The sequence below is a fragment of the Eucyclogobius newberryi genome, unplaced genomic scaffold, assembly GCF_026437365.1.
Source record: "Eucyclogobius newberryi isolate DKJ021-1_F unplaced genomic scaffold, fEucNew1.0.hap1 SCAF_11, whole genome shotgun sequence".
Taxonomy (NCBI): domain Eukaryota; kingdom Metazoa; phylum Chordata; class Actinopteri; order Gobiiformes; family Gobiidae; genus Eucyclogobius; species Eucyclogobius newberryi.
The window spans coordinates 13,509,624-13,581,712 of record NW_027315735.1 but is presented as its reverse complement, the minus strand read 5'-3'; the positions used below and the strand labels follow the sequence as shown (position 1 = coordinate 13,581,712).

Here is a 72,089-nt window from a genome sequence, read left to right as displayed (position 1 = left end):
CTCACCTCACGGGACACCACAGGCTGCCTGCGCACAATGGGTTCATACACAGGCCTCAGATGTACAAGGTTGTGGTCCGAGCTGCCCAGGGGAGGGAGAGGGGAAAAGGAATAAGCCTCCTTGGTGTTGGCAAAAAACAAGTCCAATGTTCTATTCTCTCTGGTGGGGCAGGTAACATACTGGGTGTATGTTGGTAGAATAGAAGAGGGAGAAGCGTGGTTAAAGTCACCAGAGATGAGGAAGAGAGCCTGTGGATGCCGTGTTTGCAGCCTACAAGTGCAGGAGAGCAGTGCTTCACAAGCATTTTCAGCATTGGCAGACGGGGCCACATAGACTGCGATCAAAATCACATGTGAGAACTCCCGGGGCAGATAATATGGCCTCATGCCAATAGCCAATAGTTCAATATCCTTGTTACATAGCTGCTCCCTCACTGTGCAGTGTTCGGGTTTGGACCAGCTCGTGTTCACATACACCGCCAGACCTCCACCTCTTTTCTTCAAGCATTCTCTCGTTCTGTCCGCCCGCAGCAGATGAAAATTGTCCAAACCTACAATAGAGTCTGGCATTTCTGCTGTTAACCAGGTCTCTGTGAAAATCAAGACGCTGCTGTCCCTATAAATCCTCTGGGACCGCATGAGGCTCGCTATTTCCGTCATTTTATTTTGAAGGGACCTCACGTTACCCATGACTACGGCGGGAACCGACTTCCTGTTTTCTCCTCTCTTCTCTCGGAGTTTACGTCCAGCCCGTCTGCCTCGTTGCGTTTTCCTTAGGATGTCCGCCGGGATAACGTGACGATCTCCGGGTAAGACGACTGTTCTCCGCAGTTTCATGAGTTCCTCCTTTGTGTAAACGCGGTATGGCGCCGGCCGGGGGGCGGGGCCGGAGCCGGGGGACTCAGAGCCAAGACACATCGCAACGACACGACGAAAACACTCAATCCAGCCGAATAAAGTCAAAACAAGTTAATTTAAAGCGATTCCGTGTCCCGATCGTTCGTGAAGTTCCTCTTTCATATAAACGTGTATATAAACGTGTACCGACGACACGCCGTACTTTAGCGCGGCCGGAGGGCGCGGGGGGGCTGGTGGGCTCGCTCGGAGCTAGCTCACATCACAACAACACAACGAAAAACGCTCAAATCCAAAAAAGTCAAAAACAGTTGAATAAAAAAACTATTCCAGCGTGTGTCCCTATCGTACAGTAAAATAGAAAAAATATACTAACTATATTTACAAAATATAGGAGATAAAGCACAATAAGTGTGAGAAAGAAGAGAGAGCGTTTACACCGGGCTGCCAGCTGTACCAGCGCCTTATGACGTAAAAGGCGCTGGTACAGCGCCTTTTACGCTGTACCAGCGTAAAAGGTAAAAACGAGTGTCTTTCTGTGACAGGAAGACACTCGTTGGGTGTCTTCCTGTCACATCCATCCACTGAGTTAAATACTTCTGGAACCATTTTTCTGGTCCATCAGTGGGAGTCCATGGTGTGAGGTTGGGAATGCTGACGGGTCAGGATACGTTTCTTTGATTATTGTATAAAATCTGTTTCATAACTACTGCAGCACTGACCCATTATGCCCCTGATGTCCCCAGCTGTCAGCTGGTGTACGGCTGTTAGACTATTGAGAGCCCCGATCCATTTGGTTCCTCCTTGCACAGAGGAGGAAGTTTAGCAGCAATGGCTTAAAAATCTTTGAATTGGGGTGGTTGGAAACCTCCCAAACCTCCATTTCTGTCCGCCATCAAAGGCATTTGGAGCATAGTAGAGTAGTTCTGTCTGACCTGACTTTCTCTTTTGCTTCTTTGATTTTCCACTATCTTTCTTCACTTGTGCTCATGCCTTCCTCATCATACCTGATCATCAAGATCAGCAATGAACGGGATGAAGATGATCATGTGGCGGTCGGGGTCAGTGCCTCTGGACTGGCAGACCAGGGTGGTGGTCCCTCTGTCCAAGAAGGGTGACCGGAGGGTGTGTTCCATCTACAGAGGGATCACACTCCTCAGCCTCCCGGGTAAGGTCTATTCCAGGGTACTGGAGAGAAGAATCCGACCGATAGTCGAACCTCGGATTCAGGAGGAGCAGAGTGGTTTTCGTCCTGGTCGTGGATCACTGAACCAGCTCTATACTCTTCATCGGGTGCTCAAGGGTTCAAAGGCGTTTGACCGTGTCCCTTGTGGTGTCCTTTATTCATCATTTTATCGACAGAATTTCTAGGCGCAGTCAGGGGCCGGAGGGTGTCCGGTTTGGGGACCACAGGATCTCATCTTTGCTGTTTGCAGACGATGTTGTTCTGATGGCCACATCAAAGCCACATGCACTGGGACAGTTTTAGCCGAGTGCGAAGCAGCCGCGATGAAGATCAGTTCAAGTATCTCGGGGTCTTGTTTGCAAGTGAGGGAGGGATGGAACGTGAGATTGACAGGTGGATTGGTGCAGCGACTGCAGTGATGCGATCGCTGCATCGGACTGTTGTGGTGAAGAAGGAGCTGAGTCGAAAGACAAAGCTCCGATTTACTGGTCAATCTACCTTCCTACCTGTGAGAGCCAAGTTTAGTCATATATATATGTTCATATGTAAATCTTGATATTTTGATATAAATGTGTAATGTTATGTTCTACTAATGAATGTTTTGGTTGTTTAGAAAGGCTAGATTTATGTATGATTTGTGTATGATTTATGTAAAATTTATTTGTGGTATTTTGTCTGCTCTGGTGTAGTTGTGCTGCTGTCACTTTAAGAGAAACAGCGCTCAGGGGACGTGGCCAGAAACATGCAAACTAAGGAGACAGAGACAGCGCAAAGGAAGGAGCCAAATGGTTTTCTTACCGTAGCAATTTATTTTTTGAGATTAGCCAGCTTTGTTTACTTCTGTAAGAATTGTTCCATCCTGTGGATTAAAATGTGTGAACTATTTTCTACACCGGAGTCCGTGGGAGTTATTGCTCATCTTATAAAGTGCACGAGTAACACCATAGGCAAAACAAGACCTCAGCCCCCACACTACCCTCACCTATGGTCATGAGCTTTGGGTAATGACCGAAAGGACAAGATCATGGATACAAGCGGTCAAAATGAGTTTCCTCTGCTGGGTGGCTGGGCGCTCCCCTGGAGATATGGGGAGCTCAGAGAGGAGATGCTACTGCTCTGTTCCGGATGCCTCCTGGGCGCCTCCCTGGGGACGTGTTTCGGGCATGTCCCACCGGGAAGAGGCCCCGGGGAAGACCCAGAACACGATGGAGGGACTATGTCTCTCGGCTGGCCTGGGAACGCCTCGGGATCCCCCCGGAGAAGTTCGAAGAATTGTCTTGGGTGAGGGAAATATGGGAGTCCCTGCTTAGACTGCTGCTCCCGTGACCCCGCCCCAGATAAGCGGAAGAAACCGATTATCGATTAACCGAATAATATTGGCTCCTTCTAGTTCATAGAATAGTATGGGGATCAAAACTGTTCCCAGATGTGACGCTGATCTGTCTGTGTCCAAAGACCTCAACAGCTTCAGGCCGGTGGCTCTCACGTCCCATGTGGTGGCAAAAATCTCTAGATAAGACAAAGAAGCAAGTTGTCTCGTTTCAAAAGTAAACTGTTTAATCTTGTGGCTGAATCAGAAAGAAACTTGTGTGGACTCGGCCATTCTCATAGAAGGCCGAGTCCACGCGTCTGTCTCTTGCCTGCTTCCCAAAATGTCTGTCTCCCAAATCCTCCCCTCCCACCTCTGTCCCCTTCCTTAAATCACCGATGGTCACATGACCACACACACAGAAGTTCCTGGTCACTGGTCTCTCAGGTACAAAGGAACCAAGGAGCAAATGGGACATCAAAGAAACAGTGGTTTCAGGAAGGAGACAGTACATAACATTTGCATTAATTCAATTCACACGTCTTGCCTAGTGTGAAACATAACGTGGGACTTCCTAGCCACTCCAGGGAGTCCGGACATGTAAATTTCCAAGCCAAAAGGGGTTGTCAGGCTGTTAGAACTAAATCTGATTAGAAATAGAATTGAAAGTTAAAAAGTAAAGGGCCATATTACATTTTTTTTCCACAACAGACCTCTCCCGTGATAATTTAGGAAACTCGCTTTCCTAATTAATCACAATCAGAAAGAAAAAATAAAATATCACTACGTCAATACACCATAAATAAGCTGCTGTTTGGAAGAGTAAAAAATTCAAAAAATTCCAAAGTCTATCTTAAAGTTGTACACAGGCATAGGATTCATGGAGGAAACCAACAAACAAAATAAAATGAAACAATAAACAAAACATAATAAACTTCAGCAGTTGAAAGACAAATGGTCATTGTACAAACAACATAAGATTGTGAGATGAAGTAAACCAATCAAAGTTATGTAGAAACCAGATCACAATATAGAAATATTACAGTATGAAAATAAGTCAAAAAGTAAAAGGATAATAAAAAGATAAGTAAAATGAAAACCAACAACAATGTAATCATGTTCACTGTCAAAAATAAAGGTGACAATAACCAAAAGCAAAAGGATAGAAATAAAAACAAAAATCAGGTTTTATGGCCCGTTAGTGTGATGCTGATCGCGCTTTGTAAACATGGGATCACACAGGCGAACAGAATCAGAATGACTACTATAACGATCGCAAAGGCTATGAAACCATAATGTCAAAAGAATCAGGGCAAAAACCAACCCAATAGCGTAAATCGTGATTCTAAAGTTCAATGTTCTGGTTTTAGATTCAATCTTCTCATCCAGTAGGGTCCATTTAGAGCTCTGTGTGTCCAAGGTTCCCACCTCACGCGGAGGGTGGGACATGTTTGTGTCTGGAGACATGAATGTGTGTTTGTGTGAGTGTAAATGGGTGCAGATGAAAAGCAGCGCTCAGGCTTGCACTTTTATCTTGTCTTGGGCTTGTCTTTGTGTTGTCCAGGCTGTGGTTTCTGTGGCGAGCTGGGACTCTTTCCCCTCTCAGTCAGATCTGATGATTCCATGCTGCTGTCGTGTCCAAACCCTCTGTACGTTACGTGCGCCACATTTGCGTCTTTGGCTTTGTTGGCTCTGCTGCTGCTGTTGTTGCTGCTGCTGCTGCTGCTGCTGCTACTGCATAGAGTGTCATAATGGCGTGCGTGCCTGTACAGTTCGTTGAGCGTTGGTTGCCCAATGCCGCACACACAAGTTAGTTCAATATTTCTGACAATGTTCTGGCTCGGGTCTTTGAGTTTCGCCCAAACAGTGGACCACTCGCACGGCGTGTCCAGCGTTTCTTGTATGATCCTCTGCTTCTCTGAACGAAGTGGCTCCAGTGTAGTTTTCTTCAGATGTTTTGACGGGTTTGACTGACTGAGAAGGAGGATGAGCCCAGCTGCGCCGACAGGTCCACTCTGTGTAAAGAGAAAAATTCTGCACACAGTAATTTGTTCTTTTTGTTGTTGTGTGTGTTATGTTGTAAGTGGAGGTGCGGATGTTTGTGTGTGTGTGTGTGTTATGTGGACAAGGATTTTCGCTCTCTCTTTTTCACATTATTACAGTTTCCCAAAACTATATTGCATACATTCAATATTTCATCAAATAATTATAAAAAATCCAAAAATCACAAATGTGTTCAATATCTCCTTTTTTTTTTTTTTTAACATCAACTCAAAATATCTCAAACTCATTCAAACAGTATCCAGCATCTTTTCTGCAGGGTCTACCACTGGCTACAGTTTTTTTTTTTTTTTTTTTGGTGGAATTATCACAAACAAAGGATCTTACGAAAAATACATAAACTTCCGTCCTTTTTCGACGGGAACTTAAACACAGCAGTTTCGGATTTAGGGTACACAATGCTTGAAAACAATCTTATTTCCCCCCCCTTTTTTTTTTTTTTTCTTTTTTTTTTCTTTTTAAGAAGAACGGCACATAGCAGATTTCTAACAGCGCACACAACGGGCTAAAACAAAATTACAAAACAAATCAATAAATAAAAATGTTAGAGTTAAAATTAAGATTCCAATCCAACTCGAATTAGGATTGGCGTCGTAATCTAGCACACAGCTCTAATATTTTGGAGTTACAGTTAGAATTAGAGCTTTGTTTAATCACAGAGTTTCAAACAAAGCGCTAACTCATTCACACAGCTCTAACTCAATCATAATATATTTGTTTCTGAGTTACAGTTAGAATTAGAGCTTTGTTTAATCACACAGAGTTTAAAACAAAGCCCTAACTCATCCACACAGCTCTAACCCAAAAAATTGTTTAAATACAAAATTTAAAAAATAAATAAAAAAAATAAAAATGGAGTTGGACTCCGAAAACACGTTACACGTGTAAAAGTACATACAATCAGTTGGACTGATTTAAAAAGGAGTTGGACTCCGAAAACAAGTTACCCGTTGTGGCTAGGTGGCTATCTTACAGATTATATTTGCACACAGTTCTTCTATTTTTTGAGTTACAGTTAAACTAGAAGACATGTTCTATTTAGAACATGTCTTTAAGTCATTCACACAGCTCAAACCTAATTGTCTTCATATATATATCCTAGTCTTACAATTGAAATACAAAAATCAAAACAAAACAACTCACACACAAGGTCCTTTTCACCCAGCGCCGGAGTCCTTTCTCCAGGGCCCCTGTGATGCAGCCCTCACGTCTCAGAAGTGGAGATACGAGGCTTAGGTGGCAAAATTGCTGAATCACACGGTCCCTGGAAATTGGAATTGCCGGTCGAGGGAGTTTGTCAACAACGCCAAATTGTGGTGGCAAAAATCTCTAGATAAGACAAAGAAGCAAGTTGTCTCGTTTCAAAAGTAAACTGTTTAATCTTGTGGCTGAATCAGAAAGAAACTTGTGTGGACTCGGCCATTCTCATAGAAGGCCGAGTCCACGCGTCTGTCTCTTGCCTGCTTCCCAAAATGTCTGTCTCCCAAATCCTCCCCTCCCACCTCTGTCCCCTTCCTTAAATCACCGATGGTCACATGACCACACACACAGAAGTTCCTGGTCACTGGTCTCTCAGGTACAAAGGAACCAAGGAGCAAATGGGACATCAAAGAAACAGTGGTTTCAGGAAGGAGACAGTACATAACATTTGCATTAATTCAATTCACACGTCTTGCCTAGTGTGAAACATAACGTGGGACTTCCTAGCCACTCCAGGGAGTCCGGACATGTAAATTTCCAGGCCAAAAGGGGTTGTCAGGCTGTTAGAACTAAATCTGATTAGAAATAGAATTGAAAGTTAAAAAGTAAAGGGCCATATTATATTTTTTTTCCACAACACCCATCTGATGAAGACACTGGAGCGGCTGGTCCTGGACCACCTCTGCTCCACCGTGAGCTCAGCCATCGATCTGCTGCAGTTTGCATACCGGCCTGGCATCGGAGTGGAGGAGGCCGTCATCTCCCTGCTGCACCGCTCTCTCTCTCTCACCTGGAGAAGCCTGGCAGCTCTGTGAGGGTCCTGTTCTTCATTCTCTCCAGCGCCTTCAACACCATCCAGCCGATGCTCCTGAGGGACAAGCTGAAGACGGCTGGTGTGGAGTATGACCTGCAGAGTGGATTCTGGACCACCTCACAGACCGACCCCAGTTTGTGAGAGCCCGGGACTGTGTGACTGACACCCGGACCTGCAGTGTGGGGGCTTCCCAGGGCACCGTCCTCGCGCCCTTTCTCTTCACCCTCTACACTGCAGACCTCTGACACGACACGAACAGCTGTGTCCTGCAGAATTTCTCTGACGACTCTGCCATCATCGGACTCATCACGGACGACGATGATGCTTACAGAGTACTGGAGCAGGACTTTGTGGACTGGCGTCAGCGGAACCACCTCCTCATCAACGCGGGAAGACCAAGGAGATGGTGGTGGACTTCCGCAGACGCCACCCCACTGCCCCCTCACCAGTGAACATCCAGGGAAGGGACATTGAGAGAGTAGACTCATACAAGTACCTGGGTGTTCATCTGAACCACAAACTGGACTGGACTCATAACACAGACGCACTGTACAGGAAGAGCCAGAGTCGTCTCTACCTCCTGAGGAGACTCAGGTCTTTTGGAGTGAGAGGGCCACTCCAGAAGGCCTTCTACGACTCTGTGGTGGCATCAGCTCCTGTACGGTGTGGCCTGCTGGAGCAGCAGCATCACAGAGAGGGAGAGGAAGAAGCTGGACAAGGTCATCAAGAAGTCCAGCTCCGTCCTGGGCTGTGCTCTGGACTCGGTGCAGGAGGTGGGGGACAGGAGGGTCCAGGCTAAACTCACATCTATGCTGAACCATGAGTGTCGCCCCCTGCAAGACACTCTGTCCGCTCTGGAGAGCAGCTTCAGTGACAGACTGATCCACCCTCGCTGTGTGAAGGAGAGGTTTCACAGGTCTTTCCTTCTGCTGCTGTCAGACTCTACAACAAACACTGTTAGCCCTGAAAACGTGTATACTGTCATACCCATGTGCAATACTGTCATACCCATGTGCAATACTGACATAATCATATGCAATACTTTGACATAATGTCAATCATCTTAACTGATTTCTTTCCATGTAATAAAGTAAAGCTTGTTAAGTGGTACAACACTTTTCCCTTCTTTGAAACGTTTCCACTATTGTCTGGTCCCCTGTTCACCCAGTCAGCGGTTGATAGTCTGAGCAGGTTAAATGCATGCCAAGTAGGCCGTGTAGTGCTGTAATGAAAGATCGGGCCTAGTTTGGGTCGGTTCATACGTGGACAAGACGCTAATGCCAGGAGCTCAGCAGCTATAATCCTCCAGCCGAGAGTGTCCCGCGGCAGATCGATCAGACTGCTCTTTAAAATTCAGGAGTGCCTCTTTAATGCGGGCCACATAGTCAATATTTGATGGATGGGGCAGATTTATTTGGCCGCCGCCCCGTACCTGGACCTGTGTGGGGGGCTTGGGGATTACTGCAGGCTGCAGAGGAGGAAATGCGAACGAAGACAGAGAGAAAAGTTAATAAAACAATAAGAAACAATCAGTCCAGAGTGTGCGCAGCTGGATAATTCAAACTAATGCTCGCAGTAAAACCACGGCTCTTTGTGGGGTTATAAATAGACCACAGGCTGAGCTAATATGGAACTGGAGGCACACAACAAAGATTTACCTTTTCAAGGGAACTTTGTACGATTTCATTATGTCGGCAACAATCTAGGATGCAATTTGTTATTTCATAGCTTTAACTTTGTGTCCCCACCGCAGTGATTTACCAAGTAGTATTGATATTTGACAGTTTCCTTTGAATAAAATATACATTTTACAAATGCTACTTTGTGGAGATGAAAACAAATGTAATTAAATAAATGATTTGACAAGTCTTCTCCTCAAGTTTTTCATTATTTTAGTGACCACTCTCCTATTGGGTGTGTGCGGAACAAAACATATTAAATCCAAATCAAGTGGAACTGTTAAAAGGTCCTGTAAGCATTTTAATGAACAAGCATTTCTGTCTGATCGTTTCTATAGTGACAGTTTTTCCTTTATTATTCCAGAATCCAACACAGCACTGGACTTTTTCACTAAAAATATAACGATATAACTGATCAACTCGTGAAAGAGTCAGGGTCAAAAATAAGAATAATCCCTGGTTCTGTCCAGACATCACAGTATTATCTCGGAGTGTAACAAAGCCTGGGCAGACGCCACGGCAACCAAATCAGCAGCAGATAATTATGTCTCTACTGTTTGTAAAGCCAAAACATCTTACTATACTATATGACTATACTATATGTCTATACTATATTACTATACTATACTGAATATCTTTAATGCTTTGTTGCTGTTTCTCCAACACATGAGAATAGACCTGATGACATTCTGAACCTAAGTTATCACTAATAGTAAATTGTTTAACTCATGTTTGTTATCCCTCAAGTATCCCGTTACTATGGAAACTGCTTTTGTTCTCACTTTGCACAAAGGAGGCCAGAAAAAAATGATTTGAATAATTTCTGTCCAATCTCAACTATCCTGCTTAGCAAAACTCTTGGAGAAGGTAATAAGTACCATGAGCTTTCTTAACCAAATATTACATTTCTGGATTTAGAGCAGGGCATAGAACTATCACATAGAACTATCACATAGAACTATCACATAGGACTATCACATAGAACTATCACATAGAACTATCACATAGAACTATCACATAGGACTATCACATATAACTATCACATAGAACTATCACATAGGACTATCACATAGAACTATCACATAGGACTATCACATAGAACTATCACATAGAACTATCACATAGGACTATCACATAGAACTATCACATAGAACTATCACATATAACTATCACATATAACTATCACATATAAACTATCACATAGAACTATCATAGAACTATCACATATAAACTATCACATAGAGGTCCACTGACACACTCATCACACAATCCACGAGTGCAGCTCTAAACTTCTGCAGCTTTTCAAAGCTCAGGAGAAGGCTTTGACTGCACACAGCCTCCTGTTCATCAAATAAAGTCAAAAGCATCAGTCAAGAAGTGAATTAAGAAATTGTGTAACATTACCTTAATAAGAAATAAATTACATGTATAAACTTGCAGAAGTGTTCCGGCTGGTAACAGTTTAGCATCATGACACTCTTTCACTCAAGAAGGCCTCGTCAGGGTCAAGCTGGATGACCACTTCCTCTTCACAAAGAGGAGCAGCTCCCGAAGCTGTCAGGGCTAATGGCGGCTCGAGCCTCCGGACAGGACACGCAATCCTGCTTCAACTGAGGCTCAAGAAACTTAGCTACTGAAGCTGTAACTCTGCACAGGTGGAATTACAATCTCGGTGAGCGATGTATCTCGGTTTCTCCAGTGACTGTAGTAGACTCAAAGTGTATTAACCTGCATATTCAGTCACGTGATTTATTTTCTTCTTCGTCCGAAGCCGCTCTCTGTACGGACAAGTTCTCAAAGCTTTCAAGAGCATGGCCTTTGTGTCAGATCTTAAATTATAGCTCCTGGACAGTACTGGAGGAGGTTAATCCTAAATCTACAAGCAGGCTTATAAAGTTTTTTAGCATGGGAGTTTCATGGTTAAACTAGGTCCTGAAACAAAGTGCTCACTGCACAGTGTGGAGTGATTTATTGGAGTACGCTGGTTCCTTCTGATGACACTAATCACTAATCTATTTCTGCTGACAAACGAGGCCTGTAATAGAAGGGATGTTGGAGATGAATAATCCTTTCTTTTGAGACTTGTTGGTAAAACAAACAGTGCAGCAGCAGATGAGAGAGAGGCTTCTGTCCTTAGAACAAGTGTGTCACTTCACTTCAGACACATTAATAGACACATCCAAGCATTTGTCCTTCTCTGTTTGTGTTCAGGCCATGGCTCATTTTCAGCTCCTTGGCCTCTACGCCGGATGTACACTTCAGTCCTGTGCGGGTCCCACTATACTTAGAACATGCTTAAAATCAATGCGCCCTGTTACACTGACCGCCGAACATTGCAGATGTGAGATGAGACTGCAGCGGCCTGTTGCGGCTTCCTGGTCATTAGATGAGTGTTCCCACATGAAGCCATGTGAATCTGCATGGCGTTTGTTCAAAACCGGTACCGGTACCAGTGTACCGGAGTTTGTGTGACAGGCAATCTGCAAGTGACCGTTACTGGAGTCAGTTCAATTCAATTCAATTTATTTTTGTAACGCCCAAAATCACAACAACAGTTGCCACTGAGGGCGACAGTGAAAAATGGACTAAACAATGTCCGTGGGGACGAGGGACGATGTCCCAGAGTCCTCTGTCCTTAGACCCTCCTTCTTGGCCAGGAAAAACTACAAAAACCTCCTTGGGAAAAAGTATAAACCTGGAGGAATTCCAGAGTGAAGGAGAGATCTGACTCCATCAGACGGACGCGAGAAAGACAGTGGAGCTGGAGCCTCTCAGGAGGAGAACCAGTTCTTCAGAAGGAGAACCAGTTCTTTAGGAGGAGAACCAGTTCTTCAGGATGAGAACCAGTTCTTCAAGAGGAGAACCAGTTCTTTAGGAGGGGAACCAGTTCTTCCAGGCAGATGAAGGACCATCCATATAGGGTGGAGACCGCTTCACCAAGAGAGGAGCATCTGGGTCCACAGGTCATAATGGGTCGATCCCACTCCCCTCTGGGACAGAAGGGAGAGAGAAAAAGAAAAAGAAAAGGCAATGAACAGATTGTAAGGGGAATTAAATATTAAATATATTTTGATAGAATAAGTAGTCAGAAGCAGAGGATAGTGCTCAAGCTGCCATACTTCCCCCATAGTTGCTCCTAGGGCAGCGTAGCTGAAACTGTAGCTCTGTATTACTGTTCCTAACTGGCCTGACCATAAGCCATTTCAAAGAGGAACGTTTTATGCCTGGTCTTAAATGAAGAGACTGTGTCGGCCTCTTTAACATGGACAGGAGCTGATTCCATAACACAGAAGCTTGGGAGCTAAATGCTCTACCTCCTACTGTGCTTTTAGAGACTCTTGGGACCACCAGAAGGCTCTACCTCCTACTCTGCTTTTAGAGACTCTTGGGACCACCAGAAGGCCAGTATTTTGAGAGCAAAGAGCTCTGTTTGGATGATATGGTTCTATAGCATCTTTGAGGTAGGATGGGACCATGTCATTTATGGCTTTGTAGGTCAGGAGGAGGAGTTTAAATGTGATTCTAAACTGGACAGGAGCCAGTGAAGAGACTCAAGCACCAGCGTAATGTGCTCTCTTCCTTTAGTTCCTGTTAGTAATCTTTCTGCTGCATTTTGAATCAGTTGAAAGCTTTTCATAGAGCTTTTAGGACACGCTGTGAGCAGGAGTTACAGTAGTCTAATCTAGACGTTACAAATGCATGGATAAGTTTTTCAGCATCGCTTTTTGGCTGGATTCTTCTGATTTAATCTATATTACACTGATGAAATAGGCTGTTTTACAGGCTTGATTTATATGTGCTTAAAATGAGAGCTCCTGGTCAAGCATATAAAGAGTATACAGAACTGGACCGAGTACTGATCCCTGAGGCACACCATAGGTTACTTTAGTACAAGGTGAGGAGCTCTGCTTTACATTAACAAATTGGTATCTATCTGATAAATAGGATTTAAATCAGCTGAGGGCGGGGCCTCCGACACCTACATCACATTCTAACCTCTGCAGTAGAATGTTGTGGTCGATGGTGTCAAACGCTGAGGTCAGAACCAGGATTGAGACCAGTCCATCGTCTGCAGCTAATAACAAATCATTTTTGACTTTAACTAGTGCAGTTTCAGTGCTGTGGTGGGCTCTGAACCCTGCTGTGGTGGGCTCTGGACCCTGACTGGAAAACTTCATATAAGTTATTGTCCTGTAGATGGCGATAAAGCTGTTTAACTACAACTTTTTAGAGACAAAGGGAAAATTTGAAATAGTTCTGTAGTTTACCAACAGGTCAGGATCGAGGTTATTCTTTTTAAAATATTTGAAGGACTGTGGAACATAAACACTTTCTAGGGAAGTATTTATTATATTAAGAATAGAGTGTATAATTAGAGGGAGAATGTCTTTGAGGAGTCTGCTTGGAATGGGGTCTAGGACAAGTTGAGCTTTTAGAGGACATAATGGTTCAAGTTATCTCTGCTTGATCAACAGCTGTGAACCTTTCTAAGTTTACAGGTGGATTTATATGTGACACTAGTTTTACAGCTTGGGTTTGTTCAGGGCAAATAGTGGGAGTGATTTAATTTCATTTATCTCTGATTGTTTTTATTTTATTGTTAAAAAAATAGGAGGAAATCATCAGAGCTGAGTGTAGCTGGGATTGAGGGCTCTACTGCGCTGTGACAGTTTGTTACCATGGCTACAGCGTGTTACTTTTGTTGACTTCTATTAGATTTGAACAGTATCTGGTTTGGGCCTTGCACAGAGCCTGCTTATAGGACAGTAGCAGCTTTTACACGTTTTTAGGGATTCTTCTGTGTGGGAGCGACCAAATGATCTTTCTAACTCTTTGTTTATGTGAACGCAGTTCTTCGTTGTACCATGAGGAGGCACCCTTTGGCCTAATGACCTTATGTTTTAACGGAGCTGCAACATCAAGAGCAGACTTCAGAGAAGTTCTCATATTTGGATACGTGATTGACACAAGATGCTTTCAAATGAGTGAAATGCATTGTTAATTTTAGGGTTCATGAGTTGGCTTCAGTGTGAGATCACTGCCACACCACCACCTCTGTGCTCCTGGAGTCAGTGTATGCAAGAGGCCTAAATTGCATTCTGACTGAGCTGCAGAGGCCAAACTAGCTCTGATTCCTGATTGTTGCAGGGGCTGGCCTTTAGGTAGTGACCATTCAGATCAGAGAGAGGACAAAACAGAGCTTCAAACACAGGATTCCAGCTTTGAAACTGACAACACAAATGAGAAACTCATGTGAGGCTCCTTCTGCTTTCTGATTGGAGAATTGTCTTCGAAATCAAAACACCCAACGACAAAATAAAAAGAACACGAATAAAAACACTTCTTTTATCTTTGTGTTCAAAACTCTGTTCAAAGGCGTTTCTGCTTGAGATCAATATGGCCACATCCCTCTTATGTTTGTCCCTGTATAAGGAATAGTAAAGTCTGTTAAAGCCAAATCGCCTCCCTAGGGAGGCATGTCCCACCGGGAAGAGGCCCCGGGGAAGACCCAGGACACGCTGAAGGGACAATGTCTCTCGGCTGGCCTGGGAACGCCTCGGGATCCCCCCGGAGGAGTTGGAGGAAGTGTCTGGGGAGGAGGAAGTCTGGGATTCCCGGCCCCGGATAAGCGGAAGAAAATGGATGGATGGATAGATGTAAACACAAACACACACAGAACAAACCCAAATAATGATATGCAAAGATTAGAAGTATTTTAAAGAAAAATTTTAGTCTGGCATACAGTGCATCTGGACAAGGGAAAGTCCTTGAGTGGCCCAGAGCCCAGATTTGAACCCAATTGAACATCTCTGGACGGATCTGAAAATGGCTGTGAACCCTCTCTCACCTCAACCTGATGGAGAGGTCCTGCAAAGAAGAAAGGGATAAATTGCCCAAAAATAGGTGTGCCAAGCTTGTAGCATTATACTCAAAATGACATGAGGCTGTGACTAGGGCAAAAGGCGCTTCTACAAATAATTTGGCAAAGGCTGTGAATACTTTTGTACAAGTGATTTTTCTTTTCTTTGCAAAAATAAAGAGCACTTGAACCAAAGTTATTATGTGGTATTTTTGTAGAATTTTGAGGAAAATAATTAATTAAATCAATCCACATCATTTTTTTGTTTTGCTCTTCTGTCATGACGGGTAAACTGAGTATCCAGAAACGATTGTATTTCTTCTTCATTGTTTATTGGTATTTTTGTGACAATTCTTTTGCAGAAGGATTCAAACGGTTGTATTTGGTCTTGTTATGGTTAGAAATATTCTGCCTATTTTGTATTTTTTTAAATGTTCTCTCTACCAGTTGTTTTCTAAGCTTCCATGACACAATTTTGAACCACTTTGTTTGGTGAAAAACCTTTTTTGAATAATATTTCCTGAAGCCAAGTCATTAATCTCACCTCTTATCAGTTACCAGCAGAAATTCCTTGTCATTCTTTTGTTTTTTTGCCTTTGTTTGTTTTTGGCCGAGGTGTCAGCAATCACCCTGCCCCTCAAAACTGCCTTAGCTACATTCCAGAGAATGGGTAGAGAAATTTCACCATTGTCTTATTTTTATACATACGTCTCAAAGTGTTTCAATACAATGACTGATGCAGTTCCCTGAAAGAATTTAGTGAGTTTATTGAGGGCTAAGCCAAAAGATGATCTGGATCTCGAGGATTAGTACTGGTGCGTTTGAATAGAGTTTTGAAAGAGTTTTAGGCAATGAATTTGGAAGATAGGGAGAGCAAGCAAGTGCGTTAGAGTTGGCCGTGCGGTAATACAGTCTCGAGTCAAATGGTTGGCGTAAAAGACAAAGTGTTTCTGTGTAGCTGATGGAAGTACATGCGTATGAATAAGATGCGAGAGTGATGGGGTTGAGGTTCGGACGAGCAATCATCAAAACTGGATTAAGTGGTGGAGTCGCCTTGCTCCGGAGTAGAGAGAAAGGTTGAGTAGAGCAGAATACTTAAATGGAGGTAGGAGTTGATGAACTGCAGATAGTAATGAAGTCACTATGAGCCATGGATGAGGGAACTTAATGGAGAGCTGATGGAGATTGAGAAAGAGTGGAATGAAAGTGATGAGAGGGTAGTCTGGTTTAAGATGGTTCTAGGGTCGAGGAATGGGTCGGTCGTCAAAGTTTGGTGCTGAGCGTCAGATTTTGGGACGGTGAATCGTGAGTAGGAGTTGGCTGATTATGGTGACTGTAGTATAAGCAATGTGAGTATAGGATTGCTAGAGGGGAGTAGACTAAGAGTCAGGAGAACTATGAGGTACGGCATAATAGAATAACCCTTACTGATCAACTAAAGAGGTGTTGTCGAATGAGTGCCTTCTGACTGATCAAACCCCCAAAGAATGTCTGCAACGATAGTGGGGTATAATTCATATTGACATGGAGGACCCGTTAGAGTAGACAGAAGTGAGCTGCCTTCCCTCGAGCATCGGACTGAGTAAAGGAATCATGTCAGTGAGGAGTCCGTTGGTCGCCGGAAAATGATTTAAAAGCGGGAGTCTGCTACTTCTATGTGTTGACTTGAGAGGTGCACTAAAGTTACTCATCAAGGGACGAGAAGCAGATTCTTGGTCTGAAAGGAAGAAGGGCTTGCCCTGTAGGATGATGTGAATGCCTGGTAGAGAAGACTGACCGCTTGAGGACTGTGCGTATGGCAGCTGGAATGAGTTGGAAGGGGCTCGAGTGCGCTGAGCGGTCTTCGATGCATCATTTGATGCACAATGGATTGAGGTGCGCGCTGAGAGATGTCTCCTCTGAGAAAGAAATAGGAAACCCAATTGCTGGAGCTATTGAATCGGCAGCTGGAGGAATAATGATTGAGATTGCCGAGTTACACTAATGCGCCATGATAAAAGAGACAAATGTATGCGCCTCTGGAAATGATGAAGGAAGGGTGAACAGAGGTAGAACGTTGGCTGCGAAGGTTTGTAGGATAGAAAAGATTGAGGGAGAGAGCTGAGGGTCGAAAGAGGGAATGTAAGATGATTGAGAGAGAATTCCAGGGGGCCGGTGACACTTCTGGAGAGAGCTTGCGTGGCTGTCGTTGCCGATGTTAGCCTCGAAGGCCCTGTGTTTAGAGCCTGTTCTGTGTCACATGTGCCAATAGTAAAGTCATTGCACTGCATCCTACAGTTATTTTAGGTGACTTGGATTTCAGCAGTAGGTTGCAGCAGTAGGTGTAGAGGAGGGATAGAGGGATGAAGGGATGAAGGGATGAAGGAATACATGTGCGTGGGGGTTGAGTGCACTGCAAAGACGGATGAAAGACAATTTCAGATGAGAAAGATTGAGAAAAAAGGGAACAGGCACGGGGGTTACACAACCTGGCTCCCGCCACCAGGGGGAGCTGAGAGGTCAAGCTACAGGCCCATGGAGCGATGGTTACGTCATCAGCTGTGCACGCTCTGGACAGGATACCAGGAAGTGCGGAGGCTGACGACAAGTGGATATTTACCACCATAGCGTCTGAAGGAAGTGCCCTCCGACTTCGGCCCAATTTGGGCCGGCCGCGGTCCGGTGTCTGGTGTCTATCTGCGTAGAGACCAGCGAGAAGGAGAGCACATCGGTCCCGTTGGCTGTGGAGTAGAGGTCGGTGTGCGTGTGTGTGTAGGGAGGTAGGGGTCCACGGTAGGGGCGTGCGTATGATGTTCGGAGGCTATGGAATCACGTCTACCGTAAGTGTGCATAGAGATGCTGGGATAGGCCTGTATAAATAGGGCTTCTGGGAAATTAGACGGGTTGCTGGAGTGGTCCTGCTCCTGAACCTCACTCAATGATTAACAATCATCAACTACATTTTGTTGTCAGTGCATTTATTTGCTGTCAATGTTATCGTGCTATTATTGCGTTATCCTAAAATTACTTTAATTGCAAACTCTTCTTGTTTACTTTTGGGATTCAGCTTGCGCCAACTTATGTCACCTGTAAGGAGACAGCTGTTCAGTTCATTCCAAGAGCAGTGTGCCAGTGCAAAGCGAGGCCCCGGGACAAGTATGTAAGTTTGATTATGTGAGGCGTTTCATTTACCTCGGCCCACGGACAAGAGAAGGAGATGGTTCAATTCTCAGAGTGATCATGTCATGTTGTGATTTGTATTTACATTTTACACCACCATCAGGCTGAATCAGGTAACTTCACTGTGGCAAGTGCATCCTGCACAACATCATTGAATAATAAAGTCTGTAGAAGCGTGTATAATGGATGCTGTTTGAGGCTCCAGCTCAGACCTGGGCGTTCACGTCGAGTAAACATCATCAGTGCACACAGTTGACCACAATGTGCCACTGTGTCACTAAACACCTGTATTACCTTGTGTTGTAAAATGTTTGCTGACATTAAAACTCTAAACTTAAAAAAGACATTGCAGACACACTCGAGCTACTGTGAAATGGAAGTCATCCAGCTTTTAATAACGGGTAAATCGTCCCATGTCAAGAGTAGTGGTTGAAGTATATGTAACGGTAAATTGAAATGTTAGAGTTAGAACTGAGTTATTGCAATGGGTTGCACATAATCAAGACAGAAAAAACTGGTACATTATAGTAGCTTGTGATGAATGAAGGGCAGCAAACTAAAATACATCAATAAATCAATATTCAAGAGAACTTTTTGACATAGGTTGGGTTCAAAAGCATTTGCAAGTTCAGTAAAAAAAAAAACGTTAGACTGAATTTAAGTTTGAAACAAAATTAACAAAATTAATCCAACTGTTTTACACCGTAGCCGGTGTAAAACGACCAGGTCCAATCAATGAGTTTGATGATTTTCCTTACAAGATTCATTGAGTTTGGAGTGGGTTCTTCCGTATCAGGCCACGAGTTCTGCACAGTCCACAGCCGAAACAGGAAGGGGAGACAGGAAGGGGGGGAGACAGGAAGTGGAGACAGGAAGTGGCAAGAGGCTCAGACATTTTTATCACAGGACCACTTGTGGAAGAGCGTATGAACTGTCAGTGGGGCGGTGTCTGTCTTTAGAGGCTGAATTTGAGACACAGGTTACATTAACATGACTTCGAGCTGTCACCTCGTTGTAGCCTCTTAAAACAGCATTCTGAACACTTCTGCACGCTTTATCATTCAGCCACGTTCTGCATGAGGCCTTGGGAGAAGGACGAGATGGAGCTTTTGATAACTTGTCCAACGTGCTCAACGCAAACATATACCATCCCTTAACGGGGTGTTACAAAGGCAAATACACGTTTGTGGTGAAGAGGTCTCAGTCTGCGAGTGTTTTTTCTGGGTGAAGTGGGTTTGAGGCCCACCCACTTAATCTTTTGGGCAACCTGTCTAAAGTGTAGGTCAATGAAGGCATACAATTACACATAAACCATGAGTTGTGTCTATTATTAAATAAGTCAAGTGCCAGTTAATTCAAATTAGTTTTTGAGGGTTTCATTCATTCTCTAACCTTCTGTTGGTAAAATCAACAATGCTGGAACGCCCACTGAGGCAACTGATGTTGGGATTTTGCAAAATATATTGAATTATTTTTATCATCTTTACCATCATCGTGTTATTGTCGTTACAGGGGAAAACAGCATGTGGCTGATGCGGCCTGATGGTGGCGCACAATGTAAGCACAAATCACAACATGATCACTCCGAGTCCATTTGTCTGCGTCTTCTCCTGCTGTAAAAAAAAAAAAAGACAGAGAGCATGAGTGACAGAGCAGTCTGTCACTCATGCTGCTGAAAATATCCAGTCCAATAGCCTTCCAAATCTACTCCTAGTTCTAACTGAGGCTTCCTGTGGCTCTTACACAATAAGAGTCTCTTCCTGCTGCAGAGAGAGCCTTATTGTGACCGAGTCGGACAGTCTCGCCCTTTAGAGGCGAGCGCATGATGAGAGCTTTAATGAATAAGAGCCCATAATGCCCCCGCTTCACATTATTACTATATAAGGTCTTTGTTTTTGTACAATGTGTGTATAATATATATGTAATTGGACTGCTAAATATAATTTTAAAATTGTAAATTAATTGTGTTTCATTGAGAGTTAACTAAAGAAAATCATGGGATTTAACATTTCATCATTTGACAGCCCCAGTATTTATTAATATTAATTTAATTTAAAAAAAAATAACAAACAGAAAAAGACACAGAGAGTGAAAAGACCAAAAGAGAAAGAGTCGTCTTCCCTTTTGTAAATTTCCCATTTGTCACAACGGTCGGTAAATTTTACTTTTTAAAATTTATTTTGTGAATGTTCAATGTTATTTGAGTCCACTTCTTGACATTATTTTTTTTTTGGGCTGCTGCCAAAACGTATATTCCAGTCGTATCCATCAATCGTTTCCACTGTGTTTCAAATCCAAGACACATTGTTTAAAAGTTAAACAGAATTCAAATCTGTACTACATGTGTAATGTTTGGAGACGAAGCCTGTGTTATTATTGTGACATTTTGGGACAGAGGACACCCCAGTCCAAACGCTCTTTTTTGAGTTGGTCTCATGGATGGACGCACACACATGACACACAGCAGATCTGAATGGGTCCAGTGTCTTTATGCTGTGTGTCTGTCCTGGCTCTCCCCAGCAGGTCTGACTCTGGCTCACTCTGTGCCACATAATGAGATTACACCACTGAATTTGCATTTGTTTGTGCAAAGTCTTCAGTGCCAGTAAGTGTAATTCCATTAGAGCTCTCACAGATCCAGTCCACTCCTGTGCATCTGTGTTCTGGAGCGGATTATCATTTCAAACCCTCCTCTGCCCCACGCTGACTCCCCCTGCGAACACTGACCAATGACCACGCACACTCACACTTTTTCAAGTTATGCATCCCAGATTTCACACTGTATTGAATTTATGAATCCAGCTGTATTTGAAAGCAGTTTGAAAATGCAAAACATCCATCCATCTTCTGCTTATCCAGGGCCGGGTCGCAGGGGCAGCAGTCTAAGCAGGCACTCCCAGATTTCCTTCTCTCCAGACACTTCTTCCAGCTCCTCCGGGGGGATCCCGAGGCGTTCCCAGGCCAGCCGAGAGACATTGTCCCTCCAGTGTGTCCTGGGTCTTCCCCGGGGCTTCTTCCCGCTGGGAAACACCTCCCCAGGGAGGCGCCCAGAGGGCATCCGGAACAGATGCCTCCTCAGCTGGAGGAGCGGCTCTACTCCAAGCTTCTCCCGTGTGACTGAACTTCTAACTCTATCTCTAAGGAAGCGCCCAGCCACCCTGCAGAGGAAACTCATTTTGACCACTTGTGTCCGCGATCTTGTCCTTTCGGTCATTACCCAAAGCTCATGACCACAGGTGAGGGCAGGAATGTAGATTGACCGGTAAATAGAGAGCTTTGCCTTTCGGCTCCTTTTTCACCACAACAGTCCGATGCAGTGACTGCTTAAGCCGCTGCACCGATCTGCCTGTCTATCACACGCTCCATCCTTCCCTCACTCGTTCATACTTGAACTCCTCCACTTGGGGCAAGGACTCCCCACCCACCTGGAGAGGGCAAGCCACCTTTTTCCGGTTGAGAACCATGGCCTCGGATTTGGAGGTGCTGATTCTCATCCCAGCCGCTTCACACTCGGCTGCAAACCGTCCCAGTGCATGCTGCAGGTCCGAGTTTGATAGAGCCATCAGGACAACATCGTCTGCAAACAGCAGAGATGAGATCCTGTGGTCCCCACCCTCCGACCCCTGACTGCGCCTAGAAATTCTGTCCATAAAAACAATAAACAGAACCGGTGACAAAGGGCAGCCCTGAGGAGTACTACATACACTGGGAACAGGTCTGACTTACTGCCGGCAATGCGAGTTCCTGTTCCGGTCACACAGGGACCGGACAGCCCTTAGCGAAGGGCCCCGGACCCCGTACTCCCAGAGCACATTAATGCATATTATGCTTCAGCACACCACGTTTTTGAAGACCTTTGAACTCCATGTTTTTGGCGTTTCCCATCTTATGTAGGAAAATACTTGAGGATGTCAGAGGTGAATGAAGAAGGCTTTGATGTATCACACACCTATATCATCATTTTACATTTATACATTCATTTTGAAGAAGCTCGGCTAAACCTTTTTATCAAAAAGTAATGTTTTATGATCCTCAATTCACAATGAGGCTCGGCCTGGTGTCGTTATCACATTGAGCTGTTTGTTTGCATGTCATGCTGAAGTGTGAAAGCGCTAGCATAAAGAATAATTAAGCTCAACTGGAGGAAATACCTCCCAATGAGGCCATAGGAATTGTGATATGCATTCTCTCCCTCATCGAGGAGCCGCACACCAGCAGACGAGCTTCTGTCGCTGTCCACAGTCCTGAAGGTACATGCAGTATATTTATGTTCTTTCTTCTTCTGTGTCACATCAGCACACATGGCAGGGCTCCTAAAAGGAAGCTGTGCATGTGTTCAATGGCCTTAGTGTTGGTGCACCCTTAAACTGCCTAAGGTACCAGGTGTGGATGCTTACTCTGTGTATCATGCGTAATAGATACAGCTTTGCTCCAGACTAACATCCTGGCTCAGTATGAGCCCAGGTCCTGCAAGCCTGCTGACAATCTGTGAGCTACCAGACTGTTGGGCTCACACGGGGTTGTTTGTCCTGACCAGGGCCGGCCCAAGCCTTCAGGGGGCCCTAAGCGAAAACATTTTTGGGGGCCCCTCACCACGTCATCAGAATCAGTTTTATTGCCATTGTCAGTAAACAATTCACATATGGGAGCTTTCTTCAACGCAAACAAAGCGCACCCAAACTCCAGGGCATCCGTTTGCCAGTTAGTTTATTCTCAACACCTCACAAGCTCAAATATTGATAACTTAAATCCCACAATGCAACTTGGTATTCCGCTGACATCACCTCTACTCCCTGTACAAATAACACACGTCCCAGATATGTTTTTGTGTGTATTTGTGGGCGTTAAGGGTCTACAGCCACATTAGCAGTTTAAATTAATGAACAGGGGGGTCTGGGGGAGATTTTCAGACCTTTTTTGGGTCTTCTGCTGCATTTTAATGTGGTCCAGCCGGCTAAAGTAAGAGTAAAATGTTGAGGTTGTAATGCTATAAAATGATGATGTGATGAAACTGTGCCAGGAGAAAATGACTAAAGCCAGTTATTAATACATTATGGTACTTAATTACTCAATACAATAATGGCTATGAAAAATAATTATTATCAAATTGATTCATTTTAACTGAAAATGTAAAACTAATAGTTATCCTTACTAATTTATCTTTTACAGCTCCCAACTGTTCCTTTTTGCCAAAGTGACAAAACAAGTTATATTAAATTAAACAAATGGCATAAGCATTGCTTGATAACACTGATAACAGTGCAAACATGTTATTCCCAGAGAATGAACAGAACGAGAAGTGAAGGTCCAAATCTAGCTATTGTGAAGAGACTGTGTTTCTGCAACTTTGCCACTTTTATATAAAAAATATATAGTATTATTCTATAACAGACGTAATCATAATATGTCTGGTTATTTTTCACTATCAATGTATTATAATTTATAACAAATAGTCTAATGATGCTTTTTAAATAAATTGAAATGTTTTATTGCTCTATTAAAAGTGAATTACAATATAAATGTTTGTTCTGATCTGAACATCACACACTGGACTCCTGCATGAAACAATGCTGCGATGTGATTGGCTGATGGACCTTACGTGCATAAACCTTTACGTTCCTCTTATTGAACGTTAAGAAGTCAAAGTAAAACAGACATCACGAGTCACGATTGATCTCACACATGGTGATGTGAGAGAGAGCAAACTCAAACCGCTCATCTCTGACTGAGGCTGCACAGGGGCCCTGCTCAGGGGCCCGGGACAGGGGCCGCACACTGTTCACTCCAAAGTCTCACGTCAGAGGTTCTGGACGAGACGGCGCTCGTCCGGACCGGATCTCCGCCTCTTAGTGACCCGGGGCATAGACGCCCCTCACCGGCCTCACCTGCAGCTGACACTACCGGGCTGGTGTAAATGTTAAACTTATTATCTTTCATTCAGACACATATTATTATGCGCGGGGCAGAGCTCTCGTCGCCTCCAGCCTGAGCGAACTAACGTGACAGAATCGTGTTGTTTCAAACAGCAGCACTAACCGTCTCTTTGTAAGAGAAGTTCAATACCTGGAAAGTGTTGTTGAGTTTGCAGTTTCTTTACATCGTCAAGAAGTTTCTTCTTTCGTTTTTCGGCATCGGGGGGATATATTCCTCTGGACATGAGGACCATGTTCTGTTGTGTTTATGTTTTGCTCTCGTTCTGATCGCGCACAATGAAGTTGCCCAATCAGCGCAGGTTTGGTGTCTTGGTTGCCAGATTGTCATTACAAATAAATGCGGTTTGTGTGTTATATGTTACCGCTGTGTGCGCTGCCGCGCCAGCAGCGCTACTACACTAGTGGCGCACGCTGCGCTTGCACTTCGCATAAGACGGGTTGCCAGATTGGGGGCCCTATTAACGCCTCGGGGCCCTACGCGGCTGCTTAGTTCGCTTATAGGCTGGGCCGGCCCTGGTCCTGACTGTGGTGCACCTGATCTGAATCCTCAAATGACTCTTGTTGACAAGTTTGTTTCCACCACTCAAGTCGGTGTGAGTCCACTTTATCTGTCCAGAAGGATATTTTGGTAAACTCACTTGAACTTACAGTACCTGCAGAATCCGCCGTACAGTATTGCAGTATACATAAAGTACATGATGTACAAGGTCGCCGTCTGAACCGGGCTGAACTCGATTTGTGGAGTTGACCTCACAAACTGCATGTTGGGTTCCAGCTGTGAGAGAGATGAATGTGGTGTCAGAAAGAAGGTGACACTCATTAAACTCAGATGTACTGTATTTGCTCTCAGAGACATAGCCTCTGTTCAGGAGGAAAAAGCCATTCAGTGGATCTGATATTTCTTAACAAATGTCCTAAAGGGCCCTGTACCTTACATTTGGAATCCCTGAATCACATAAAAATAGTGAAGTATTGTCATCTTATTGCCCTCATAATACCCAAAATGATCATTCTTGTGTGTTATCATGTTTGACATAAGCCTGCCCTGTGGGTGGGCCATGGTTGAATGTTGGTGAATGATGGAGTCTGCTCAACACAATGACATACTTCTCATGAGCCCTGAGCGTGGAGAAAATGTACTGATGCACACTGTGGCTACATTGCACCCATGTATTTTACATTTTGACTTTGGACTCAAAGGGACTGTTAGGCCAATAAATCAATCAATAAATACTAAAAGCTTCAGCAGATAAGCGTTGAAATCTGGCAGGTTTTTAAAAGGGACACCTTCTGACACCAGGGACAGGAGCAAAGCACAGTCTCACTTGAATAGCAGAGCCACGACATGCGAGGGTGACCCTTGAACTCTACTAATCCAATCTATGTTGTTTTAAAACAACTTAAACATTAATGAACTGCACTTGGAAAGGCAATGTTCACATTCTACAGTTTGCTGAGGACATGATTCCAGTTAGAGGGCAGCGGCCTGTTCCTGGATGGTGGATGCACTGTTTTTATAGGAAATCTCCAAAAAGCATGATCCACAAATGTGAACTCATTAGTTTGGCTTTGGCTCCGCAAAATTGTCATATCAAGGTTCTCTTGTTTTACTAGTTATGGTGGTCTAGAGCCTGTTCTAAACATTTATTAAAGTGACCAGAAGAGCTGAGTTCTAAAACAGAATCCTTCTGTGATGTTATCAGTGTGCGCCGTGTGCAAATGGGCAAAATGTTTATTAAAATCTGAAATATAATTGTGTTCAGTACGTTTTAGTCAAATGTGTAGTCAGACATGTCATATGTAGGGGTTATGCATTCCAGAAACCCTATTGTAAAAGATAGTCCAATGCAGCCCAGATATCCATTCCACTGGGACCAAAACACATTTCTCATTCTCAAGGCCATTTGTTCGTAGATCAGCTGATGGCGTTCCACAGCACACATGTTCAGAGCCGAATGGGCCTTCTGGTATTAGCCCCGGCGCCAGGCTGATGTCTGCTGAGGTATTCGCACCACAACCACTTCAGAAACACTCCGTTTTCAATCTGTGAGATCATATGTGAAATATATGTGTCCTCATGGCTGGTGCGGGCTGTAATCATGGCTGTCCACCCGCCCAGATGGACACGGGGCTGATGGAGACGTCAGATGGATCCCACTCTCTGCTCACATAAATAAGAGTGTAAAGGGTGCGAGTACGGCCTCTTTTCTCCATCAGCCTGGACCATTCTGCAGTTTACTCTTTCTACCTCATTTGAGCTACTTTTATTAGATTTATGTAAAAAGAAGAATTTTATAATACCACAAACTGTATTGATATTTCAGAAAGGAATGTATATTTTGTAGAGCAAAATTATGTTTTCTGTCTAAAGCAAAATAACCATGCACCGAGACCCCCCAGACGTCTGAAATCATTTTAAGTTGTACATTTTTCAAAATGTGGAATATAATTGTGTAGTTTACTAAAACATAAAATGTATTTATTTATTTTTTTAATAAAATGTCATAATTTAAAAATTGCATCTTGAAGTCATCTCCGGTATGAATTGCGCCTGCCTCTTCTGTAAGCTATAAGTCTGTTTCTGTCTCATGTCATTTGCCCACGCCACGCCTCTCGCTTCTGCTGCCGGTGTCCGGTCCACAGGTACGAGCAGTCGCTGCTACGCAGAGTAGTGTTGGTAGTTTTGGTTTATAATTAATTGGAACTTCCCCGCTCCTCGGCCTTTTTGTTACCAAAAAGAGCTTGTGCTAAAAACATGCAAAAAGCCCACAGACTTAAAAAAGGTGTATAAAGGTGTGATAAACCTTCTTATTTTTCCATCCACATTGAGCCTCAGCGTTGCTAGATAAAACAGAACATAATCCACATTCTTCTCTCTCTGGCGGGATCATATCGTATACTCTTGGAGCTATACAGAGCTCCTGAATAAAAGCCGGGCATGCGAAAGTTACGAAGAAAATAGAAATTGTCCATAATCGGGCCGCACCTGTCAATAAACCGCAGGGGCCCACATTGTAACATAAGATATTTACACAGCCCGGTTGTCTTTTGAACCGGGGGTCTCGTGGCGCGCCCGCGGTCCGCTGCTGCGCCGCGGAATAATTAGACCAATTTCTCCGTAAATATGAGTCTGACTGTAATAAAACACAGCGTTTTGAAGCTTAAAATACAGAAAACACAACGTGTCCCCTTGACAGTGACCACTGTCCACTGATGTCTTCTTCTACAGCGTGACAAACGCTTGCGCTTCCAGCTACATTGCCCCCCGGTGGCCGTAAGCCAGTAAAAAATCTATAAATTAGACGCACCGTTAAAATGACCATAGGGTTCAAAGCGTGGCTTTAAACCCTGGCTTTGAACACTTTGAGGCCATCTCCGGGCTGAACGCCTGGAGGTAGTGGTCCTGGTGCTGCGAGCGGCCATGGCCTGCCTCAGCCACACCCTCCTGGGGTGACGTCTGGTGAGAGGTCAGGTGGGGACAAGCAGTGGGAGGCGGCCCCAACAATGATAATGTTAGAAGCATTATGCATTGGATATATCATCTTTTTAGTTGATGAAGACAAAATTCCAGATGTCAATGTGTGCCTGCTGAGTGCGGTTCACTTAAGACAGTGGAGCCACGTTCAGACTGTATCAATCTGCTCCAAACAAACCACAGGAAACAAGGCAGCAGGAGTTACATTGGCCATTCTCTTTTTGTCCTGGGAGGCAAAAAGCTATCAATTAAACAGCTGTTTCTCTCGTTTAGAGCTGAGGACGCAATTTTAGTCCCATTTTCTGAGTCAGTCCCAGTCATCTCGAGTTGAAAACCATTGCAGCTGCTTCAGTCTCGTCTTGTGGAGCTGTTACAACTGGACTTACATCACAAAGTGTTCACAGAAAGGCATGACTATAGCCCAGTAGCATTTAAACATATAATAAAGACGACTTTGGCCTTGCTCCGGTATAGCAGACTGTTTAGTGACACTTCCACAAACACGGAACCCAGCGGCCAATGAAAATGACCAGAGGAAGTACTGGAAACAGTATCTGCGCTAAAACTTTCTATTTTCATCTTTTTAGAAGATAAAGATGCACTAACAATGGCCCATTCTGATATTTCTGCCTTACAACCAATTGTATAACGTGAAAATCCTAACACTGTTACACTTACAACCAAAGCTAAAGCTCATCACACATAAATGATGGCCCTCACTGTGTAAATCCGCCCTCCTCCTCTTTTCCTCCTGTGTCTGACCTTCTCATCTGTTTGTTTCACCAAAGAAAAGTTAGGATACACGGAGCCTCGTGTGGCACTTCACTGGGGCAGAGAAGAGGAGTTTCAGGAATTAAAGCCTGTAGCAGCTGAGCGGACACTGTTGTAGCTGTGCACTCTATCCTTTTTGCCACCTGCCAACGTGACTAATGTGCAAGTCAATGATGAGGGTTGAGAATATCCTATAGGCCCCTGCCCTCCGTCTGAAATCATGACATCATCAAATTCTAGAGCATGAACTTAACCTATTTATTTTGCCTTCATCAGCAAGAGTCTTTTGCAGCCGAAGCAATTACATCCGCTCCCACCCAAAGGTGTTATTGTGAGCCACTGTTTTATTCCTGCCAATGGTGAATGCAGTGTTACGAAGGCTGATGATGCAGAAAGAACTAGGAACATTCCCCTCCCCCACTGGCTCCTGCCAATCACTGCACCCAAACACAAAGGAAAACCATTTCTGCCTAAAAAACTGTGATTGTGGTGGGATGGCGTGATCTGAGACCCATTAAGTCAACTCACCAATGAATGGGATGATGGGTAATCTGAAGGCAATTTTGGAGGAAATTATGCGCGTTACAAACATGTTTATTGCAAACTGCGTTGTGAGACTTATCATAGACGTTTGGGTGAAGTCGACTTGTCTGCTCCTCCTATGATTCACACAAAAACTCCTTTTACACTTTCCCCAATTTGTGACATCAAAGTGAGAGCTCGGAGGTCTCCTGTGCTGTTTTTAAGTCATAAATCATCACAGACAACAGTGTGCTTAAATTAGCATGTCGGGGCAAGCTAGCTTTTGGTTACAGAGCGCTATCAAGAGCCAACCTTAAATTTGATGAGGGAACACTTGACTGATCCAAAACTAATGTGTACTTTTGTACTGGATTGACAGTGATATTCAGAGTGTCATGGATTGGCAGATAAATGGATGAGAATAGAATCAAACATTTTAAATGTTTAGTGTTACAACAAGTGAGTAATAGTAATATAAACTAAAAGTAATGGTTCTACTTTTTTTCTATTTCCCATGTCTGAATGCTTGTATTCGCTTGTAATGTTTTTGATTCAGAAGAATACTTTAACTAAAAGCAAAAATCCTATCAATCCTGTTCACTAATTAATATTTTTTTTGCAGATCATTTAGCTTTTTTTAAAAGGGTATGGCTATAATTTGTCCTCCCAAGACTGCTTTAGAAGCATCCCAAAGGAGGCGGAGACATTTCCCCCAGTATCATTTTCCTCCAGATAAGTCTTAAAGGCGCAATGGACGATTTTTCGGCGATTTGAGAACTCAGGCAGAACTGCGCATGTGCACTCCCCCGTGTGGACTGATACAACACACACGTGCGTTTGTTTATTACCCCGATGGATCGCATCGCATCTCTCGTCTCCCGTAGATTTCCGTCTCTTATGAGTCAGCTCGAACAGTCTTTCTCCGTCTTCATTTTGTCCCGTACACTGAGGGAACTATATTATGATAGATCAATGCGCTTAGACACGCGAAAACGTGCTGCCCAAGGGGACGAGCCGCACGCGGCTGCAGGTGAGTGGTAGGTGCGTTTTATGATTGATACGTGGCAGGACTAATCGGCAGTCCACACCACGAGGAAATAAGACTCAGATGCCATATGCCAAAAAAATCATCCATTCAACCTTTAATGTTGTACATTTTGTCCTTAAACAAAGGGTAGCATTGAACCTCCAACTCCAATCTTTCCTCCAAATCTACACAAATGTAGATATGAGCACGATCACTTAGGTCTATTGTGCCTATATCTGCTTCAGTGATTTTAGATCTGTCTTTATTGAAGATAAAGAAATAGTCTATTCTGGAATAGATTGTTTGTGTATTTGAAATATGAGTATACTGGCGTGTTCGAGGGTTCATTTCCCTCCAGAATCCTATAGTCTTAAATCAAATATGGAACTTCTTATTTATTGTTCCATGTGCCTCTTGAGCTGGACACGTCTAATGTCGGCTGAAGCGTATGTATCGTTGACTCTCTCGTGGACACTCCCCTAGTTTGGTTCCAGGCTCTTCCTGGACTTTGTAGTGGCCTTTTGCCGACTGTCAATCCAACCAGCGAGTGGTCCAAAAGTGACCAGTCCGTCCTCAGACACCAGCTAAGGTCATGTGAGGACACAGTAATGTGCTGCACGGGTGAGATTCAAATGTTCAATCTCTAAGCTTGTATTTCCAATTATAATCTGTATAAAAAATTGGTCAAATGTTATAATGTATTTCTTCTCTTTTATTTTTTTCAAATGTTCAAGGTGTAGTTTCTGACTATACCTTTATTCATTTCTGTTCCGACAAATACATTAAAAAAAACCCTTTCTATCAGCACAACTGAAAAAGACCACTAACCCCAATGTGCTGCTTTTGAGTCATAGCACCGGTGTTGTCGTCCCAGGCCCTCTGAAGCAGCCCTCACGTCTCAAATAGTGGAGGAACGAGGCTGGCCAAACGCTGTGCCACACGGCCCATGGAAGACTAACTGCCGGATGAAGGATCCTTGTTCGTTGACGGCAAATTATCTGAAAACAATTTCCAATAAATAAAGAACTTGAACAGAGTTTGTGTTTGTCAAAAGGTGGATCTTTATTTACACATTAAATAATCACTTTCCCTGACAAAGGTTTGACAACAATGACAACACACATCCTTTTAAAGGCAGTGACACAAACTGACACGTACGCATATCATCATATTCAAATCAGCTCCAAAAGAGACGGAAACCATCACGGATGCAGAGATTCAAGCTCTCTCACTCGGAGGTGACCTGACCCTCGAGCCATGTCCTGAAACTATCATAATTATCTGCGCACAATAACAGCATGGATAGAATTACATGACATTTTTCCATTATACATACAAATCAAGTGATCTAGAAATATTCCACTCAACAGTCGGTTGGCGGGGGGGGTCTGGAAGAGTCTGGAACAGACAGAAAAATCTGTGGAATCACTGGATTTAGATTGAACTATGGGATAAGAGTACATTTTCAAGGTCTTTCTTTAGAGTGGAAAAAAGAGAGATATAGTTTTCCAGTGTGGAGGACCACACCTAAAAAGTATTTTTGTCAGTTTTTTTGTAGATTGAGTTTGTATCCAGACATTGGACTGAGATCATGAAGGAAATGCATCACATTGAGAATGAACATTTCTGGTTTGGTTGAAAAATCTGTGTAGCAGGCAATTGTATGTTCTGTCCATTCATTGAGACATCATACATTGGTCCCGATTGCCTAATATAGTGGGCCAATGGTTCCAATTACAAAGCGAACAAAAGGGGGGACCAAGCACAGCCCTGCCTCAATCCTCTGTGAACACGCCAAGTGACTGTTCATTTGATTTTTGAGGTTGGACATAAAAAGCCCGAACATTTTGTTATTATGAATTCATCCATTTTTAAACTTTCGCAGCACTTTAAATAAATAAGGTCAGCTAACAGAGTGAAAAGCATCCACTCTTTTTTTTTTTTTTTTTTTGCATATTTTAGAAATACAAGTACATTTTCATGAATTTCCGTTTTTTTGAGGATATAGGCCTGATCTAAAAAACACTGTGTAATACAGACAAGCCCAGAGTCATGGTTGATACCATTTAGCACATGTGATACTGTGATATGTGAAGGTACTCCTGATAGGGGATCTTTAAAAAGAGGGGGTGAGAAAAATTGTCAATATTAATAGACAATTAGGTTAAAACTATCAAAGGAGACCCTTTCAGAAAGATGTTTTCTATTACATTCTTTTACCACTAGTAGCACATTTTATACAAGGCCATTTACATTTTGAGGCATATGATTTGGAGGAAATAGGCCTGATTTAAATGACACTTATTCACTACAACTTCTCCTATAATGAGGCCAGAGCCATGAGAACAGTCGAGTAGATGTAGCATGTGAGAAGGAGGGAGGCAACCTGAGAAAGGTCAGTCTGAAGAGCTGCCAGGACATTTTAAAGAGCAGATTCCATGTGTTTTAACAGTCACAGAGGGGAGATTGTGAGAGGAAACTTCTGGAAAATAGTTTTCACATTAAAGTAAAAACTGTCAAAGGAGGCACTCACAAAAGGATGTCTCCATTACATAATTAGTCCACAGTAGGGATGGGCGAGGGTTAGAACGACCCTATAGTCTCTCGGCTCCTTCATTCACGTGCGGAGGTGTACTGCAGGCAGGGGGCGCTGCAAACACATAACTGTTATACTGGTTAATACTACACAGTGCACATGTGGAGTCAGTGGTCAGAATGAGCGTATCACATGCTCTCAGTAGGCTTACCTTAGTCATCACATAGAACGTAGTATAACACGCATCACATTGGTCACACTCACAGGTGTACGTGTCAGGCCATCGTCTGTGTAACACATCTAACAGTTCATCTATTTTATGCTCCAAGAGCGCCGAGTTGTTCTCTTTAGTTTTTGCCCCTAAACATGCCCACGTCACACTCCTTTTGTGCTTGGACATTGTCCAGAGTGAAACACATCAGCTTTAGCATGCTGTTGCGCTCCGCGCGGCCGGAGTGTGTGACGTAGATGGACCAGTCCATTCTGCTGCTGTGAAGTGGGGGTGTTTCCAGCCTCAAGCCCTGTGCTCAGACCTGTCCAGAACAAAAATATATCCACCGCACGACTGTGCAACACATTTGAGGTAGTATCGATATTTCATTCAGGAAATACCCAAAAAAATGACATCTGTGTATCGATACTCCCATCACTACTCCACAGTACTAGTACTACACTCTGCAGTAGTGCACAGTGATGCTCTCACTGGAGGAGCCTATGAGTGTACACATACACTACATGTTTAACATTGTTGTGTCACTGCAGCTCTGTTCTTTTCAGATGGAGAGAGCGTCGCGACCATGAGGAAATTTTGAGAATTCAATGTGGCTGATATGGCTCGTAAGCAGCAGGTCAGGATTAGAGTTTAGATTGGGCCAAATCCAGCCCGTCAGAACCAAACCCAGGTGGTGGCTGGTCTAAGCTCAGCCTCAGCTCCTCCTCTGCAGCAGAGGTGATGAGGCAACGTGACAAATGTGTTGTGTGACAGTGACATGGGAACCCACCTGGAATCATCTGAGCCCCTGCTGCCTCCTCTCAGCCCCATCCATCACCACCTCCTTCCATCAGCCTCACAGAAGAAGCCGCCTGATCGCCCTCCGGGTGTGGGCGCTCCTCCGGGTGTGGGCGCTCCTCCGGGTGTGGGCGCTCCTCCGGGTGTGGGCTCTCATCCGGGTGTGGGCTCTCATCCGGGTGTGGGCGATCATCCGGGTGTGGGCGATCATCCGGGTGTGGACGCTCCTCCGGGTGTGGGCGCTCCTCCGGGTGTGGGCGCTCCTCCGGGTGTGGGCTCTCATCCGGGTGTGGGCGATCATCCGGGTGTGGGCGATCATCCGGGTGTGGGCGCTCATCCCGGTGTGGGCGATCATCCGGGTGTGGGCGCTCCTCCGGGTGTGGGCGCTCCTCCGGGTGTGGGCGATCATCCGGGTGTGGGCGCTCATCCGGGTGTGGGCGATCATCCGGGTGTGGGCGATCATCCGGGTGTGGGCGATCATCCGGGTGTGGGCGATCATCCAGGTGTGGCCGATCATCCGGGTGTGGGCGATCATCCAGGTGTGGGCGCTCCTCCGGGTGTGGGCGCTCCTCCGGGTGTGGGCGATCATCCGGATGTGGGCGCTCATCCGGGTGTGGGCGATCATCCGGGTGTGGGCGATCATCCGGGTGTGGGCGATCATCCGGGTGTGGGCGATCATCCGGGTGTGGGCGCTCCTCCGGGTGTGGGCGATCATCCGGGTGTGGGCGCTCCTCCGGGTGTGGGCGATCATCCGGGTGTGGGCGCTCCTCCGGGTGTGGGCGATCATCCGGATGTGGGCGCTCATCCGGATGTGGGCGCTCATCCGGGTGTGGGCGCTCCTCCGGGTGTGGGCGCTCATCCGGGTGTGGGCGCTCCTCCGGGTGTGGGCGATCATCCGGATGTGGGCGCTCATCCGGGTGTGGGCGATCATCCGGGTGTGGGCGATCATCCGGGTGTGGACGCTCCTCCGGGTGTGGGCGATCAGCCGGGTGTGGGCGATCATCCGGGTGTGGGCGATCATCCGGGTGTGGGCGATCATCCGGGTGTGGGCGCTCCTCCGGGTGTGGGTGCTCCTCGGGGTGTGGGTACTCCTCATTAGAGAAGTGATGAATGGATAGAGTTAGTGGACCTAAAGACAAAGTTCTCGTTGCCTGATCCTGTGATGAGTACAGATGTGTGAAATGTAATGAAGTACTCGGGTAACATTGTGTGTGTGTCTGTGTGTGTGTGTGTGTGTCTGTGTGTGTGTTTGTTTGTGTGTTTGTGGGTGTCTGTGTGTGTGTCTGTGTTTGTGTGTGTGTGTGTGTGTGCCATTAAGACCGTTAAGTCTATGTTTGAAGCTGTTTATGTCCGTGAGGCTTTTTGAACTCCTTTGCACAGTCTTTTACATCTATGTTTTCATCTCTCCACCAGAAAAGTTCCAAGGTGGCTTTAGCTCCTCTGTCAGCTCCTTTGTCAGCCTCCAGAGGGCGCTGCTCTCTCATGTTCTTCGTTAAGAGCATGATTAATTGCTGTAGTTAAGCTGAGCCCGAGCCACACACATGTGATGCTCTCCAATGTCATCACTCATACGCTAATGTGACACGTGTTAGATTACACTGTGACGGAGCCAAACAACTGATGTGCCGATAACAGAGGCTCCGGTCTGGAGGAGGGCTCCTCTGCCCCCTAGTGGACGCTGGAGGAACAGGACTGCAGCACACTGCGGCGTTATCGCCTCTTTTACTTCAAACGGACGGGAAGAGACAGAACTTCTCTCTATATGTGAGGCTGGGACTAAAGATGATCTGAACTTTAGTGTCAATTAGACTAGCTTTGCCCCTTTTTTACAATACAGTTGCTAGGTAACGATTGGGGAATGTCACATCTGCTGCCTGTTTTGAACCAGCAAGTACTTTACCAAAATGTTCAAACTGGGAAAAATATATTAGCAAAATCTTAAATAGAGTGATGATAACTATGTTTGACTTACGTATTTAAAGGAACGCCATCTGACTGTTTTGCCCCAGCACAAATCTGTAGTAAAACAGACCGCTGTGTGCTGTCTGCATCTGATGATGAAGCGTTGTTGTTGTCCATGAACCCGGAAGTAACGCTGCTGCACTGTTATGCAAATTGTTGTTAGCATGCTAATTATTGTTACCAGTGCCATGGCCCCTGAATGTTATGGAAAGCACTTGATTTAAGACAGTAAAAATCAGGTCCAGCACCGAACGCTCCGTAATCCTGCCTGACTGAGGGCCCCGGTCCTGCAGAGGCAGAGGGCCCCGGTCCTGCAGAGGGCCCCGGTCCTACAGAGGGCCCCGGTCCTGTACACGTCACACATGACAGTCACAGGGCTGTGATGTACTGTGTGTTATATATAGTCATTGTGGCTTGACAGTGTCGGCCCTCAAGCTGACCACACGCACAGGAGACAAGGACATGCACTGGACATCTGTACATACCTTAAGTGCTAATACACTGTTTATAAATATATATTTATGACTTATGAGCACCGACGCAGTCCAGAGTGTACATTTTAATTACCTGAGAACAATTTTGGCAGTACTTGTTATCAAGTTTAGGTTTTTGGAAGTGTAAAAAATGTGAGTACTCTTTCCACACCATTAGACTTAATCATAATCATAATGAAACAACGACTTAATTCATAATCATTAATTTGATTATGAATGCTTAGTAACTAATTAAGTAGTTACTAAGCCTGGATCAATATTATTAGTTTATCATAGTATTGTCTCCATAGAAGCACATATTTAATGTATTTAACCAGGAAAGTCTCTCTCTCTCTCTCTAATATATATATATATATATATATATATATATATATATATATATATATATATATATATATATATATATATATATATATATATATGTACATGTATATATACATATATATGCTTTACTAACTAATCTCTCCTCACAGTTGTTGTACCTCCTTCAATGATCTCTCTCTCTCTCTTCTACCTCCTTCCCTCTCTCCCCCTCTCTCCCCTCTCCACACCCTCTCTCCCCTCTCCCTCCTCTACCTCCCTCTCTCCAATCCCTCTCTCACCCTCCCTCCCTCTCTCTCTCCTCTCCACTCCATCCGCCCTCCCTCCCTCTCTTCCCTCTCCCTCCTCTACCTCTCTCTCTCCACTCCCTCCCTCTCTCTCTCCTCTCCGTCCCTCTCCACTCCCTCCGCCCTCCCTCCCCCTCCCTCTCTCTCCGCCGCACTCGGGGTGAGCGGCGAGGCAGCAGCAGCAGACACTTGGTGCTTGCTCAGAGCGGAGTGCACAGGGCGGCGGAGAAGAGGCAGACTGGAGTGATGTCTCAGCCTTGGGAATACAACACCGCTCATCATCTTCCTTTCTCTGGCCGTATGCTCCACTTGGACTCGCGGAGCCGCCGTCCTCGTCACGGTTTCCACTGCGCGCTTGGATTTTTCTGATGAAGTGCTGGGAGTAGAATGAGGTGCTGCTGGTGTAACGCGGAGCACAGAGGCAGTGTTTGTTGCTGCCTTTCTATGGGTGGATATTTGGCTCGCTCTCTATGAGCTGCAAAGAAAGGCAAAAAAAACACAAGAACAAAGCAGAAGAAGTCTTTCTCATTTCTCCCTGCCTCTTCTGACAATATGTCAAGTCCAGCAAGACTTATTTTCAAGGAAACATTTCTTTAGTTTTTTTCAGTTTTTTCAAACGGATTGATCTTTTTGGACTAACTGGAGGGTGTGCTTGCCTGACCACAGTCACCCAGCCCTCTGCCCCTGTGTGCGTGCTTGTGTGAGTGCGATAGAATGAGAGCCTCCTTCCCTCCTGTCTTGGTTCATTCCTTCGACACACGGCTCTGGCTGCAAACTTAAATGCGGGATCTGTATGTGGGCGAGCTCCCGTGACTGTAAAGATGCTGCTCGGTGTGGTGTTGCTGAGTGTCCTCACGGTCGCCAGCCTGCCGTCGAGCGGAGCGGAGAGCCGCAAAACTTCCCTCTCCAAAGACATCTGCAAGAGCCGCTGCGCATGTGAGGAGCGCGAGAACATCCTCAACATCAACTGTGAAAATAAGGGATTTACAACTGTCAATCAGTACCAGGCGCCGCCGAATAAAGTCTCCCAGCTTTTCCTAAATGGGAACTTCCTGTCACGGCTCAATGCCAATGAATTTGCCAGTTACGGCAATGTCAGCTCGCTGCATCTGGGGAATAATGGCTTGCAGGAGATTCGGACGGGTGCATTTAACGGGCTGCGTTTTCTCAAGCGCTTGCACTTGAACAACAACAATCTGGAGGTGATTAAGGAGGACACGTTTGCGGGGTTGGAGAGTCTGGAGTATCTGCAAGCAGACTATAATTACATCAGCACCATCGAGCCGGGTGCATTCAGTAAGCTGAACAAGCTCAAAGTGCTGATCCTCAATGACAACTTGCTGCTGTCCCTGCCGCCTAACATTTTCCGCTTTGTGCTCCTCACTCACTTGGATTTACGAGGCAACCGGCTCAAAATGCTGCCCTTCGCGGGGGTGTTGGAGCACATTGGGGGCATCATGGAGATCCAGCTGGAGGAGAACCCATGGAACTGCACTTGCGACTTAATCCCTCTCAAGTCATGGCTGGACACCATCTCGGTTTTTGTAGGGGACATTGTGTGCGAGACTCCATTCCGGCTGCACGGCAAAGACATCACGCAGCTAATCAAACAGGATTTATGCCCAAGGAGGAATGCCGGGGAGCGCGCACACCCTCCCTCTGATTCTCATTTTCAAGGAGCCCTGCCTCCCACCCACCAACCCGGTTTAGTCACCCCCACCCGCGCCCCCAAAGCATCCCGTCCCCCCAAAATGCGCTACAACAGGCCCACCCCTCGCTTCAAGGACAAGCACGTCTTTGGGCCCATAATGGTGTACCAGACACGCTCCCCTGTGCCCATGCTCTGCCCCTCTGTCTGCGTGTGCACGTCGCCCAACCCTGACAGCGGCCTCCACATCAACTGCCAAGAGCGGAAATTACATAACATCAGCGAGCTCAACCCCAAGCCCTCTTACCCCAAAAAACTGCACCTGACCGGAAACTACCTGCAAGTCATCTACAGGACGGACTTGGCAGAGTATAGCTCTCTGGAACTGTTGCATCTTGGGAATAATCGGATTGCCGTCATCCAGGAGGGAGCTTTTGAGAATTTGACCAATTTGCGACGTCTTTATTTGAATGGGAATTACATCGAGACTCTTTCGCAGTCGCTGTTTGCTGGGCTTCAGTCCCTTCAGTACCTGTATTTGGAATATAACATCATCAAAGATATTTTTCCACAGACGTTCAACTCTTTGCACAACCTCCAGCTGTTATTTCTCAACAATAACCTGCTAAGATCGCTCCCTGATAATGTTTTCGGGGGCACTATGCTCACCCGGCTGAATTTACGTAACAATCATTTTTCATATTTGGCGGTCAAAGGAGTATTGGACCAGCTTTCTGCCTTCATCCAGATTGACCTGCAGGAAAACCCCTGGGACTGTACGTGTGACATTGTGGCCCTCAAAAATTGGATGGAATTGTCCAGTACCAGCGTGGTCGTCAACGAAATCACTTGTGACTCCCCGTCCAAGCACGCCGGTCGCCTTTTGCGCTCTCTCCGCAACGAGGCCATTTGCACCGAGCCGAGTGAGCTGCCCACCTCGCAGCACATCACCCCCAGCCGAGCCCCCACCCTGCTCAGCCCCGGTACAGAGCCCACCACGCCTGCTCTGTCCTCGACATCCTCCTCTGCTGCCACAACCTCTTCCTCCTCTCCCTCTCCCTTCTCTCCTCTCAGCTCCGTTAACCCTACAGAGTCCAAACTCGCCACTCCAGAGTTGCATCCGGAGGTCCCTCTCTCAGTCCTGATTTTGGGGCTTCTAGTAGTTTTCATTCTTTCTGTTTGTTTCGGGGCTGGGCTTTTTGTCTTTGTGCTTAAACGCCGTAAAGGTGTTGAGCACGTCCCCAACGGAGTTAACAACTTAGATCTAAATTCTTTTCAAGTCCAATATGGCTCATACAACCCTGAACCCACACCGGGTAAGTCCTCTGAAAGCCATGTTTATAACTATATTCCCCCGCCGGTGGGCTCCATGTGCCAAAACCCCATTTACATGCAAAAAGATGGCGAGCAGGTGGCTTTTTACCGCAACCTGAAAGAGCTCAGTTTTGGGCCCTTGGATGTGAAGAAGGAGGATGTAGTCATGCGCAGTCCAGGGGCGTACACCATCAGCACTTTGGATTTTATGCATAAGTCCCCCACCATGTGCACCATGACCTCACAAGAGCCCCCTGAGGTCTTGTATCAAAATTTAACTGAGAGGCCACACAAAGAACTGCCCACAGCCACGGGACCCCCTCCTTTCACTTACAACTTTTGCACTTTACCCAAGAGACCGTGTATTGTGCCCCCCTACGAGGCTGCTACTGTGCGTCGCCCTCCGCCCGCCCACGAGCGCTTCAACAAAACTGTACTGTATGGGACCCCCAGAAAGTACTACGGGGCCGAGCACGCTTCCATAAAGAATAGCGAGCACCCACTGCTTCTGCCGGGGAAACTAAAAACCGAGCCGGACTATCTGGAAGTGCTGGAGAAACAGACTGCCATGAGCCAACTGTAAGATAGCCCCCCTCCCTCTCTGCACCCCTCCTCCAGGCCCCGCCTCCAGGCCCTGCGCCTCGCTCCAATAACCCTGCGTTACTGTAATCATACCTCTATATATCTGTGCTATCTATCTGTGTTCAATGAGTCACGACTCAAGTGAATCCACGGCTTTTCTGGACATTTCCCGTTTCCTTTTCCATTGTCTTTCAGATGTATAAATGGATTATAAGAATTATATTATTATGCAGTTCTATTTTTCTCCTGGAAGCTATAAATTATTTCTTCATTTCTGAGAAAAAAATCGAACAGACTTGGATAACGGCAGGTATTCTCATGGGCAGGACTGTGTACAAGCTTTGTGCTTTTTCATACAACTGTGTTCTATTTTCCTGCAAAAACGCAGAGCTCTTGGTGTTTATAGAAGAGGATGCGCAGCCTGACATTCCTGTACATAAAGCCTCCACAGGCTCATGGTGAGTGTTCAATGACATCTTTTTAAACAACAAGCGACGAAATCCAGAAAGTGCCTTTGCACTCAATTATTTTATCAACAATGCTCTCTGCAAATGGATGTTTTACCTTTTCTTTTGAAAGTGCTGTATTTTAAAGACAAATTTATGTAAATTAGAAGAATTATTTGTCCATTTCAAATAGAAAACTATAAAAATGAACTTGAGACTGGTGTGGACTCTGTGTGGGGGAAATGCCAGGGTGAATATTGTTATATTTTGCTTTGTATTGAAGTGTCTTTGAGATGTACTTCTAAAATACATTGTACGCTTTAAAGGAGCAATACAGCGCAGCCAAAAATGCGCCATTAAATTTTCACTGAAGCACTTTGTCAAGATGTGAGCTGGAGGTAATTCTTTCTTCAGACTGCATAATTACGACTGGATGGTGCAGTGTGCGAGGCCGGTTGTTGTGCAGTGTAAGGGCCTGGTGGTGCAGTGTGCGAGGCCGGTTGTGCAGTATGGTTGTGCAGTGTGAGGCCTGGTTGTGCATTGCGAGAGCCTGGCTGTGCAGTGTGAGGGACGGTTGTGCAATGTGAGGGTCTGGTTGTGCAGTGTGAGGCCTGGTTGTGCATTGCGAGAGCCTGGCTATGCAGTGTGAGGGACGGTTGTGCAATGTGAGGGTCTGGTTGTGCAGTGTGAGGCCCTGGTTGTGCATTGCGAGGGCCTGGCTGTGCAGTGTGAGGGTCCGGTTGTGCAATTTGAGGGTCTGGTTGTGCAGTGTGAGGCCCTGGTTGTGCAGTGTGTGGGCCTGGTTGTGCAGTGTGAGGCCCTAGTTGTGCAGTGTGAGACCCTGGTTGTGCAGTGTGAGGCCCTGGTTGTGCAGTGTGAGGCCCTGGTTGTGCAGTGTGAGACCCTGGTTGTGCAATGTCAGTCCCTGGTTGTGCAGTGTGAGTCCCTGGTTGTGCAGTGTGAGGCCCTGGTTGTGCAATGTCAGTCCCTGGTTGTGCAGTGTGAGGCCCTGGTTGTGCAGTGTGAGGCCCTGGTTGTGCAGTGTAAGGGTCCGGTTGGCAGTGTGAGGGTCCGGTTGTGCAGTGTGAATGCTTGACTGTGCAGTCTGAGGCCCTGGCTGTGCAGTGTAAGGCCCTGGTTGTACAGTGTGTGGGTCCAGTTGGCAGTGAGGATCCAGTTGTGCAGTGTGAGAGCCTGGTTTTGCAGTATGAGAGTCCGGTTGTTTAGTGTCAGGGCCTGGTTGTGCAGTGTGAGGGCCCGTGCAGTGTGAGGGTCCGATTGTGCAATGTGATGGCCTGGTTGTGCAGTGTGAGGGTCCGGTTGTGCAGTATTGTAGCATGTATTTCAGTTACAAGCAGGATTTATTGGAATATTTAGCGGTAGAATTGAGTGTTTGGGCTAAGATCAGAAGGTTCTGTAGTTCGGCTGCTGGAGCTGGGCAAATGCGAAGTTCAAGTTCAGTCATTCATATGAATTAATTCATCCAGGTAGGAAAGTTCACAAGTCCCCAGCGTGTTTCACGCTGAAACGCAATGCACTTTGTGGTTGCAATTGTCCATTAAGCAGAAGGAAGTGTAATGAGGAAGGCAGTGTGTGTGTGTGTGTGTGTGTGTGCGCGTGTGTGTGTGTGTGCTTGTGTGTATACTTGTGTGTGTGTGTGTGTATATGTGTGCGTGCCTGTGTGTGTGTGTGTGTGTGTGTGTGTGCGTGTGTGTGTGCCTGTGTGTGTGTATGTGTGCGTGTGTGTGTGCCTGTGTGTGTGTATGTGTGTGTGTGTGTGTGTGTGTGCTTGTGTGTAAACGTTCCTATTCCATTCAATCATTAAGTTTGGACCTTAAAGTGCTTCAAATACATTCACAAATTATCAATAAATAATCAATAAATAGTGTTTGCATTCAAGTAATCAGGAGAGAAATTTAACTTATAACTGATATTTGAAGAAATAGACATTAAGATTATGCTAACCGCTCCATTCAAACCAATGGGCGCGGCTAGGCTAAGCTAGTCAACATAGCACACTCACCTGTTTCAATGTTAGCAAAACGCACTCTAATTAAGACATCTGGGCCCGGTAGTCGGCTCCTAAGATTCGGACAGTAAATGTATTTAGTACATTGAACCGACACAACAAAATAGGAAGATTCATGACTATTTTAACCCACCTGTAGCAACAACCCAAATTCCCCCGACTGGCATCATTACCTGTAACTAAATTCCCAATTATATGCAGCTGCACCGTCACATGACCGACTGACACACAACGCACGGCGCAACAACGTGATGACGTAACCGAAGAGAGAGAGAGAGAGAGAGTGAGAGATCAGAGCCAAGTTTTAACCAGGATTACACCTGGTTGTGCAGTGTGAGGGCCCGTGCAGTGTGAGGGCCTGGTTGTACGGTGTGTGGGCCTGGTTGTGCAGTGTGAGGGTCCGGTTGTGCAGTGTGAGGGTCCGGTTGTGTAGTGTGAGGGCCCATGCAGTGTGAGGGCCTGGTTGTACAGTGTGTTCCTGGTTGTGCAGTGTCAGGGCCTGGTTGTGCAGTGTCAGGGCCTGGTTGTGCAGTGTGAGGGTCCGGTTGTGCAGTGCGAGGGTCCGGTTGTGCAGTGGGGGGATCCGGTTGTGCGGTGCGAGGGTCTGGTTTTGCAGTGTGAGGGTCTGGTTGTGCAGTGTCAGGTCCTGGTTGTGCAGTGCGAGGGTCCGGTTGTGCAGTGGGAGGGTCTGTTTGTGCAGTGTGAAGGTCTGGTTATGCGGTACGAGGGTCTGGTTGTGCAGTGCGAGGGTCTGGTTGTGCAGTGCGAGAGTCTGGTTGTGCAGTGCGAGGGTCCGGTTGTGCAGTGCGAGGGTCCGGTTGTGCAGTGTGAGGGTCTGGTTGTGCAGTGTGAGGGTCTGGTTGTGCAGTGCGAGGGTCCGGTTGTGCAGTGTGAGGGTCCGGTTGTGCGGTACGAGGGTCTGGTTGTGCAGTGCGAGAGTCCGGTTGCGCAGTGCGAGGGTCCGGTTGTGCAGTGTGAGGGTCTGGTTGTGCAGTGCGAGGGTCTGGTTGTGCAGTGCGAGGGTCTGGTTGTGCAGTGTGAGGGTCTGGTTGTGCAGTGCGAGGGTCTGGTTGTGCAGTGCGAGGGTCTGGTTGTGCAGTGCGAGGGTCTGGTTGTGCAGTGCGAGGGTCCGGTTGTGCAGTGTGAGGGTCTGGTTGTGCAGTGCGAGGGTCTGGTTGTGCAGTGCGAGGGTCTGGTTGTGCAGTGCGAGGGTCTGGTTGTGCAGTGCGAGGGTCTGGTTGTGCAGTGCGAGGGTCTGGTTGTGCAGTGCGAGGGTCTGGTTGTGCAGTGCGAGGGTCTGGTTGTGCAGTGTGAGGGTCTGGTTGTGCAGTGCGAGGGTCTGGTTGTGCAGTGCGAGGGTCTGGTTGTGCAGTGCGAGGGTCTGGTTGTGCAGTGCGATGGTCCGGTTGTGCAGTGTGAGGGTCCGGTTGTGCGGTACGAGGGTCTGGTTGTGCAGTGCGAGAGTCCGGTTGCGCAGTGCGAGGGTCCGGTTGTGCAGTGTGAGGGTCTGGTTGTGCAGTGCGAGGGTCTGGTTGTGCAGTGCGAGGGTCTGGTTGTGCAGTGTGAGGGTCTGGTTGTGCAGTGCGAGGGTCTGGTTGTGCAGTGCGAGGGTCTGGTTGTGCAGTGCGAGGGTCTGGTTGTGCAGTGCGAGGGTCCGGTTGTGCAGTGTGAGGGTCTGGTTGTGCAGTGCGAGGGTCTGGTTGTGCAGTGCGAGGGTCTGGTTGTGCAGTGTGAGGGTCTGGTTGTGCAGTGCGAGGGTCTGGTTGTGCAGTGCGAGGGTCTGGTTGTGCAGTGCGAGGGTCTGGTTGTGCAGTGCGAGGGTCTGGTTGTGCAGTGCGATGGTCCGGTTGTGCAGTGTGGTTTCTCCAGTGATTGACGAGCCTTGTTTGCAGTTTAATGATGGCGGCTGCCAAAGAGCTCGACCTTAGCCGTGCGTTTCCCAAACAAACGTCCACGCGCCCTCGTCCATTTCAGAGCGCTCACTGGAAACACGGCGTATTCATATCTGCAGAAGCGGAAGATTAAAGACTGCTGCTGGAGCTTTGAGCGAGGCGCAGTGATGGCCTCTCTAATTATCCATGCATCTTTCCTGAGCGGCTGCTCGGACTGATAGATTGCAGTTGGCGCGGGCGCTCGCTGTGAGCCAGCACTTCTCTGACAGACAGAGGTTTCCCACTGGAGATGAGGCCATCACCGGGAGGTCCTGGTTTAAGGCCAGATTAGTCCTGGTTTAAGGCCCGGTTAGTCCTGGTTTAAGGCCAGGTTAGTCCTGGTTTAAGGCCAGGTTAGTCCTGGTTTAAGACCAGGTTAGTCCTGGTTTAAGGCCAGGTTAGTCCAGGTTTAAGGCCAGGTTAGTCCTGGTTTAAGACCAGGTTAGTCCGGGTTTAAGGCCAGGTTAGTCTAGGTTTAAGGCCAGGTTAGTCCTGGTTTAAACCCAGGTTAGTCCTGGTTTAAGGCCAGGTTAGTCCTGGTTTAAGGCCCGGTTAGTCCAGGTTTAAGGCCAGGTTAGTCCAGGTTTAAGGCCAGGTTAGTCCTGGTTTAAGCCCAGGTTAGTCCTGGTTTAAGACCAGGTTAGTCCTGGTTTAAGCCCAGGTTAGTCCAGGTTTAAGGCCCGGTTAGTCCTGGTTTAAGCCCAGGTTAGTCCTGGTTTAAGTCCAGGTTAGTCCTGGTTTAAGGCCAGGTTAGTCCAGGTTTAAGGCCCGGTTAGTCCAGGTTTAAGGCCCGGTTAGTCCTGGTTTAAGGCCAGGTTAGTCCTGGTTCAAGCCCAGGTTAGTCCAGGTTTAAGGCCAGGTTAGTCCAGGTTTAAGGCCCGGTTAGTCCTGGTTTAAGGCCAGGTTAGTCCTGGTTTAAGCCCAGGTTAGTCCTGGTTCAAGCCCAGGTTAGTCCTGGTTTAAGGCCAGGTTAGTCCTGGTTTAAGGCCAGGTTAGTCCAGGTTTAAGGCCAGGTTAGTCCTGGTTTAAACCCAGGTTAGTCCTGGTTTAAGGCCAGGTTAGTCCTGGTTTAAGCCCAGGTTAGTCCTGGTTTAAGACCAGGTTAGTCCTGGTTTAAGGCCAGGTTAGTCCTGGTTTAAGCCCAGGTTAGTCCAGGTTTAAGGCCCGGTTAGTCCAGGTTTAAGGCCAGGTTAGTCCAGGTTTAAGGCCAGGTTAGTCCTGGTTTAAGGCCAGGTTATTCCAGGTTTAAGCCCAGGTTAGTCCTGGTTTAAGCCCAGGTTAGTCCTGGTTTAAGGCCAGGTTAGTCCTGGTTTAAGCCCAGGTTAGTCCTGGTTTAAGACCAGGTTAGCCCTGGTTTAAGGCCAGGTTAGTCCTGGTTTAAGGCCAGGTTAGTCCTGGTTCAAGCCCAGGTTAGTCCTGGTTTAAGGCCCGGTTAGTCCAGGTTTAAGGCCCGGTTAGTCCTGGTTTAAGGCCAGGTTAGTCCTGGTTTAAGGCCAGGTTAGTCCAGGTTTAAGCCCAGGTTAGTCCTGGTTTAAGCCCAGGTTAGTCCTGGTTTAAGCCCAGGTTAGTCCTGGTTTAAGGCCCGGTTAGTCCTGGTCTAGTTTTGGTTTGGTTCTACTCCTGCTTTATTCCAGTCTAGTTTCAGTTCATGTGTTTTGTTGCTTCTTGTGATGACCTGAACCTGTCGCCGCCCCGTAAAGTGGATCTCTCATCTCATATTACATTTGTGTTTTTGAATTTTGTGCGGGCTTCACCAGTGGTGTAGAGATTAAGGATGGTGCACATGTGTAGTTACATCCAACGCGGTGTTGTGGGTTCCAGTCCAGCCCTTGACATTTGCTGACTGTCTATACTCCTCTCTCCCCCGTTTCACCCACAACGGTCCTGTCCAGGGAAGCCTTTGGGACGGAGGGCTTTCTTTTCTTTGTCAGGCTTCATCAGGCGGATAGTATCGTGTGAAATGGGGATGAGACTGGGGAAGGACATTGCAGCAAACTGTCAAGAGCCGAATTCAACCTGACAACGGTGCGGTTGCTCACGTGTGCTGTCCACTCAGCCACCGAGCGGCACACACATCAGGGCATGAGGCGCTCCTTTACAATGTGAAGCTTTATAGGATCTGTGCAGAGGTGACTCCGCCCACCGTAACAATGTCTTTCGAGTTGTTTTTTAGCGGTTGGTTAAAGATGAATAGATGTGGAACATTCCAGGCAAAAACATTTCTATGGAGACGAGCAGATGGCAGACACCATTCCACAGACGTTACATGGTGCTCGTTTAATAGACCTGGGTTCAGATGGGATGGTGTTCTGGCAAACACGCGGTTACTGAACAAAGTACCACCTGGTTTAGGGTCGTCTGAGTTTTGATCTAGACTGTGTTCACAAACAGGATAAACTTTAGACTAAACCTGGCCAACCGCATGAAAGGATAATCAGGATGGAACTGGGATCAACTGCTCACAACACGCCATAAATATATACTTTGTTTGATAAGACATTGACACCCTAATTCAGAAGAGTTTGCTCATATCAAGTCTTGTAGTTCATAGTAACATTTGTCTAAATTCATTGCTTTCTCATTTTACCTGGCGAGGGTACAATTTTTCAAAAGACAGTTTCTAAATATTTAGTTTATTCCTGAAACCAACCATTCAAATTGACAACTAGAATTAAAACAAATAAAAAACACACAAACGTAAATATGAGTTTCCTGACGCTTTTACCCAAAAGTGCCACTTTACCTGAATTAACCCTGATTTTTGGTGTTATAAATATAACACAAAATTACATTTGACAAAAACATCAAACGCAAACACCTATTGACATGAAGTCTGAAGCCAAGCTTTATTTTACTCTTGTACCTTAAACGAATGCTGCAAGGTTTCTTTTCTGCCGCGCTCTAACCCGAGAAGGTCTATTTGTTCTGTGTGTTCTCGACTTTTCTACCATTAACCGCAAATAAATCATAATAATGATAACACCAGGAACTTGAAATTGCACCATTTGGTTCTTGCCATTTTTTGGAATTTTCGAGGGAAAGTAATAACATCTCCATGGCAACAAGCAGGAGGCAGATCTTTCACCAGAAATGTCAGGTTTGTGGAAAAATAGCACAAAAACAGTTTTTCAAGTCTTTTTAGTTCTATGAAAACATCTGTTATTAAGTAATTGTGTTTATTCAAGTATTTACTTGGCTGAAATGTTACACAGTGATACGTTCCAAAAAAAAGAACTAAACAAATTAAAAGTACGACATCAATAATTGAGTTAAGTTGAAGTATTGAAGTACCTTTTTTTTAAATTTACTTAAACTTGAAGAGTTTAAAGTATTTCACACAGATTTGAATATATATATAGCCAATATGCACCCAAATTCTAAAACATGTACAAATTTGAAAACAGGCACCCAAATTTGAATGCAAATCCAAAAGTACAAACCCACATTCAAAAACACGCACTTGATTTGAAAAAGATCTAAAAAAAACCTCACCCAAATTCAAAAACATGCACCAACATTTTTTAAAAGGTACACACACAAAACATGCACATTCAAATATGCATAAATTTAAACAACACATTCTAACACAATAAAAAAACATACACAAATTATAATCATCCACCCAAATTGAAAAAAACATGCATAAATTCAAAAATATGCATATAAATATGAAAGCATCCAAATTTAAAAACAAGCACAAATTTGAAAACACACAAATTTGAAAAGACACAAATTTAAAAACATGAACCCAAATTATAAAGCATAAACAAATGAGAAAACATGCACCCAAATTTGAAAGTACGCGCAAATACAAAAACATAACTCCATCCATCTTCTTCCTCTTATCCGGGGATGGGTCGCGGGGGCAGCAGTCTAAGCAGGACTCCCAGACTTACCTCGCCCCAGACACTTCCTCCGACTTCTGCGGGAGGATCCTGAGGCGTTCCCAGGCCAGCCCAGAGACATAGTCCCTCCAGCGTGTCCTGGGTCTTCCACGGTGCCTCTTCCCGGTGGGACATGCCCGAAACACCAGGGAGGTGCCCAGGAGGCATCCGGAACAGATGCCCGAGCCACCTCAGCTGGCTCCTCATGACGTGGAGGAGCAGCGGCTCTACTCTGAGCTCCCCCGTGTGCTCCTCCCCCTATCTCTTAGGAAGCGCTCAGCCATCCGGCGGAGGAAACTCATTTCGACCGCTTGTATCCGTGATCTTGTCCTTTCGGTCATTACCGAAAGCTCATGACCATAGGTGAGGGCAGGAATGTAGACCGACCTGTAAATCGAGAGCTTTGCCTTTCGACTTTCTTCACCACATCAGTCCGATGCAGCGACTGCATCACTGCAGCCGCTGCACCGATCCAACTGTCAATCTCATGTTCCATCCTTCCCTCACTCGTGAACAAGACCCCGAGATACTTGAACTCCTTCACTTGGGGCAAGGACTCCCCCACCCACACCAGGGGGGGCAAGCGACCTTTTTCCCGGTTGAGAACCATGGCCTCAGATTTGGAAGTACTGATTCTCATCCCAGCCGCTTCACACTCGGCTCAAACTGTCCCAGTGCATGTTGCAGGTCCGGGTTTGATGGAGCCATCAGGACAACATTGTCTGAAAACAGCAGAGATGAGATCCTGTGGTCCCCAAACAGGACACCCTCCAACCCCTGACTGCGCCTAGAAATTCTGTCCATAACAGAACCAGTGACAAAGGGCAACCCTGAGGGGTCCAACATGCACTGGGAACAGGTCTGACTTACTGCTGACACAACTCCTGCTCCGGTCATACAGGGATCGGACAGCCCTGAGCAAAGGGCACCGGACCCCATACTCCCGGAGCATCCCCCAAAGGACACCCCAAGGGACACCATCGAAAACCTTCCACAAAGCACATGTGGACTGGTTGGGCAAACTCCCATGAACCCTCGAGCACCCGATGGAGAGTATAGAGCTGGTCCAGTGTTCCACGACCAGGACCAAAACCACTCTGCTCCTCCTGAAGCCGAGGTTCGACAATCGGTCGGATTCTCCTCTCCAGTACCCTGGAATAGACCTTACCAGGGAGGCTGAGGAGTGTGATCCCTCTGTAGTTGGAACACACCCTCCGTTCTCCCTTCTTGAACAGAGGGACCACCACCCCGGTCAGCAAGTCAAGAAGCACTGTCCCCGACCGCCACGCGATGTTCCAGAGATGTGTCAGCCAAGACAGTCCTACAACATCCAGAGACTCAGGGTGGATCTCATCCACCCCCAGAGCCCTGCCACTGAGGAGTTTGCGAATAACCTCAGTGACTTCAGCTTGGGTGACCCCGGTCTCTGTTTTCTCTTCGGAAGACGTGACAGTGGGATTAAGGAGGTCCTCAAAGTATTCCTTCCACTGTTCGACAACATCCTCAGTCGAGGTCAGCAGGTCTCCACCCGCACCGTAAACTGTGTTGGTGAAGCACTGCTTCCCTCCTCCCAGCCCCGGGTTTTTGACTCTGCGACAGCACAAGCTGCGGCCCACCTGACCTGTCAATGACCTCAGGAGACCTACAAGCCTGACAACACCCCTTACTTCCGGTGTCCAGGCACCGGAGACCTTACGACCCACAGTCCAACCGGTCAACAATGGTGGCGAAGAGAACTTGGTCCACTCGGACTCAATGTCCCCAGCCTCCCCCGGGATATGGGAGAAGTTCTCCCGGAGGTAGGAGCTGAAGACCCTACTGACAGAGGGCTCCGCAAGACGTTCCCAACAGACCCTCACAATGCGCTTCCGTCCTGCTTCCTCCTCCGCCAGCGGATCCAACTCACCACCAGGTGGTGATCAGTTGACAGCTCTGTCCCTCTCTTCACCCGAGTGTCCAAGACACGCGGCCGGAGGTCAGATGACACGACAACAAAGTCGATCATTGACCTCCGGCCTAGGGTGGCCTGGTGCCACGTGCATTGATGGACACCTTTGTGCCTGAACATGGTGTTCGTTATGGACAATCCGTGGCTAGCGCAGAAGTCCAATAACTGAACACCGCTCGGGTTGAAATCGGGGAAGCCGTTCTTCCCGATCACCCCTCTCCAGGTGTCACTGTCATTGCCCACGTGGGCATTGAAGTCCCCCAGTAGAACAACGGAGTCCCCTGTAGGTGCACTGTCCAGTACCCCTCCAAAGGACTCCAAGAAGGCCGGGTACTCTGCACTGCTGTTCGGCCCGTAGGCCGCCACAACAGTGAGAGACCTGTCCCCCACCCGAAGGCAAAGGGACGCGACCCTCTCGTCCACCGGGGTGAACTCCAACACGTGGCGGCTGAGGGGCTATAAGCCCACACCAGCCCGCCGCCTCTCCCCGCGGGCAACACCAGAGAAGTGGAGCGTCCAGCCCCTCTCGAGGAGATGGTTCCAGAGAACCAAACTGTGCGTGGAGGTGAGGCCGACTATATCTAGTCGATACCGCTCAACCTCCCGCACAAGCTCAGGCTCTTCCCCCCCCAGCAAGGCGACATTCCATGTCCCCAGAATTTGCTTATGTGTCCGGAGATCTGGTTGTCGAGGCTGCTGCCGTCGACTACCGCCCAGATCACTCTGCACCGGCCCCTAATGGATCCTCCTGCGGGTGGTGGGCCCACGGGAGGATGGCCTCACAAATTCAAAAACACACACAAATTCAAAAACAGGTCAAACATGCACAAATGAAAAAGCACACCTAAATGATCAAAAAACACAAATAAAAAAAAACTCATCCAAATTCACAAGCATGCACAAATACAAAAAGATGCACCCAAATTTAAAATAAGTAACACATTCAAAAAATAATACAAATTTAAAAAAAACATCCACATTCAAAACCACGGCCAAATAAAAAAAGCGTTCATGCAAATTTGAAAGCACTCACAGAATCAAAAACACACATCAAAATTTAAAAACACCCAAATTTGAAAATATGCACCCAAATTTTCACTCACACACAAATCCAAAAGCACGTGCCCACATTGAAAAACATGCACATATACCAAAACACGCTTGTCTAAAAAAACTCCCCCAAATTTTGTAACATGCACAAATTCTAAAACACACACACACTTACATTTGAAAATAAAAAATAAAATAAAACAAGGCATAAATCCCAAATGATGCACCCAAATTTGAAAGCACGCAAAACATTTAAAAACACATCCTAATTAAAAAACACGCACAAATTTAAAACCCACACTCAAATTTTAATAAACGCACACATTCAAAAACATGCACCCAAATTTTAAAGCACACCCAAATTAAAAAGCATAAGCCTCTACATTCAAAACCATACATTCCACACACTAAAAAACACAAATTAAAAAACATTCACAAATTCTGTTAGTGTAATATGATGCATGAAGCAATCTTCCACAAGAAACATCAGTGTTCGGCGCTTCAGGGCAAGCGTAAAAGTAAAAAAGGCAAGTTATGTGAAGAGCTCGTGTTCCTTCCAGCCTCTGAGTTAGAGCTGGAAGAACAGTAGACTTCTGCTTAGGCCGTATAAATGGGTCGCTGTCAGAAGCCGATTGCTTTGTATTGGTCGTACCAGACTAAATAAGCTGCTTCTGAAAAATGCATGACCCAATCACAGTCACTCTTTTCTTCTTTATAGTCAGCCTTAAGGTCCATGGAGCTCAGAGCGGGAGCTGTGGTCATTAAAACGGCCGTAAGCGTGTGATTGAAGACTGAAAAACATGGTTAAATAAGACAGGCTTCTGCAGTGTGGATTAGTTTAATCACAACTTCTACTAAAATGGTGACAGGAGTTGTGAAATGGTGGAGGAAAAAGGTGGTGTGCCGTAGCTGCAGTAGGAAAAATCCTCAGGACACAAAATTAGATTTGATGACCTACTTTATGGGTAATAAATGTGTAATTACTGGGCCAATCCACATGGCACAAAAGCTGTCTTCATTTAAACACTGGCTCAAGTGTAATCAAGTGAAAATACTTGAAAGGACACATTATGCAAAATAGACTTTTTGGAGCTTTTAACCACGTTATAATTATTATTACATTATTCACACATGTTTATTAGGTCCTCTTGCTCTGAGCCGCAGAAATGTGCTTTCAAATTGAGCAGATTGAGATGTGAAAGTGTCAGAGAGCTTCAGAGAGCTCTGAAGTCATCACAGACTGTGTGCTCACATCAGCAGAGCAACTAGCTTTTGTCTTTTCTATTTGGTGTTTGGACGACTGGGATTGGAATTGTGTTTTTTTTTTTTCATATCTTGTTCAAACTTGTTTTCTGCAGTTTCTTCTTTCGGTTGGTTTAGTTGAAAACTGAAAAGCTTTAAGCCTCATTCACTCCACAGTCTGTAGTGTGCTCGGTCACAGGGCCATGCACACTCTGCTCACTTCCTCCTCACCGCAGCTCATGAGACTCTAGCGTCTGGGGGAAGAAAAAGTCAGCAAAACTCTGATGAAAATGTATTTCTGTCACAAATATTAGTAAATATATTTAAGAACTAATAATCACCAAGTCACGGATCTCACATTCAACAACAAACGGGCTCGTGATGGGGATCTTAAGCTAAGGTAAGCGGCTAACGCTAGCAATGACGTAGCGGTTTATGTGTTTTGTTGTTAAAAGAGGCCTCATGCCAAAGTGTCACCAAATTTAACTACAGAACAGAAGTTCTTCTAAACCTGTTCTTTCACCAAACATAAACTTTGACATGTATTTTTGTTTTGTTTTTCACAATATCTCACTAACCCAAATACAAAACTGAATCTGACATTTGTCCTTGAGCATTATTCAGACGTTTGGAGGTCCCAGAATCACAGAAAAGTGAAACCCTTCATTTCTTTTACATTTACATTCTTCTAGAATGTTCTTTATGAAATCAAACTTTCTGAATGCAAAAGTAAACTTATTGTGGTATAAACAAACACATAACACTATGAGTGCAGATTGAATCAGAATAACTTACATTTGATTCTAAAATTGTCATGATAATTATTCTTTTTAGTTTTTACAATTATATTGTGGATCAATAATTGTGATAATTTGGGTCAAGACAGAGGGGAGGAGCCTATTGTACAGAAGGGCCCCACGCAGCTCAAGAGTGATGAAAATGTACACGCACACGTACATGAGTACATGAGTACATCATCCCTCGTTCCCTCCGTTATATTTGGATGGATTCCAACATGTCTGCGTTAATCCTGTTTTGTCCTGCAAATGAGGCAGCAGAGCGGAAAAAGTCCTGTTTTCACTTACCCCCTATCCCCGCCCACATCCTGTACTCGTTGTGAGTTTTTGACTGACACTTACAGGTCCTCAAGGTCATGTAGACACTTTCAACAACACAAACATGTAAAGACGATCCTCACTGTGAAGGGGCGGGGCTTATCACGTATCACAGAGACAGGAAAAAGGCTCCGGTTGAACAAAACACACAGAATTTTAAAATGAAATCATTTGATCTCTTTTCATGATTTGAAAGCACCTGCAGGACCTGCAGATGCTCTTGTTTTATATCATTGTATCTCATATTGTGTGTGTAAATGTGTTTTTATGTTTTGGTTCATTTTATTGCATTGTTTTAGTATAATGTTTGTTTGTTGTATTTATTTGTGTTGTGTTTTAATAGGTGAAAAAGAGAACTTTTATCATTAGGTTTTCACTGTATGAATAAATAAACCTGTTTTTTTTATTTTATTTCGGAGCCGTTTTGGTTTACAATGAAAAAAACTTCTTGTGTGTGTTTTCAGCTCTAAAGTCTGACCCTTGTGTGTGTTTTCAGCTCTAAAGTCTGACCCTTGTGTGTGTTTTCAGCTCTAAAGTCTGACCCTTGTGTGTGTTTTCAGCTCTAAAGTCTGACCCTTGTGTGTGTTTTCAGCTCTAAAGCTCTAAAGTGCTCCCGTGTGTTGTGAGTATGAAAGTGTGTGACTGCGGCATGTCTTTGTATTTGGCTCTCAGTGTTTTACATTGGGCTAAACATGAAGCACTGCGTTCGTCTCCTGTAGAACCGTGACTGAGCTGGATTATTGATGCAGAGGAAGACAAAGGCTTAGAGGAGTTGTTTTTTTGCTGAAAAGAGAAAATTATAAACTTTACTCAAATAATAGTAGTGAATATTTAAACTGAAGATAGTTTTTTTTAATTTGAACTACACCTTTCCAATATTTAGTTTAATTATTAATAATATATATATATATATATATATATATATATATATATATATATATATATATAGCTGACGGAGAAATATTAGACTTATTAATAATAATTAATATTAGACTTCTCTCCTTCACCTGCAGACGCACTACTCTCCTTCAGCTGCAGACGCACTACTCTCCTTCACCTGCAGACGCACTACTCTCCTTCTGCTGCAGACGCACTACTCTCCTTCTGCTGCAGACGCACTACTCTCCTTCTGCTGCAGGCGCACTACTCTCCTTCTGCTGCAGACGCACTACTCTCCTTCTGCTGCAGGCGCACCACTCTCCTTCTGCTGCAGACGCACTACTCTCCTTCAGCTGCAGGCGCACCACTCTCCTTCTGCTGCAGACGCACTACTCTCCTTCTGCTGCAGGCGCACCACTCTCCTTCTGCTGCAGACGCACTACTCTCCTTCTGCTGCAGGCGCACTACTCTCCTTCTGCTGCAGGCGCACTACTCTCCTTCACCTGCAGACGCAGTACTCTCCTTTTGCTGCAGGCGCACCACTCTCCTTCTGCTGCAGACGCACTACTCTCCTTCTGCTGCAGACGCACTACTCTCCTTCTGCTGCAGACGCACTACTCTCCTTCTGCTGCAGACGCACTACTCTCCTTCTGCTGCAGACGCACTACTCTCCTTCTGCTGCAGACGCACTACTCTCCTTCACCTGCAGACGCACTACTCTCCTTCTGCTGCAGACGCACTACTCTCCTTCAGCTGCAGACGCACTACTCTCCTTCTGCTGCAGACGCACTACTCTCCTTCACCTGCAGACGCAGTACTCTCCTTTTGCTGCAGGCGCACCACTCTCCTTCTGCTGCAGACGCACCACTCTCCTTCTGCTGCAGGCGCACTACTCTCCTTCACCTGCAGACGCACTACTCTCCTTCTGCTGCAGACGCACTACTCTCCTTCTGCTGCAGACACACTACTCTCCTTCTGCTGCAGACGCACTACTCTCCTTCTGCTGCAGGCGCACTACTCTCCTTCACCTGCAGACGCACTACTCTCCTTCTGCTGCAGACGCACTACTCTCCTTCTGCTGCAGACGCACTACTCTCCTTCTGCTGCAGACGCACTACTCTCCTTCTGCTGCAGACACACTACTCTCCTTCTGCTGCAGACGCACTACTCTCCTTCAGCTGCAGGCGCACTACTCTCCTTCTGCTGCAGGCGCACTACTCTCCTTCACCTGCAGACGCAGTACTCTCCTTTTGCTGCAGGCGCACCACTCTCCTTCTGCTGCAGACGCACTACTCTCCTTCTGCTGCAGACGCACTACTCTCCTTCAGCTGCAGACGCACTACTCTCCTTCTGCTGCAGACGCACTACTCTCCTTCTGCTGCAGGCGCACTACTCTCCTTCACCTGCAGACGCACTACTCTCCTTCAGCTGCAGACGCACTACTCTCCTTCTGCTGCAGGCGCACTACTCTCCTTCACCAGCAGACGCACTACTCTCCTTCTGCTGCAGACGCACTACTCTCCTTCTGCTGCAGGCGCACTACTCTCCTTCTGCTGCAGGCGCACTACTCTCCTTCACCTGCAGACGCACTACTCTCCTTCTGCTGCAGGCGCACTACTCTCCTTCACCTGCAGACGCACTACTCTCCTTCAGCTGCAGACGCACTACTCTCCTTCACCTGCAGACGCACTACTCTCCTTCAGCTGCAGACGCACTACTCTCCTGCTGCAGAAGCACTACTCTCCTTCTGCTGCAGGCGCACTACTCTCCTTCACCTGCAGGCGCACTACTCTCCTTCTGCTGCAGGCGCACTACTCTCCTTCACCTGCAGACGCACCACTCTCCTTCTGCTGCAGGCGCACTACTCTCCTTCACCTGCAGACGCACTACTCTCCTTCTGCTGCAGACGCACTACTCTCCTTCACCTGCAGACACACTACTCTCCTTCTGCTGCAGACGCACTACTCTTCTTCTGCTGCAGGCGCACTACTCTCCTTCTGATGCAGACTCACTACTCTCCTTCTGCTGCAGACGCACTACTCTCCTTCACCTGCAGACGCAGTACTCTCCTTTTGCTGCAGGCGCACCACTCTCCTTCTGCTGCAGACGCACCACTCTCCTTCTGCTGCAGGCGCACTACTCTCCTTCACCTGCAGACGCACTACTCTCCTTCTGCTGCAGACGCACTACTCTCCTTCTGCTGCAGACACACTACTCTCCTTCTGCTGCAGACGCACTACTCTCCTTCTGCTGCAGGCGCACTACTCTCCTTCACCTGCAGACGCACTACTCTCCTTCTGCTGCAGACGCACTACTCTCCTTCTGCTGCAGACGCACTACTCTCCTTCTGCTGCAGACGCACTACTCTCCTTCTGCTGCAGACACACTACTCTCCTTCTGCTGCAGACGCACTACTCTCCTTCAGCTGCAGGCGCACTACTCTCCTTCTGCTGCAGGCGCACTACTCTCCTTCACCTGCAGACGCAGTACTCTCCTTTTGCTGCAGGCGCACCACTCTCCTTCTGCTGCAGACGCACTACTCTCCTTCTGCTGCAGACGCACTACTCTCCTTCAGCTGCAGACGCACTACTCTCCTTCTGCTGCAGACGCACTACTCTCCTTCTGCTGCAGGCGCACTACTCTCCTTCACCTGCAGACGCACTACTCTCCTTCAGCTGCAGACGCACTACTCTCCTTCTGCTGCAGGCGCACTACTCTCCTTCACCAGCAGACGCACTACTCTCCTTCTGCTGCAGACGCACTACTCTCCTTCTGCTGCAGGCGCACTACTCTCCTTCTGCTGCAGGCGCACTACTCTCCTTCACCTGCAGACGCACTACTCTCCTTCTGCTGCAGGCGCACTACTCTCCTTCACCTGCAGACGCACTACTCTCCTTCAGCTGCAGACGCACTACTCTCCTTCTGCTGCAGGCGCACTACTCTCCTTCACCAGCAGACGCACTACTCTCCTTCTGCTGCAGACGCACTACTCTCCTTCTGCTGCAGGCGCACTACTCTCCTTCTGCTGCAGGCGCACTACTCTCCTTCACCTGCAGACGCACTACTCTCCTTCTGCTGCAGGCGCACTACTCTCCTTCACCTGCAGACGCACTACTCTCCTTCAGCTGCAGACGCACTACTCTCCTTCACCTGCAGACGCACTACTCTCCTTCAGCTGCAGACGCACTACTCTCCTGCTGCAGAAGCACTACTCTCCTTCTGCTGCAGGCGCACTACTCTCCTTCACCTGCAGGCGCACTACTCTCCTTCTGCTGCAGGCGCACTACTCTCCTTCACCTGCAGACGCACCACTCTCCTTCTGCTGCAGGCGCACTACTCTCCTTCACCTGCAGACGCACTACTCTCCTTCTGCTGCAGACGCACTACTCTCCTTCACCTGCAGACACACTACTCTCCTTCTGCTGCAGACGCACTACTCTTCTTCTGCTGCAGGCGCACTACTCTCCTTCTGCTGCAGACGCACTACTCTCCTTCTGCTGCAGACACACTACTCTCCTTCTGCTGCAGACGCACTACTCTTCTTCTGCTGCAGGCGCACTACTCTCCTTCTGATGCAGACTCACTACTCTCCTTCAGCGTGGCACACGTTTCAGATAGAAACATATTCCAACCAAAAAACACATGGCATTCTGTCGCTGGAGCTGTGTTTCTCTTCACGCCTGTTTACGAGCTCATCTTCTTTGTTCCTTCTGTGAGCCTCACAAAAACACTCAGCTGTTGTTGATTTCCTCCATGGTAATGCCCTCTGCTGCCAGTAGAGGCAGTGCTAACACAATGTCTGGTGAGGGATATTCTATGTTCTAAAACATGACGACATGTCTGAGTAAAACTTGGATTATACTTCCCACGTGTGGATTCAGTGTGGAAATGAAACGTGCGGAGGGCGGAGAAGAAGGTGGCAGTATTTATAGTCTGCGCGGTTTCGTCGACAGTAGAAATCTGAGCTGCTGCCATGATCCATTCGTTTCAATGGACGGCGTGTGAGGGGGCGTGCCTGCCTAAATTATGATGTTTCACTGTGCGGACCTCACGACCCTCGCGGGCCTCATGGGCCTCGCAAGCGCGTCATGCATAAACCTACCTTAAAGAAATAGTGGAGTATTTTTCTCCGATTTGAGAACTCAAGCGGAAGTGCGCATGCACACTCACCGCCGTGCGGAAGCAGAGAAAAGCCTTGCTGCTACACTTGCGTTTGTTTATTAGTGCGACGGATCTTATCATCTTTCGTCTCCTCAGATTTCCTTCTCTTTTGAGCTCTGTCCTCATTTGTACTATACACTGAAGGATCTCACTAAACACACACGGGCATATCAATCACGCATGCGCAGCCAGGGAAACGTGCTATGCTGGGGACGAGCCAGAACGAGGCTGCAGGTGTGCAGTAGGTGCGTCCTATGATTGACATGTGAATGAACTTATCGGCTGTCCACGCCACAAGGAAATGAGACAAAGATTTGGCTCCAAAAATTCCTCCATTATCCCTTTAAAGCTGCAAGAGGTACATGACACTGATAATGTACAATGTGTTCTTTTTACAATGTAGTTGTGTTGTTAACATCATAGGTATTGTGGGTGTACATGTGTGTGTGTGTGTGCGTGTATGTGTGTGTATGTGTGAGAGTGTGTGTGTGTGTGTGTGTGTGTATGTGTGTGTGTGTGTGTGTGTACGTGTGTGTGTGTGTATGTGTGTGTGTGTGTGTACGTGTGTGTGTGTGATAACACTGTTTTCTGTCCTTCAGTTTCTGTTGACATTGGTCCTTTGTGTCCGCTGTGAATTGGCTCTCAGGGGCCAAATCTTCTCTCCTCTTTTACTAGCCTTTCTCTCTCTTTTTACAAGCCATTCGATCTAAATTCTCTCTCGCTCCCCCCTGTCTCTCCTCTTTTACTAGCTCCCTTCTCTCGCTCTTCCTCTCTCCCTTCCTCCCTGCCTCTCTCCCTTACACTTCACCCATTTCTTCCTCCCATTCTCTCATTTGCTATTTCAATCTCTACCCCTCCTCTCACTTTCCATCTTCATTCTTTCCCCCCTTCTCTCTCTCTCTCTCTCTCTCTCTCTCTCTCAGTTTCCCTCCTCTTTCCCCTTCTCTCTCTCTCCTCACCTCCTCTCTTTCTCTCTACCTGTCTCCCCTCTCTTGTTCTCTCACCCCCTTCTCCTCTTCTCATCTCTCTGCCTAACCCCCCTTCTCCCCCCTCTCTTTTGTGTGTAGCTCTGAGCTCATTGTGCTGCTGTCCGTGGTGCTGAAATGCAGATGAGCTGCACGTCCGTCGGCTCACAGGTTAGGTAGACTCAATGGAAACTGCATTTGTTTAGGAAATATTATTAGTTAGAAAGATTGCCATCAACGACACAATGGGAAATACATTTGTTACTGTAGCAACGAAATGATTCGCTCGTTCAACATCAACAGTGAGAGGAACCAAGAAATAGCTCATGGAATGTCTACATTTATTTGTAGTAAATGGAGCGCATCAAGCAGGTAAGTAGACAAAATAACAAGGGTCTTTGTGCTTAGTGCAGGGTCTTAGTGCAGGTCCAGGTCAGTATTCTCAAGGACAGGGAACCGAACCACTGCTTAAGAGGTGTCTTTTTCAATGAATAAAACACAAGCAAAATGCCTAAATGATGGGCATGTAACAATATAATCATAACTGCACCGGACACGCCCTCAATGCTTTTTGTGTCTGATCCTAAAATATAACACCCGGACAGTTGGAAATGAGGCTTGTTGAAACTGTCTACAGTAGGCTAACGTTAATAAGCTTAGCCACTGGCATTTGCCAGCGGCTGACAACCTGAAACAGCTTCGACTCAGTCTGGAGTGATCTCTGTAAGTCCTCTGGTCCCTCCTGACCACAGGAACACAGTTCTGGACAAACGGTCTTTGTGGACGTGATAGAAGAGAAATAATCCTTTGTTTTCAAACTTTATGTTGTCCCAGCCCACAGTGAGCATGCAGCTTTTGTCCTCAAAGTGGCAGTAGAGTGAGAAACTCAGACTCACGAATTGTCATTGCTTTTTAAACCTGATCTTTGGCCTCTTATGTTTTAGAACTTAAAATCACACATGTACTCGGTCAGGCGTTCCCTCATCAGGATTTGTGTTGGCACTCCATCTACTGGCAGCATATTTAATTTGTGATAACAGATGTCATCTTTGACGTTAACAAAACCCACTACAGACAGAATTTCATCTTGAAGGAATAATAGATTTCGACGTTGATCCTTTTTAAAAATGCGCCTGCACAAGCTCACTCCCCACCCTCCTGTTCTTTCCAAGAGGCCGCCTCCCATCAAACCCTGTGCATGAGCACCAAGAGCTCCACTGCTACACGTGCGTTTGTTTATTAGCGCGATGGATCGCATCATCTTTTGTCTCCTCAGATTTCCGTCACTTCTGAGCTCAGACACAGTCTTTCTCTGTTGACATTTTGTACTGTAACTGAAGGAAATCGCTACACACACACACACACCGGCATATCAACCACGCATGCGCAGCCAGGGAAACGTGCTGCTCTCCTGGGGATGAGGCTGCAGGTGTGCAGTAGCACGCAGGGAATCATTGACATGTGGGAGAACTACTTGGCTGTCCACGCCACGAGGAAACGACATGTAAATGTAAGACACAATGTATTAGACATGATCACACAGAGAAAACCTTAGTAATACACTAATATATACAGCAGACATGGGCAAATTATGGCCTCCATAATCCGGCCCGCCAAACATGCCAAGGAATGTAAAACAAAATAAAAAAACATAGCTCACTTTGACCTCTTTGGCGCCCTCTTCTTCTCTGTTAAGGTTTTCCCAACTAGCCTTTTTGTAAAAAAAAACATGCCAATGTCACGTCGGACGGATCACCAAATTTAACAGGAAAAAACGTTGGTCAGAACCCAGAACAAAGTGAAAGAGAAAAAACCCTGAGCAGGATGTTCTTTTCCTTCACTGTATCATCAGGAACCACTGTGTGAGTCTGTACTGCAGCTTAACCATTCCGTGGATCCCGTTGTAAAACTTGTAAACTTTATACGCACAAGCATCGTCACACCATCAATCTGTTCCTGGCCCCGCCCCTCGCTCAAATTTTAGAACCCATTGTCGCCCTCGAGTCAAAACGTTTGCCCACCCCTGATATACAGTAATAGAAAATATGGCATTTTATGTGTGAAAATAACCAAAATTGTGCATATGTAGCACTTATTGACATATTGAGAAAAAAATGAGGTAATGAAAATGTTTGTAAAAATCCACTTTTGCCTCATTTTGAGATGAATACTGCATGAAATCAGGCTTACGATCAGAGATGAACACAAGGTGCACAAAATGGTGTTGAGTTTCAGGTCGTCAGTTTGATGTTTCAGTGCTGCTCTTCAGGCCTCTGAGATGATTTTGAGAAATGACCTTTGAACTTACCACTTTCCACAAACTGTAACTCCATGGATGTGAGTGGACAGTGGAGAACATCCAGGCCATTCCATCTTACTCTACCACGTTCTCCCCAGAGCCTGCTCCTCTTCTGCCTCCTCAGCACTAGCCCACTTTACACCAGGCCCCGCCCCCCCACACTGTCTCAGGTCGTGTGTGGGAGGAGGCGGAGTCTGGGGAACAGTGGGAGCACAAACAGCTTCACTGCAAACACGTCGTCATATTTTTGCTGATTAAAACTGAATAAAAAGTGACTAAAAAACTATGAGTAAAAGTACTGACATTTTCAAATACTAAAACTTCAAGAGCTTGAATGAACTGGGAAGAAACAACATTATTTCTCAGCTCAAATCAAGTACATTTAGTTGATTAAAATTTAGATGGATTGAAGTGACTAAACGGGCATGACATCATCGACTAAAACGAGACTTGAGTGAAAATGGTGGAGCCACAGACTGACAGCCTCACATCCATCAGTCTGCCCCAGGGCATCGCTGGCAAGTACATTAGATGAGATCACCATTTGATTTCCATCACCAAAGCCCGGCCAATACTACAGAGTACACTTGGAACTACTTGGAAGATACTTTGTCCTTTGAAGTATTAACACAGCAAAAATACAATGTTAGAACTCATATTATGCATAATGGTCTTTCTTGTTTTGCAGAGCCCTGTTCTATCGTTGTTCGCTCTCACAGACAGAGCTGGACTGTGCTCGGCCAAATGGATTCTGTTTCTGAGATTCTGACATGGCTCTGAGATCTTCTATCCATAAACCATCACGAGCGCGTTCTGGGCCGTTCTGCTTCCATTCTCAATCGTTACTGTCCTGAAAGGAATAGAGTGGTATTTGATCATGATATTTGTGTACAGAAGGTATTCAGGGACAAGATATGTGAAGAACTCCTTTTGGACAATATAACCCTCATTGTAGGGTGGCTTTCACCCCTTCTGTTCAGCGACACACCCTTTGCAATGTTCAGTGAGAAAGAAGTGTTTCTGTCACATTTAGCTGTTCAAACTCTTATTTTTCATCTTTCAGGACTTGATTTGTTGTAAATCACACATTCATGCACAATGTACAAAACCACATTGAACAAATATAATGCATTTGAATGTTATTCATTATGTTTTGGCCTTCAGTCCAGTTTGTTTATGGCGTTGCCGAGGGAACATATGTTTGTCTGTATGTTATAGTTTGAGTCTAAGCTCAAGTAGGTCAGGTCATGAGAGGCCTCCTCCACACGCTGTGATGGATGCGCTCAATCTCCCAGTCTAACACAGTTTACAGAGTATTCCACCAGGAGCACCTGAAATACCCTGCACTAATGTGCGTCTGCCCCTCTGCCGCATCCCCCGCTCACTCCCCCCTGGCCACACCCAAAACTCTCCCCTTCTCACTGCGTCCCTATCTTTTCAGCCCGTGAAGGCACAGTGGGACGAGATGAGCTTTTGTTGTGTGCTGAGTTTATTGTCATAGTAACGGAGAAGTCCTCTCTCTCAGTCAAACGCAGTGTAAACAGCTGCAGCCATGTATTTCCTTCGATGTATTTCCTTCCTTGTGATACTGCGTTTGAGCAGCTTTAGCTTGAAACCCCAAGCCACTGCAGAATTTATGAATTGTACTTGACTTCATTTACAACTCATTGCATTTCATGAGGTTGAATATGGGTAAAGTGTGACCTTCGTATATACAAATATATCAGCTTTAAAGTACACGCTGTGGCCCGCCTCACACAGCAGGCATATGTGCTATCCACTCCACCACGAGCAGAACCATGCACATTGATAGCATTGAAGTCACTGACGTGTGCAGAATTAAAAAAACAATATGGAGGGTGTGGACGCACGAAGGATGAGGACGCACGGAGGGTGTATGTGTGTGTGTTATGTGTGTGTTGTGTTTGTGTGTGTGTGTGTGTGCGTTGTGTGTGTATGTGTGCGTGTGTGTGTGTGCGTGTGTTTTGTGTTATGTGTGTGTGTTGTGTGTGTGTGTGTGTGTTGTGTTGTGTGTGTGTGTTGTGTTTCATGTGTGTTGTGTACGGGTGTGTTGTGTATATGTGTGTTGTGTATATGTGTGTTGTGTGTGTGCATGTGTGCGTGTTGTGTGTGTGCAAGTGTAGTAAAAGCTGTAGCGTTCTCTTGGTTTCTCGCAGTCGTCCTGTGTCGTTCCTCTATCGCTCTGTGGCTGCTTCAGCTGTGGTGGTGTGAATGGAGTGGTCGCACACACTAACGGAAGGAGAGGGAAAGAGCGCAGCCTTTCTCTCCCTCAGAATGGGCTGATTTTGCTCCCGAGGCACAATAGCCCCTCTGTGGCTTTAGCGCCACATACTTTGGGGGGGATAGATGCTGGAACATGTGCCGCGCTGCAAACCAATGAGGGGAGCTCAAAAGACAAGAACACTCCGCTCTCTCTTATCGGGAGTGGGAGTAAATGAGTGAGTGCATTGATAGGGGAACATACTGTAATGGGAGTGTCATTATCAAGACTTTGGGATTTGAGGTGCAATAACTTTCAGAACTTTGAAACAGTTGGTGAAAGTACATTTGCACATAGTGAAGCATGATGGGCTGCGTCTACAGCACAGTTACGGGGGAGTTTCACGCACGCACTTGCACAAGTGGAGGGCACTTCATTTAATGTGGGTAAGGGTAAATGCAATAAATATGGTTATTTTTCCTTTTAACTTCTATACAGAAATGTTACCTTTCTGTTTTCCAAAGTACGTCAGAATAAAGAATATGATACAAATATTTATTTATAATGCCTGTAATGCTTGAGTCAGTATTAATATGGATATAATATAAATCAGTTCCAGACCTGGAAAGTCTGGGACCAACAGTCAAAATTGGAAGTGGGGGTAAATTAAAACTGGACTAGACCAAACCAGGCCCAAACCAGACCCCAAACAGGCCCAAACCAGACCCAAACCAGGCCCCAACCAGGATCAAACCAGCGCCCAACCATGATCAAACCAGGCCCCAACCAGAATCAAACCAGGCCCAAACCAGACCCAAACCAGGCCCCAACCAGAATCAAACCAGGCCCAAACCAGACCCAAACCAGGCCCCAACCAGGATCAAACCAGCGCCCAACCAGGATCAAACCAGGCCCCAACCAGGATCAAACCAGGCCCAAACCAGACCCAAACCAGGCCCCAACCAGAATCAAACCAGCGCCCAACCAGGATCAAACCAGGCCCCAACCAGGATCAAACCAGGCCCAAACCAGGACCCATCCAGGCCCCAACCAGACCCAATCCAGGACCCATCCAGGCCCCAACCAGACCCCAACTAGACCCCAACCAGGACGCAACCAGGTCCCAACCAGACCCCAACCAGGCCCCAACCAGACCCAAACCAGACCCCAACCAGGCCCCAAACAGTCCCAAACCAGGCCCCAACCAGTCCCAAACCAGGCCCCAATCAGGTCCCAACCAGGCCCAACCAGTCCCCAACCAGTCCCCAACCAGACCCCAACCAGACCCAAACCAGGCCCAGACCAGGCCCAAATGGGACACCACTGAAGCCACATTGTTATCACATTTAAACCCTTTGACTTTGAATGTACTTGAAAAAACAAAAATGGTAAAATAGACATAAGAAAAGCTTTATCCCAAACCGAAATCTCCATAAAATATTCACAAGAATCCTTGAGCTGTTGATAAAAAGTAAATTACCAGCGCTTCTTCTGTGCAAAAAGGCTGCAAATAGATACAACAGCTGAAGACTCCAAAAATTATGAACTTATCAAGCATCGAAAAAACACACAAAACAGTTTCAACCGTCCAAGGTCATTTGGAAAATAGCAAATTGCAAACTGCTTTTTGTCCTTCTTTGTATTCTGCACAAAGTGGAGGTCGGAGTTGCCCTGTAAAGAGATCTTTTGTCTGTGATTTACCGCCGTCACCAACGCGCTCTGTCTCCACACGTCTTTGTTCTGTGGCTGAAGCCTTGACTTTCCGTGCATGTGATTTTTGCCTGGACCGTGGTCAGGATTGATGACCCTTCCTCTGGCTTGTCCTCGGAGGCAGCCATAAACCTGGATGGATTGATATTCCGTTGGGCTGTGCAGACATTTGCGTATGACTTTGGAAGGCGTGGCTGATATTCTTCTAAGATTTTATGGCCCGTAGATGTTTTTCTGACAAGACAGTAAGCAGAGTGGAAAGTAGGTGTGAAGGGTCAATGCAAAATGTACTTATTCTCTTTGGTCTTGATCTAAAATGGCCTCAGCGTTAGCGCCACTACTTCCTGTCTAATTCTAGCTCAATGGGCTTTTGGATAAGTCACTTTAAATACATCAAACTATAAGATCGGGCATGTTAAAGACTTTACAAAACAGCTGAATTCTTAACAATAATACTAAAGGGACGTGTTTGTGTCTTAATGCTAACGCTAACTCTATTGTTGAGGCTTGAAAATAGAAATAAACAAATGAAAATAAAGGTAAATAATCATACACTCTTTACTTTAAAATGTAATTGGTTGTTTATTTCTTCATCATCATTAGCTGTGGTTAGCTTAGCCAACTGCAGGGCGCACCGTTGGGACGCGGTTAGGAAAAGAGCAACCATGTGATGTTGAACATTAAATGTAAAAGAAAGAGTTCAATTGCAATAACAGTATTTGTGGTTTTGAAATCAATGCACATAATGTCGAGAGAGATGCATCGGCTTGTGAAAACATAGCTATACAAAGAGTAAACTAAAAGTATTTTCGCCGTAGTGTCTTTTACAGAATGTTCCTTTAACACGTGATAAACAGAAGTCAAAGTGAAACTGGTCACAGCTCCACACGTGTCGATCACTACATGAGCACTTGAGCCCAGGGTGAGTTTTACTGCCCTGGGTACAGCTAGCAAACAATAGCATGCTAACGGTGCACTTCCTGCTTCTCTGAGAATAAAACCTCTATAATCAGACACAGAGAAAGTGCTGTGGTCTCATTTTGCTTTAAAATACGTCTGAACTGAGGCAAAACAGATCTGATTTCATTACATCAGCATTAGATCAAAAGTATATGATCATAATGACATCATGGTAAATATAAGTTAGTGACAGTGGGACAGGAGATGAGTGTAGTTAGCTCCTCCCCTCAGAGGGACAGTGACTGAAGGAGGTACTCGGACAGACGTTTGGGCAGTTCTTGGGCAGTTCTTGGACAGTTCTTGGACAGTTCTTGGGCAGTCCTTGGGCAGTTCTTGAGCAGTTCTTGGGCAGTTCTTGAGCAGTTCTTGGGCAGTTCTTGAGCAGTTATTGGGCAGTTCTTGGCTTCTTGGGCAGTTATTGGGCAGTTTTTGGACCGTTCTTGGACAGTTATTGGGCAGTTCTTGGACAGTTTGGATATGATACTGTTGAAGTTTGTTATTAGGTCGTTTATTTTCTGTCAATGACTGGCTATTCATTACTAAACGTTTATAAATGAGCAAATGAGTATTAGAGTTGATTTGGTTAGATTTGTATATAATAATATACTTTTCAATATGCTTTTTATGCTTCCAAAAGTGCAGGGCAAAAGTGAGGGATAGAGGAATGTGTGGATATTGTGCCTCTGGAGTGATGGTGGCGTTTGCTCATATCGCTGCGTCCCACATCTGGAGAGCTCTTGCTTTAATCGAAGCGTCCAGCCGCTTCCATTTGAGAGATTGTTCCATTTGCTGCATTTGGCTCCATGCGGCTGTGGCTGATGTCAGGGATGATACTGAGGAGCACTTATCCCAGCGCTGCATACTCTGTATTGGAAGAGGCAGGTTTGATGCACTTAGCGTCCCCGTAAAAAGATGTTTGCTTTGTGTCGTCCGTGAGCCTATTCCATCGCTTGACTTTAATTTAATCGGAAATGACTAAAACTAACAGTGACAACAACACAAAACGTCTGGTTGTCAGTGATGTGAGGAAAGGGGACGAAGGTGGGGAAGAGGAGGAGGGTCCGAGGAGGCTCATGGCTCTGCAGCTGAGGCGGAGGCTCTAATGTGAAAGAAGGAGAATGCAGCGTGTTGTCTCTGAGTGAACTTTAATCTGCAGCAAAAAAGCAAGAACAAGAAAATGGATGACACTATTCTTTAGGCTTCTCTGTTTTCTTTTCTATTTTCTCTTTCACTTTCTGGTCTATACAATGTACACTATATACACAAAATATACACTTGTGATGAAGTTAATGAGATGATTTATGTCTTGCATCTTCACCTGATCCACCATGGCCTTCAAGTGCCCCCAGAGATAGAAATGAGAAGGGGAGAGATCTGGATATCTGGGAGGCCCCTCCACGGGACCACTCCGACCAATCCTATGACCCTGTAGAATGAGGTGATATCACACTCCCACATGGGGGCACGAGCCAGGTTTTCCTGTTGCTATGGAATAACCAAAAGGTTCTAAATCCTCGAACTCTGATTATTACAACTAAAATATGCATTTGAACAGCATGATTTTCAGCCCCACCTGTATTGAATATGATTGGCCTTTAGAATGTTGTAATGTCAATGAAACCACAATCATCCATTACTTAAATAAGAGCAAAAATAACATATTCAGACTTCAGGCTGCATATATTTCTTTGTGTCTTTCCTGGCAGGTGTTTACCCAGTCTCAAGAGCTGCATATATCTGTCTGTGGTGGTGGCGGGCCAGTGTCAGGTTCGCTGCAGAGCTGTGGCGCCTGGTTACCATACATTACTTTTACATGACGCAGGTGGAGAACCCGAGGCTGCAGGCGTTGGCCTCCCACGAAATGTATAGCCCCCATTCGTCCGCCTCAATAAATAATGCTCTTTACTGCTAAATGTTGAATGCTAAATGCAGGCGTTTACAGTGTTTTTCAGTCCCAAAGCCACAGGAAGCTGCTGTAAACAGTGGCATTGTTTCTATTCAAGCGGTGCAGGTCCGGTCAGCGGGCTCTACCACATTCTATATTGACAAGCAGAACAATATGCCGGCAAGAAATGATAGAGTAGAGGCAATTCAAAGGTTTGCATTGATTTGATTGTCCTTTTAAAAGGGCACATATCCCTGGTATTACTGGTATTGTTCTTGTTGAGTCCTCTGGAGAACCTCTGCCTTAAAGTGAAGAAAAACGTAAAGCTATCCATTTGAAAATTCAGTAGTTTTCTTGTGAAAAATGTAGGAACATGTATTTTTCAACATTTATTCATGTATTCTTTTCTCTCGCTTGTTCTCGTTTGGGGTCGCAGGTGACTGGAGCCTGCCCCAGTGACTTTGGGCCTTAGGCGGGGTACACCCTGAACAGGAGACAGCTCGTCACAGGGTGTTTTTCAACATGTAAATGTCAAGTTTTCATGTATAAATAAGGCATTTTTTTGTGTAAAAATTACCAAAATGTCCCATATTTTTTTACATTAACAAACCATTGGGACAGAGCCACATGTAAATGGTATAAAGTACTGTTTGTCGGTGTAATCCCTCATTCGTCCAGGCGTGTTCCATAGTAGAAAAAGCTTCAGTTGTAGTCATCTGGACTCAGTTAGAAAAAATAGACGTTTCGACTCTCATCCAAGAGTCATTGTCAATAAAATAATTTAGATCGAGAACTCCGATATTAATACTGTTCTGTGGTAAGTCCCGCCCATTGGGCGGAGCCTTCCTGAAGTAGAAAGAGTTGTTTGTTTGAACAGAAACTCCCCCCTTGTATCTACCGAGCTAGCCTATTCAGAATTTTAATGGGCTATTAGAATCCTCTTTGTCTTTGTGAGACCCTGGCTCAACCACCCTGAGTACCTGATTAGCATCTAAATGTCCTGGTCCTGGTCCTCTACCTTTCCAGGGGTTCAGTATACCATTATAGATACCAGGGAGATTGAATCTTAACCCTCCATTTCTGTTTAAAGAAGGTCTTTCTTTTTTAACAAAAATAGCTTCCTTAACTCCTCTTTCAAACCATCTTTTCTCCCTGCTTAAAACCTTTATTTTCCATAACAAAACCCATAAATACCATGAATAATGAGTTAATAATACGATTATATATAAAATTGGACCAGAAATTACATGACGTTTGTAAAAGTCTTCAGAACTCACTGGAGGTTATAAACACACAGGGTCGGGGCACCACGGACCATATCTGCTGAGGACACCCAGTTTCTAGCTGTGGCCTTGTTTTGATAAGTGACTGATGATCACGGGCCAGTCACCGGCCGGTAAAGCACTGCTTCATCACTGCACATGTTTCTGCCAGTATTGTTGGAATGGCACGTTTTTCTTGGAGAGCTTTGAGCCACCAGATGAGTCACGCAGGTTGGCCGTGGCTCAGTTTTCAAGAGCGGTTTTCCGTTTCACTGAGTATGTGTGGAGGGAAGTGTTGTCTATCACTGTGAAGACATTCCAAACGACACGCTCCGACAGATCAGTGTCCTGCTTCAGAAGGCCACCCTCAAAACCATGCACTGTTTGTTTTGCAGAGTAAGTGAGGATTACATGGCACATCATTCTAAACAGGCAATATAAGAAAATCACAGGGATGAGTTTATAAGCGCTTTGTACAACTGTCTGCCAGTGAAGCTAACAAACGCCCATCGAGGCCACTGCTGTCTCTCTTTCTCTCGCTCTCTTTCTCCTTTTTCTTTTGTCTTTTTAATACGGTTTAGTGTAAAACACATACTTTGAAGACGTACAACTACAGTAGGTGGCAGTAAATGTACCTTTTTAGTTTGCTGCCAACCGCCATTAAAAGTAACACAACAACAACAACAGTGCTGGTGGTGGTGGAATGGTTAGGTGGCAGAACTTATGTCATGCTCCATATGCAGCCGCCCGAAGAGTTGTGAGTTCAAATCCCGGCTCTGACTGTCTTCCCTTCTCTCTCTTCCCCATTTCAAGTGAAAGTGAAATGACTAAACTGAACAAACGTTAGCATGCTAATGGTGCACTTCCTGCTTCTCAGAGAATACATTGCTTTATATTTAAACACATAGGTCTCCTTTACACTCAAATAGAATCATCTGGGTAAAAAATTACAATATATCTGTACTGGAGAAAAACAGATGGGGTAAAGGCCCTTTAATATTAGGAGTGGCTGATATTTGGCCCCATTGAGTCCCCCGTGTGGTATTCCCAGTTTGTCATCAGTCCATCAAATGTAGAAGTAAAGAATAAACATGCAACACATTTTAGTGCTGCCACAACACATGAACTAGTTGTGACTATAAAAAACAATTGAAGTTGTATTGTGATAATTGTGCTGTTTCTCTGGACTATAAAACACTTACAAAAAGACCTTTTATAGCTTGGGCAGTGGCCTTATTGAAATAATTCAACATTTTCAATAATAATAATATAGTAGAAATCATTGTTTGATTAGTTGACTAGCTCTGATAAATGTGTGGTCCTTGCTATATAGTTTTAGCTCATTTCTGTTTTCAGAGGGACTTTGTGTTTTTTAGGTGTGAGATGTTGTGGCATGAGATCTTGTTCCATCATTTTTATAATTGAAATGAGGAAAACACTATTTGGGGTTCACGCCGGTCCGGAACTGCATTTTTGCACCTCGAGTGGTGCAAAAAAAGAAACACAACTTATATCCAGATGCGTTGAAGGCTACAAGCACGTTCGTGTGCCATGCTCTGTTGTCTTGTTGTGTGGGGTCAGGTCATGCTGTGTTGTCTTGTTGTGTGGGGTCAGGTCATGCTCTGGTGTCTTGTTGTGTGGGGTCATGTCATGCTCTGGTGTCTTGTTGTGTGGGGTCATGTCATGCTCTGGTGTCTTGTTGTGTGGGGTCAGGTCATGCTCTGTTGTCTTGTTGTGTGGGGTCAGGTCATGCTGTGTTGTCTTGTTGTGTGGGGTCAGGTCATGCTCTGGTGTCTTGTTGTGTGGGGTCATGTCATGCTCTGGTGTCTTGTTGTGTGGGGTCATGTCATGCTCTGGTGTCTTGTTGTGTGGGGTCAGGTCATGCTCTGTTGTCTTGTTGTGTGGGGTCAGGTCATGCTCTGTTGTCTTGTTGTGTGGGGTCAGGTCATGCTCTGTTGTCTTGTTGTGTGGGGTCAGGTCATGCTCTGTTGTCTTGTTGTGTGGGGTCAGGTCATGCTCTGTTGTCTTGTTGTGTGGGGTCAGGTCATGCTCTGTTGTCTTGTTGTGTGGGGTCAGGTCATGCTCTGTTGTCTTGTTGT

General features: G+C 45.9%; 1 protein-coding gene across 1 annotated transcript; it reads left to right on the top strand.

Annotated features, from left to right (window-relative positions):
* The first annotated feature begins 36,621 nt into the window (after nt 1-36,621).
* On the top strand, nt 36,622-40,655 carry slitrk2 (SLIT and NTRK-like family, member 2). Its single transcript, XM_072435951.1, has one exon. The coding sequence runs from the start codon at nt 37,281-37,283 to the stop codon at nt 40,002-40,004; it is 2,724 nt and encodes a 907-aa protein (XP_072292052.1). The 5' UTR covers nt 36,622-37,280; the 3' UTR covers nt 40,005-40,655.
* The last annotated feature ends 31,434 nt before the right edge of the window (nt 40,656-72,089 follow it).

What these genes read in the sequence shown, in the direction of transcription:
- slitrk2 (XM_072435951.1), top strand. Translation starts at nt 37,281, where the DNA reads ATGCTGCTCGGTGTGGTGTTGCTGAGTGTCCTCACGGTCGCCAGCCTG.